At 37.6% G+C, this 72,089-nt stretch overlaps 5 protein-coding genes across 5 annotated transcripts in view; 2 read left to right on the top strand and 3 right to left on the bottom strand.

Annotated features, from left to right (window-relative positions):
- Positions 1 to 17,170: 17,170 nt before the first annotated feature.
- Positions 17,171 to 30,839, top strand: LOC117332398 (lactadherin-like). The gene is made up of 6 exons (XM_033891283.1): positions 17,171 to 18,017; positions 18,295 to 18,374; positions 27,053 to 27,207; positions 28,949 to 29,095; positions 30,133 to 30,283; positions 30,507 to 30,839. The coding sequence occupies exons 2-6, from the start codon at positions 18,347 to 18,349 to the stop codon at positions 30,770 to 30,772; spliced, it is 747 nt and encodes a 248-aa protein (XP_033747174.1). The 5' UTR covers positions 17,171 to 18,017; positions 18,295 to 18,346; the 3' UTR covers positions 30,773 to 30,839.
- Positions 30,840 to 35,272: 4,433 nt separating this feature from the next.
- On the top strand, positions 35,273 to 52,696 carry LOC117333068 (CST complex subunit STN1-like). The gene is made up of 10 exons (XM_033892195.1): positions 35,273 to 35,405; positions 35,940 to 36,167; positions 36,924 to 37,019; positions 38,545 to 38,607; positions 39,947 to 40,111; positions 41,085 to 41,239; positions 41,534 to 41,641; positions 50,233 to 50,343; positions 50,832 to 50,904; positions 51,941 to 52,696. The coding sequence occupies exons 2-10, from the start codon at positions 35,990 to 35,992 to the stop codon at positions 52,102 to 52,104; spliced, it is 1,113 nt and encodes a 370-aa protein (XP_033748086.1). The 5' UTR covers positions 35,273 to 35,405; positions 35,940 to 35,989; the 3' UTR covers positions 52,105 to 52,696.
- LOC117333069 (3 beta-hydroxysteroid dehydrogenase/Delta 5-->4-isomerase type 4-like) lies at positions 41,859 to 46,117 on the bottom strand. The gene is made up of 4 exons (XM_033892196.1): positions 45,717 to 46,117; positions 44,768 to 44,932; positions 43,530 to 43,745; positions 41,859 to 42,493 (listed from the first exon to the last, which is right to left on the bottom strand). Exons 1-4 carry the CDS (start codon positions 46,006 to 46,008, stop codon positions 41,940 to 41,942), a joined length of 1,227 nt encoding a protein of 408 aa, XP_033748087.1. The 5' UTR covers positions 46,009 to 46,117; the 3' UTR covers positions 41,859 to 41,939.
- A 4,286-nt stretch (positions 52,697 to 56,982) lies between the features above and the next one.
- On the bottom strand, positions 56,983 to 63,735 carry LOC117332653 (octopine dehydrogenase). Its single transcript, XM_033891641.1, has 2 exons — positions 63,609 to 63,735; positions 56,983 to 59,768 (listed from the first exon to the last, which is right to left on the bottom strand). The coding sequence occupies exon 2, from the start codon at positions 59,747 to 59,749 to the stop codon at positions 58,550 to 58,552; it is 1,200 nt and encodes a 399-aa protein (XP_033747532.1). The 5' UTR covers positions 59,750 to 59,768; positions 63,609 to 63,735; the 3' UTR covers positions 56,983 to 58,549.
- A 7,938-nt stretch (positions 63,736 to 71,673) lies between these two features.
- LOC117332499 overlaps positions 71,674 to 72,089 on the bottom strand; it is a 25,159-nt gene continuing 24,743 nt past the window's right edge. The window contains exon 2 of the mRNA XM_033891430.1: positions 71,674 to 72,089. This exon is cut by the window's right edge and continues 2,670 nt beyond it. The gene's annotated coding sequence lies outside the window, so the exon portion shown is untranslated.

Here is a 72,089-nt window from a genome sequence, read left to right as displayed (position 1 = left end):
GGAAGGGGAACAGATTTTGCATAAATGGTGACTCTGACCCCCAAGGGGCCCAAGGGGCAGGGCCCAATAGGGGAAATTAAGGCAATTCCTTTAAATCGCTACTAGTCATAAAGTTATGAATGGATTTGAACCCAATTTGGTCAAAAAGATCCTTGGGGGAAGGAGAACAGATTTTGCATGAATTGTGACTCTGACCACCGAGGGGCCAAAAGGGCGGGGCCCAATAGGGGAAATAGAGGTAATTCCTTTAAATCACTACTAGTCATAAAGTTATGAATGGATTTGAACCCAATTTGGTCAGAAACATCCTTGGGGGAAGAAGAACAGATTTTGCATAAATGGTGACTCTGACCCTAAAGGGGCCAAAGGTGCGGGGCCCAATAGGGGAAATAGAGGTAATTCCTTTGAATCGCTACTAGTCATAAAGTTATGCATGGATTTGAACCCAATTTGGTCAAAAAGATCCTTGGGGGAAGGGGAACAGATTTTACATGAATTGTGACTCTGACCCCCGAGGGGCCAAAAGGGCAGCGCCCAATAGGGGAAATAGAGGTAATTCCTTTAAATCGCTACTTGTCATAAAGTTATGAATGGATTTGAACCCAATTTGGTCAAAAAGATCCTTGGGGGAAGGGGAACAGATTTTGCATGAATTGTGACTCTAACCCCCGAGGGGCCAAAAGGGCGGGGCCCAATAGGGGAAATAGAGGTAATTCCTTTAAATCCCTACTTGTCATAAAGTTATGAAGGGATTTGAACCCAATTTGGTCAGAAACATCCTTGGGGAAGGGGAACAGATTTTGCATAAATGGTAGCTCTGACCCCAAAGGGGCCAAAGGGGCGGGGCCCAATAGGGGAAATAGAGGTAATTCCTTTAAATCACTACCAGGCATAAAGTTATGAATGGATTTGAACCCAATTTGGTCAGAAACATCATTGGGGGAAGGGGAACAGATTTTGCATAAATGGTGACTCTGACCCCCGAGGGGCCAAAAGGGCGTGGCCCAGTAGGGGAAATAAAGGTAATTCCTTTAAATCGCTACTACTTATTAAGTTATCAAGGGATTTGAACCCAATTTGGTTAGAAACATCCTTGGGGGAAGGGAACAGATTTTGCATAAATGGTGACTCTGACCCAAAAGGGGCCAAAGGGGCGGGGCCCAATAAGTGAAATAGAGGTAATTTCTTTAAATCGCTACTAGTCATAAAGTTATGAATGGATTTGAACCCAATTTGGTCAGAAACATCCTTGGGGGAACAGATTTTGCATAAATGGTGACTCTGACCCCCGAGGGGCAAAAAGGGTGGGGCCCAATAGGGGAAAAAGAGGTAATTCCTTTGAATCGCTACTAGTCATAAAGATATGAATAGATTTGAACCCAATTTGGTCAGAAACATCCTTGGGGGAAGAACAGATTTTGCATAAATGGTGACTCTGACCCTAAAGGGGCCAAAGGTGCGGGGCCCAATAGGGGAAATAGAGGTAATTCCTTTGAATCGCTACTAGTCATAAAGTTATGAATGGATTTGAACCCAATTTGGTCAAAAAGATCCTTGGGGGAAGGAGAACAGATTTTGCATGAATTGTGACTCTGACCCCCGAGGGGCCAAAAGGGCGGGGCCCAATAGGGGAAATAGAGGTAATTCCTTTAAATCGCTACTTGTCATAAAGTTATGAAGGGATTTGAACCCAATTTGGTCAGAAACATCCTTGGGGAAGGGGAACAAATTTTGCATAAATGGTAACTCTGACCCCAAAGGGGCCAAAGGGACGGGGCCAAAGGGACGGGGCCCAATAGGGGAAATAGAGGTAATTCCTTTGAATCGCTACTAGTCATAAAGTGATGAATGCATGTTCTAAAAGCAATTCTTGAGGTCTTTCAGACCTTAGAGAGTCTGGACTTCATTAATCTTTAAAGCAGTTTTGATTACCACACTATAACCATATATAGCATTGTTAGAGATTTACAAATAAAACGAATTGAATATGAACATTATTTTGACATTGGCCTAATCCAACCAGGTGAGCGATGCAGGCCCCATGGGCCTCTTGTTAAATATTCCTGTACTTTCTGTCTCGAAGACATTAACACCTTACATGCAATTAACTGATATGTTAGTGTCGAGTCACGAGTTTGATAGCTATCGTACGGAGGGCAGTGTTACGAAAATATGTGTATCGTTAGCCTACAGTTAGATCAGTTGATTGTAGCTCGCTATGTAAATTGTTTTATTAATTATTTATAAACTATTTACGCTATTCTTAAGTATCCTGCTGCCCCCATTGCATGATCGTAGGAGGCGAATAAATTTGGGATCTTTTCTCTTCTTTCTGAACAACTTTCTTCTTCCTAATGTCTCCCTTGACAAGCCTCACTTTTGGCCTTTAGTTGAGCGTTCGCCCCTGTGAGGAAGGCTTTGGGTTCTGTCCTCTAGCCGAGACATACCATAGTTTTTAAAAATGGTAGTTGCTGCCCCTGCTTAGCGCTCAGCATATTAGGAGTGGGACGACTGGTTCGCCCGTTGTCCTTCCCTGCAGGTAGGGCGTAAGAATTGTACCTGCTGCCCCCATTGCATGATCGTAAGAGGCGACTAAATTTGGGATCTTATCTTTTCTCTTCTTTCTTAACAACTTTCTTCTTCCTAACGTCTCCCTTGACACTGCCTCACTTTTGGCCTTTAGTTGAGCGTTCGCCCCTGTGAGGAAGGCTTTGGGTTCTGTCCCCTGGCCGAGACATACCAGAGTCTTTAAAAATGGTAGTTGCTACTGCTGCTCTAGCGCTCAGCATATTTTGTGATTTTATTTGCTGAACAAGGGGAGAGACATGCAATAAGAAGAGAACTAGTGTTCCGGAACAGGACACAGGTGTTAGACACGATGCAAGATAATGAACTCATCATGCGATATCGATTCCCGAGGCGTATCATATTTCAACTTATCGACGAAGTAACGGATGAGATACAACCAACCACCTACCGGTGTCATTCCATCCCAACACAGATTCAGGTAAATCCTAAATTATCAAAGCAAACTTCTAAATGTGTAACCGGAAAACGTTTCCTGGCAACTTGTATAGCACTCGGATGTTAGTTATACTAAAAACCGCCTTCTGTATCCTGTCGCTACGGATAACGCGACAAGCCCTGATGTGATAGTCTGTCAGCGCCTGGGGAAATATATTTTAGAATTAATATATTCTAGTACAGTTTTGTTATTTATAGTAGTGGAATAGGAAGCGTTCTCTTATTGAAAAGAAATAAAAAGTGAGATAGAACTAGAAAGAAATCAAGATCAGGCATTAAAAAGTATGAAACGCTAAATTTACATATATAAGACTTAAAAATATCTTCAATTGAAATGAACCTATCTTCAATTATGATCATGAAACTATCTTCAATCAATTATGTGAACTTAGCGTTTTTACCTGTTTCTTCACAATTTCTTTTACCAGAATTCGGGTAAAAGCACAGCAAAAAGACACATACTTACAGACCCCAGGAAATATTGCCAAATAAAATTGTTGTTCAGGAAAATGGAATTTCGTGTCAGTATTGCGGCTGATGCGAGACATCGCAATATACGTATATATCGTATGGTTTACTATAGGCCTAATGCAAGTTCCGAGTAGAGTATCGTATACATGAACTTTTGTACGTAGCGATCGCGAGTAACCCTTGGCTTGCGAAGTTGGGCCTAAGGCAGCGCGATATTACCAAGATATCGTATATTTATCGTGATATTAGTATTGTACGTGGTATACCGTATCGCATTACATTAAACCATGCGATATTACAATGTCCAGAATCAGCCACTACATGTCAAGGTGATTAGGAGTCTAAAGAATTTGGAAGGGGTCGGGCAAACCACATACATGACGCCAAGTCCGAAAAAGGGCCATAACTCTAGCACATAAGCAGCAAAACTCAATACAAAATGACATCATTTGGCAAATCTAATACAGTAAGCTAAATATTGGACTATGACGACACAACCCTTCTTGAAGTCGTCGAGTTGTTTGATGGTCCATAGAGTTGTAAATGCAATCTGCAACCAACTTAAAACATCAATTTTCAAACGAGTACAGGAGAGGTCCGGAAAGTGAAATAAGACTTTCACAAGATTTCAGGTTTCCCAAACGTAGTTGGGGCAATCGATGGAACCCACATTCCCATCCAGGGCATGTCGTCCGATGATGAGCATACATATGTATGCAGGAAAGGCTTCCACTCGATAAATGTACAAGGGGTGGTCAACTCCGACTTAAGGTATGAACATCTAAGACGACCAATTGACCCGGTTTTATTATCGATCTGGTTTTATTAGCTCACCTGGACCGAAGGTCATGGTGCAGCGTCCGTCGTCCGTCGTCCATCGTCCGTCCGTCAACATTTGCTTCAAATCGCTACTAGTCAAAAAGTTCTTATTGGATTTTGACCAAATTTAGCCAGAAACATCCTTGGCAGAAGGGGATCAGATTTTGCATAAATGGTGACTCTGACCCCCAAGGGGCCTGAGGGGCGGGGCCCATTAGGGGAAATTGAGGCAATTCCTTTAAATCGCTACTAGTCATAAAGTTATGAATGGATTTGAACCCAATTTGGTCAGAAACATCCTTTGGGTAAGGGGAACAGATTTTGCATAAATGGTGACTCTGACCCTCAAGGGGCCAAAGGGGCGGGGCCTAATGGGGAAATAGAGGTAATTCCTTCAAATCGCTACAAGTCATAAAGTTATGAATGGATTTGAACCCGATTTGGTCAGAAACGTCCTTTGGGAAAGGGGAACAGATTTTGCATAAATGGTTACTCTGACCCCCAAGGGGCCAAAGGGGCGGGGCCTAATGGGGAAATAGAGGTAATTCCTTCAAATCGCTACTAGTCATAAAGTTATGAATGGATTTGAACCCAATTGGGTCAGAAACATCCTTCGGGGAAGGGGATCAGATTTTGCATAAATGGTGACTGACCCCCAAGGGGCCCAAGGGGCAGGGCCCAATAGGGGAAATTAAGGCAATTCCTTTAAATCGCTACTAGTCATAAAGTTATGAATGGATTTGAACCCAATATGGTCAGAAACATCCTTTGGGGAAGGGGAACAGATTTTGCATAAATGGTGACTCTGACCCCCAAGGGGCCCAAGGGGCCCAAGGGGCCCAAGGGGCGGGGCCTAATGGGGAAATAGAGGTAATTCCTTCAAATCGCTACTAGTCATAAAGTTATGAATGGATTTGAACCCAATTTGGTCAGAAACATTCTTATGTGAAGGGGAACAGATTTTGCATAAATGGTGACTCTGACCTCCGAGGGGCCAAAGAGGCGGGGCCCCATATGGGAAATAGAGGTAATTCCTTTAAATCGCTACTAGTCATAAAGTTATGAATGCATTTGAACCCAATTTAATAAGAAACATCCTTTGGGGAAGGGGAACAGATTTTGCATAAATGGTGAGTCTGACCCCCGAGGGGCCAAAGGGGCGGGGCCCCATATGGGAAATAGAGGTAATTCCTTTAAATCGCTACTAGTCATAAATTTATGAATGGATTTGAACCCAATTTAGTAAGAAACATTCTTTGGGGAAGGGGAACAGATTTTGCATAAATGGTGACTCTGACCCCCAAAGGGCCAAAGGGGCGGGGCCTAATGGGGAAATAGAGGTAATTCCTTAAAATCGCTACTAGTCATAAAGTTATAAATGCATGTTGTAAACTCAGAGAGTCTGGACCTCATTATTTCTTTAAAGCAGTTGGGATCCCCACGCTATAACCATAAATAGCATTGTTTGAGGTTAACAAACAAAAGGAATTGAACATGAACATTATTTTGACATTTGGTCAAATCCAACCAGGTGAGCGATACAGGCCCCATGGGCCTCTTGTTTGTTTTATTATTATATTGCTTCAAAATCAGAACTTTCACACCTGTCAAAGGTAACAACAGACCAATTTTGAAACGACAAATTTTGAAAACCTTGTTCTACTTAGTGAGGTTCTGGTTTAAGTAACCATCTGTCTTAAACAGCCAACTTTCTGTCGGCCTCTTGGGTGATCGCTTAGTACAGTTATACTGTATAGAGAATATTGCCCTGGATAAAATAACCTGTTTTTTTTCAAAAAACAAATAGATAATTGAAAAAGCAGTAGCAACTACCATTTTTAGTGACTGATATGTCTCGGCAAGGGGACAGAACCCAAAGCCTTCCTCAATGGGGCGAACGCTCAACTAAAGGCCAAACCACAGTGAGGCATTAGAAAGTTGTTCAGAAAGAAGAGAAAAGATAAGATCCCAAGTTTAGTCGCCTCCTACGATCACGCAATGGGGGCAGCAGGTACAATTCTTACGCCCTACAGGCCTCTAATTTAATACGCACTAACCACACGCATGCATGTCGCACGCACGAGAGGCCGTCCTTAAATGACCTTAGCCAAATTATAAAGTGACATATATTTCGATTCGATGACTGAAACATGAACACAAGAAACAATTGCTTTGTTTTACAATTTTTTCGTCTCTTCCTTTCAGTTTATTTTTTGAGTTTCTGACATTTATTTTGTCTAATTTTGATTTTGAGTGTTCCAAATTCTCGGAGGTTCTTTCAAGGGTCATTAACAATTCGTCGTATTTAACTTCCCACTGTTTACATTCGGTCGCTAGGTTTTTTCCCATTGTTTTCTAATGCAGCATGGTGTTTTTTTGTCGTCATTGTCAAAAGTTGTAATATATCTATTTTTCTCTCATAACGCTGGATTTGGACGGTAAGAATATAGATGCAAATAGATAATTGAAAAAGTGCATTTGAACGTTTACCCCTATTATGAATGTTGTGTCCAATCTGCAGGACGGGGGATTGCTTCTTGGTGACTCTGGATACCCACTGAAAGAATGGTTGATGACGCCAATTGGACATCCTAGAGCAGGCCAGGAAGAAAGATATAACCTGGCTCGCTTTAGGTATGTTCATTGCTTATTCATTGATACATTTGTATGTAAATATTATAAGTCATTTCATATCCCTTGAAACCATACTTAGGTCATTGAGTATACACGATAATTTACATTTTACAGTATTTAGAAGGCGAGAGGCATGGTTTATGTTAAACTCAATTCCAAAGAATGTATCACATTTTCTCAGCACGGGCTTAGGATCGACCACGGCAGTATTGTCTAGTACCCCCTCTTTTTAATCACTTCCCGAGCTTGCAGGTAAAGGCCCGAGTGGTTTTCCGATTGGTACACCATTCAGTCATATACCCGAGTACCGCCAGTACCTTTGGATATCATTTAATTATTGAAACAGTACATGTAGTTACTAGTAAGATATTTGCGAATAAATGCAAATAATTGTAAAATTGTTATGATTCACCGGTTGATTGATAATCAGTGCAATCAGAAAGGAGTGCAATATTCCGCGATGTACATGTATACACTTGAATACAAGGACCGTAATGGCGACCAATACTCAGGGAATCCAGTTTGCATTTATATATTTTTTATGTGGTAAAGCAAAATAGTGACTTATGAAAAATAAATACAATGTGTATATCAAAATGGTAATCATCCTCTTGGAATTATATGAATTAGAGTAATGACGCGATTGATAATTCAAACGAATTAAAATTCCATCCAATTCCATTAGGTGTCTACACAAGACTGGAGGCAGTCTTCCATACAACCCCAAGAAGTGTGCCAAAATGATCGAATGTGCCATTCGACTACACAATTTGGCAATAGATAACAGGGTGCCACTGACGGAACCTGTGGAAGCAGACGCTGGGAATAACCACATCATTGCTCCAACAGTCAACAACATAACTGCGGCGGCCGTACGAGACAGATTAGTCCAACGATTCTAAATGTAAATACCTCATAGAGTTATAAGAAAAAAAAGAAAAAAAAATATATAATAATACAATGGTCAATGCCAAATCACCCACTTCAACGAAAGTTGGAGATAAAAAACATGATGCAAAAATGAAAGGAAAAACATAATTTTTCAGATAAATTTTATTACCGGTGACACAGACCTGGATGGTTGGTCTTCTTCTAGCACAAGTTTCTCGAGAAGCTGTGTCCTCCTCTTTTGTAGTCTTAGCATCTCCTCCATGATTTCTAGTTTCTTTTCCCGGTTGATTTCTAAACTTAAGTTCTTCTCACGTTCTAGACTTAGGAAATCGTCTTGCACGCTTTCTCTATCTGAAAATCAATGCTTCAAAGTTTCAACATAGTACAATAACACTGTGTGCGAACTCAACTGTACGGCTACCGGATGTTGCGATAGCTGAAGCGAGGCAGTAAGGTAAAAAGCAGAGAGCGAGATCAGTTTTAAAGCTGAAATTAGGTAGTTATATTATGTATTGGACATATCCCAACGTTACGGTGTCTCCTAAATAAACTCTTGATATTATGTAGATTTATAAGTTAAAAATACACATGGGAAATGCTACTTTTATATCAAAACTCTGCGTGAAATCAGCTGACGATGTGACTGTCGCATCAAATTTTCACATTTAACAGATAAACACGGGTAATGTATACCTTTCTGACTGTTTGAGTTGAAATATATACGTCTCCGCAATTGAAAATGACATTCAGCATGATTCTGTCTTGACTACATTTTGTAAAATATCGAAATAAAGTTAGCATCGACTGTACGGGTTGTCACACAAACAAATCTAGGATTGTGTACGGCCTATAGCGATGTGACTGGACGGTGTGTTGTGATTTATGTATGCACCAAGATTTTTGCCTGATAGTGTACGTACAGCGTACAAAATTCAATACAACCAAGAAAATGTTTGGTAGTTTCTTTGGAGGAAAACTTTCCTGGCCGTCCAATCTCTCGAGCAAGGCAAAAATGTCCCGAATCAGTTCATGGTCGAATTTCGCTAGGATTGTCGTTGTGCTTTCCTTGCTGTAGCATAGTAGAAATAGTAAACTCTGTGTTTGCAAAACGAACAGAATTTGAACGACGTAATACCATGGTAATGAGTAAACAACTGGTGTTTTGAATAGTTGAAATGGAAAGGCACATTTTATTTCAATAGCATAGTTTTTTCCTCGTGTAGTCTTTTAATTTCATCTGCCTGTCTGGCACTGTCATCTGGACTCACAACAACAAAGGGAGCATCTTTGTAATGCATGGTCTCACATCCTTCTTCTACATAGGACAACGACGGGAAGAAAACGGGTAAAACCTTTGATACCAGTGTTGCAATGGCATTGATTTCATTTGACGTTCCATACTCCATCCTTTGTATTGCCTCATCCCCAGGAGCCGGTTTTTCTTTCGAGTTGAAAACATTTTCATAATTTTACATTTCTTAGTTTATGTGACAGCTCAATATCCTCTTAACATGAATGATGTGGAACAGCAAAATTTATTTTCGCATCCTGGGAACTGGTTTCTTCCAACCTCCCATAAATTTCCCTTTGAACAGTTTCAATCCTGTTCTCCAAATATGTTTTACCACGGCGGAATACCGCATAGCATGAGTATTTTCATGGGAGTACCAACCACAACATCAGGAAACATCTTTGGACTGGTCACAATCAAGTAAAATAATGTCTTGGAAGAAAGCGCTTAAATCATGTTCATCATCTTCATCCTCATCTTCAGAGGTATTAGCAGCAAACGATAACTGCTTGACATTCTTAAATGGCGCAGAAGATCTGCAATGAACTTTACTGCACGGAGAAGCAAAGCCATCATCACTTTCCTGTAATGTGATAGTACAGGTGTCACTATTTACTTTGATCTTTTCCCCCTGTCTTCCTACTACATCTGGTACAATTTGGAAATTTCTGGTCCTAAGTATAGTTCCTTTTGGTGAGTGTTTTGCAGTTTTGAAATTAAGTATTTCATGCCCATGTAAAGTTTGACTGTGCTAAATTACGTCTTCAAACAGCAAACATTTGAAATCACAATAATAGCAACGGTATTCCATCGTGATCTGAAACGGTAGACAAGAAATCTCATTAGAAACATTTTTTTAATATCGAATATATTACATAAAACTCGTGGACATTGAGAGTGTAGCTCAGACTACTTATGATGCATCGATAACCATCACAATTACCCGTACGGTTCATTTTTCATAAATCGCTACAACCCTTACAGTACTTTCATAACAACCCGTACATATTCCTGCATTCCACTCCGTGTATTTTTTCTCGTAAAATGTAAGTTTGCATAATATTGTATTGTATAGGAATGGTGATATAGAATAATCGGAGTTCAAACTTTCGTTTTAGAACTAATATAGAAGGCATAACACATAACGAGAGGATACAAATGAAAATAATAACATCTTTCAGATGAAATTTTCGATGAGGAGCAAGTGATTTTTAATCCTTACGATAGTTTGGTTATAGTTAAAAGACATGTTGATAGTCTCAAGGCAAGATTGATATCTAAACATGAACCAAAACTTGTTCTTTGTATCAATTCCCTCTTTAGTCGGTACATAATTGTTATTTTCTTCTCACCTCTGCAATAAGCAGCCATTTTCAACCGCTTCAGCAATCGCAACATCCGTTAACCGTACAGTTGAGTTCGCACACAGTGAATAATAATTATCCTGGAAATCGACACAGAATAACAATGAACAAGAGGTCAAAAGGCCTCAAGTGTCACCCGAGTTTTATAATTTGGTAACTAAAACCAATATGTCACGTGTTTCAATAAATTAACCCCTAAGGTCATAAGGATTTACACCTCCGAGTAGTCAAAATTTTCCATTATCAATTTTGTTTTCTAATATAATTTTTTGGAAAGGGGAGAAAATGCCATTGCAGAAAATTTTTACTAAAAAGTATTGTGTTCTGTTATCAATAATCAATATTAAACATACCAGTCTCTGCAGTATCAACTCCTCCTGGTATACCATCTATGGATACTTACGATAACGACTGCAACACCTTCAATGAAAATGTATTTTAACTTAAGCCAACAATTTAATATTTGTTTATGTGCTCAGTACAAAATGTAATTGTATAATATTTGAGGGGAAATAATAATTTACAACGATCGCCAGTTACGGTTTTTATTGATGGGTGAGCCTCTCTTGTTCATTTGGTTTGTTTGATAGAATTTGAAATAATTCTAATTCGACGTTATAGTTTTCTACGCCCGTCTTTGGTGGGACGTAAATTATGGTACGGCGAAGTCAATCACCCGTTCATCCGTCCGTCCTACATTTTTCGACAGATTTCTTTCAAACTTCGTATACTTATATATAATCAATAACCATGTCATGAAGTTGTGTTTTCCTCAATATCATTGGAGTTAAGGGCCCTGCAGGTAGGGCGTAAGAATTGTACCTGCTGCCCCCATTGCATGACCGTAAGAGGCGACTTAACTTGGGATCTTATCTTTTCTCTTCTTTCTTAACAACTTTCTTCTTCCTAATGTCTCCCTTGACAATGCCTCACTTTTGGCCTTTAGTTGAGCGTTCGCCCCTGTGAGGAAGGCTTTGTTCTGTCCCCTGGCCGAGACATACGAGAGACTTTAAAAATGGTAGTTGCTACTCCTGCTTAGCGCTCAGCATATTTGGAGTGGAACGACTGGTTCGCCCGTTGTCAGTATAATGTGACCGGGTGGGGTGTGCTGCTGGGTGTCTTCGGCAGCATGCTTCAGTGAGGTAGCACTATAGATCGGCAAAAGTTCCGGCCTATCACAAGGAGACTTAACACGAACATACCGCAGCCTCCCAAAACACACATACGCACTCACCACACGCATGCATGTCGCACGCACGGGAGGCCGTCCTTAATTGACCTTAGCTGTTAATAGGACGTTAAACAAAATAAACCAAACCAAACCAAATTATCAAATTTGTTTTGAGACACTATTCAATTACAATTACCTGAAAACAGATGAATAAGAATATTACATGAACTTGATTTAAAATATAATGTGAATGAACATCACAGTTAGTTGACCGAGTTTTAATACTCCAGCAGCTTATATTGCTTGATTGTCAAATCAATATTGTATATACCATGGAGCAGATCCATACTAATATGTGGTTTTAATGATAACGGGTTTTCCCCTGTAATCAGATAAAAATGATCTGTATAAACAAGACTACATGTAATGGTATAAATTGTATGAAAATTTCTAAAGTCTAAAGGAATATATATAACTCACCCAGTCCCTCATCATATTTCAAATGAGACATGAGTGCACCTTGTGTCCCCTTAAAACGTTCACCAAGATAGATCATGCTCATGTATCTTGCTGTTCCCATTGCATGATCGTAAGAGGCGACTAAATTTGGAACTTATCTTTTCTCTATCTGAACAACTTTCTTCTTCCTAATGTCTCCCGTGACAATGCCTCACTTCTGGCCTTTAGTTGAGCGTTCGCCCCTGTGAGGAAGGCTTTTGGTTCTGTCCCCTAGCCGAGACATACCAGAGTCTTTAAAAATGGTAGTTGCTGCTCCTGCTTATGTTACACGCGTGTGTTTATTTATAGAACGCTTGGTAGTAGGTGTCGTCACTTCCGGTATAGAACAAGGTGCGTCGACCCAAACCGATATCCTGCTAGGAAAGCGGCTATAATGCCATGCAAACCGACATTTTGGCAGAAAATTGTGATTGGACTGCATAATTTGAAAGTAAGTATACTTTTGGTAATATTTGTTACTTTATTCACATTGATTTCACTGTAAACATTCGAAATGAAGTTGCGTATCATGAACCACATGGTAACGCATGGTCTGGTAGTACTGTAGAAGAGCTATAGGCCTTCAACGATTTTCAGGCATACATTTTGCAGATATTCACTCAAAACAACATTAAACTGAACTAAATCAGATTGAAGAAACATGGTTTATGTATGACCAGTGATTTAGAGACATTTTCAGTCCAAACAAATTTGAAACATTTCGGAAATTAGATGAAAGATGAAATTAGAAAAAGGATGAGGTGACACAGACTTGCAGGACGATGTAGACTGATTAGGTGACACAGACACAGAAAAATGTGTTTCACCTAGACAACATGCTAGAGAAAATTAGGTTAGGTAGGCCAACAAATCTGTTTTTCACTTTGGCTTAGAGATCTATGGAACCTATAATGACATTTAAAAGTAGTTTCTATGAAAGGGGCCAAAACAACTTCATGGTAGTCACCAAAATATAGGGACTGTGGGGTAAGGCGGAACAGGTTATTTGTTAAAACTTATTTAGGTTTTATAAAATGTGCTATAGATTTTATTAAGAACCATAGTGTGAAAATGTATGTTATTAATTCCAGAAGTAAAGCTTGCTCTTAATAATTCACCTGTAATTACTCTAGACTTTGTAATTATCCTGGTAATTTTCTGTTTTCTGACAGTTACAAGAATGGGAAGGAAAATGTCCGCAAGCTCAGACGGTATAAGGCCTTTGGTAACAAGTGGATGGCCTCTGACAAATTGACCACATATTTCACAAAGAGGGTCATTGTGGTTGGTACAATGAGAGCTTGGTTGATTATCTCCCCCTGGACCAGGTTGAGGTGAAAACTCTGGGTCACAAGGAGCAAGTTTTTCCTTGTCTATGACATTTTCATTCACTGGACATATACCGCATTTCCTAAAACCTGCTTTTATATTGTGTGGATTGAAAACTCTGTCGACTGCTGCTCTAAGGATCTGAGCAAACCTATAGGTAAATAACATACAACTTTTATTATGAAAATACCATCATGATTTAGATTATTTTTAAGTGTACGAATGAAACATTTTATATTATAGGCTATATCATAACCTTCATTTTAGACCAAATAAAGGCTTTTGTCATTCCTAGTAAATGTTATAAATGTTTGATTGGTAGATAACTTCAGATTTACCTGTTTTAAGCTCACCTGGTCCGGAGGACCAAGGTGAGCTTCTGTCATACCGTGGCGTCCGTCGGCCGTCCGTCCGTCAACAATTGACTTATTTGACTTCTTCATAACCGCTGATCGGAATTTCACCAAATTTGGTCAGACGCATCCCTATGGGTAGGGGACTCAAAATTGTACAAATGATTGGGCTGACCTGGTGGCCTCTGGGGCTGGGCCAAAAGGGGTTAATTTAGCTATATTGATATAAACGACTTCTTCTCTGAAACCGAGGGATGGATATCGCTCATATCTGCTTGGTAGCATCACTATGGGGTGGGGATTCAAAATTGGACAAATGGTGGGGCTGACCCCCCAGGGGCCTTAGGGGTGGGACCAAATGTGGTCAATTGAGTTGTATTGATATAAACAACTTCTTCTCTGAAACGGAGCAATGGTTGCCGCTCATTTGTCTGGTAGCATCACTATTGATTGGGGATTCAAAATTGTACAAATGATGGGGCTGACCCCCAGGGGCCTGAGGGGCGGGGCCAAATGTGGTCAATTTGGCTTTATTGATATAAACTACTTCTCTGAAACCGAGCAATGGATATCGCTCATATTTGCCTGGTAGCACCTACTTGGGGTAGGAATTCAAAATTGTACAAATTGTATGGGCGGAGGGGCTGAGGGGCGGGGCCAAACAGGATCAATTTGGCTAAATTAATATAAACAACTTCTCCTCTGAAACTAAGCAATGGATATTGCTCATACTCGCCTGGTAGCATCCCCTTGGGGTATAGATTCAAAATTGTATAATTGGTGGGTCTGACCCCCTGGGGGGCAGAGGGGCGGGGCCAAAAGGGATCAATTTGGCTAAATTGACATTTTTAGAATTACAATAAAACCAATGTTCATGTGCCCATATAAAATACTTCTTTTCTGTAACTAAGCAATGGATATCACTCACATTTGTGTGGTAGCATCCCAAAAGTCATTTTTTGGCATAAAAACCTCACGTACCCATATAAAATGTCTGATATATTGACATAGCAATACCAGTGACAAATATATTTAAACGTAGTTCTTGTTTCATATCTCATGAAACCAGGTGAGCGATACAGGCCCTCTGGGACTCTTGTTTCCTATTACAAGGTTTGGATCGGCATAGCCAAGGCTAACTGCTAAATCTGTAACTGGTTTTTTTTTCAGTGGACGAAAAAGGACAACATCTAGTGATTGGAGCAAGTGTGTTGTATGGGGAGGAGACAGTACAACTCCACCTGGTTTGCTCTAACAGTTTATATAAGGTCAATGGACACGCGGTTTTCATCATTATCCATGATGAGGAGAAGTGGACGTTGTTTACAGGCATGGACCAGGAACACCTGTTTGAACCACTTACTAAATAGATCTCCATCTATGTAGCCATTGGGTGATGTACCAAATAGCCAGTCACAAGGAATTCCTGAATGTTGATGAAATTATGCCTTATTTCACAACACATTTTCGTTATTTTTTCTTTCTTGTTTTTATAATATAAGTTTGGAAATTTTGAATATCCGACAGTTAGATTTAGATATTTAAAGCATATGGATAATGTTTAGTTTGATAGAAGTTGTATGTATTGTTTACTTGAACTTATACATGTTACTAGATCTGCTTGATTTATTTTTTATTATTTTGACTCATTTTCAATCATATAATATAGCAATGTTTCAACAGTAATTCATGCCACTTGCTGTTACAGTTACAACTTTTATATTTTCTTTCAGAAAAACGTACCATCTATGTAAGCTCCACTTGGAAAACTTTTTTCATACACTACAAAAGTTGGCAATACTGTCCCATCTCCGGACACACATATGGTTGCTGTTGTGTGCCGTAGTGACCACGTGTTTAGTATAGGCCTGGCCTTTGTTGATACAGACCCTGTCTTCAGCTGCAACTCCCTTCCCAAACCCAGTTTCATCAACGTTATAAACCAGGTGTGGTTCATTTTCAATATCTGAATAGATTAAAATGTAACTTCACATTTCAAAACACTTCAGAATGAAGATAGCCAATTTAATTTATTTGCATTTAAGCAAATTTTCCTTTATAATTTGTATCTTGTTTTAAAGTGAAATAACTTGAATTAACATTACTGGTAATATTCTTATATATTCCATTGGCAGTTCATAAGCTGGTAATATACAACATACCTCGTAGCAATGGCGCCAAACAATGATATATTGATCTAGTATAAATCATACATTTTCAAAACTATTTTTTTCAATGTGAAATGTACATTTTTAACATAAATTGTGCTGTAAACAAAATTTTAATTCAGTATCAAGTGTGATTTAAATGCTTTTAAAATCTACATATTCTCCACCTACCAAGCCTCTACTGTTTCTTTCAGAAGGGAAAAGTGCTGAGTCATGACAGTTGCATTTGACATTCGAACTCTTCCTCCATCAAGGGTCTGTGGCTTTCGCATTTTGAAATTTGGATGCCTACTCAGAAAATTACGAAACCATTTATAGGATCGATGGTCCATTTTCTCCTATTGTTGTTTGTCTTCCTTTTTTCTTTACTATACCCCGTAAAAACAGTTTGATCATCTTATATGTCAGTGATCTTGACAATATTCAAGATATGTACAGAGATGAATCTCTTCCTCTGATGTAAGCACTCTTACAGGGCTGGCCTTTCAACAAATTTCTTGCACGACGTTTTACAGTCATATGGCCCAGTCCGTGACTCTTAGTTGCCCGTTTAATTCGGATGCCCCTGTTAACCTCATTTACTGCAGAATGAAGCCATGTGTAATATATGATTATTTCAATGTGGTTAATGCTCTGTGTACAATCAAGATGTATTAAATCTGAAACTGTTATAATTTATTTTGTATGTGATGTCTATCATGTATTTGTTATGTAACTGCCCTGCAGGTAGGGCGTAAGAATTGCACCTGCTGCCCCCATTGCATGATCGTAAGAGGCGACTAAATTTGGGATCTTATCTTTTCTCTTCTTTCTTAACAACTTTCTTCTTCCTAATGTCTACCTTGACACTGCCTGACTTTTGACCTTTAGTTGAGCGTTCGCCTCTGTGAGGAAGGCTTTGGGTTCTGTCCCCTGGCCGAGACATACCAGAGTCTTTAAAAATGGAAGTTGCTGCTCCTGCTTAGCGCTCAGCATTCAAGACGTGGGACGACTGGTTCGCCCGTTGTCAGTATAATGTGACCGGATGGGGTGTGCTGCTGGGTGTCTTCGGCAGTATGTTTCAGTGAGGTAGCACTATAAATCGGAAAAAAGTTCCGGTCTATCACAAAGAGACTTGACACGAACATACCACAGCATCCCAAAAACACATACGCACTCACCACACGCATGTATGTCGCACGCACGCATGCCGTCCTTAAATGACCTTAGCTGTTAATAGACCGTTAAACAAAATAAACCAAACCATTTTTTCGGAGAAATATTAACTTCGCCCTTGAAAACTTCAGTCACTCGTGTTGAAATTATTTTAGGTGGGTCATTTGATTTCAGTCATTGAACGTCAAACTGATCATACATTGATGTAGTGAAATTAGATTTTCCCATCATATTCATGACTTGTAAACGGACGAAGAAATCAACAACCAGATGATTATCGAACATTACATGATTTATTTCGTTTCTGTGTAGACACCTATATGCTGGAATACAGCACAAGGTAACGCACATTCAATCCATACCTATCACATTAAATACTAATATCCAAACCTATCGCATTAAATACTAATAAGAGTTATGCGAAAATATTAACATCAGATAAGATCCCAAATTATGTTGCCTGTTACGATCAATACAAGGTACAGCAGGTACGGGTCTTACGCCCTACCTACAGAGCAACGGGATCTATAAAGCCGAGCAAAATAATACTGAAAGTGTATAATTTAGTTTCATGGTTCGATTTTATGTCGTTGTCTAAGTATAATGTCTTGGACTGTTCGAGGCTGGTGTAGAAAAAAACCATACATAATGTAAACATCGTTATACTTACTTAACATACCATGCCCAATGAATAACGTTTGTTTTAATATAGTCCCGGACATAGGATGAAAGTATTGATTTCATTTAATTACCCATCGTTCAGTCACACGACAACAAGCAGATAGGTTATTGATTGCGAACACTTTGGATGTGATTGAAATAAGATCCAGGCGATCACATCTTCTAACTGTGAGTATGAAAATTATCTTGTTATAAACTAGAATTGCATATTTTAATCAAATGTTTTCATATTCAGACACAATTTTGGAATCCTATTCTTCCAAATATCGGCTTTCATTAACGGATTTTAAATTCTGCGTATTTAATTTATTCTTGATATTTCTAAAAGCGTCAAGATATATTCTCTTGCTGTTTTTTTTCAACTTTTTGTTTATCAGTGTGGTCCAGACATTTACCTAAATATCTTAAGTTTTATTTTTATGCATATTAATGATATAAATTTCAGATGAAGAAAAGATGCCTAAATTCACCTACTTGAAGCATGGCTTCTGTTGACGATGGTGGAGATGGTATGCTGCGTCGTAGGTATGTACGGTTGTTTTATACCTACAAATATGTTGACGAGATTATGACCGCCTGTGATCATTTAAAGACACCATTCGCTGTGTAAAAGCGTTTTGTGGTCAATGTGTTCTGGGAGACTGATATAAAAGGCTAATAAGTTTCTTCAAATGAATGACCTTAACCTACCTTCAAGGCCACTGAGGTGAGATATGTGAAAAATGTTTAAAGGACTTCAATGATCCCAAAAGAGAAGTGAGCTTATGCCATGGTGCGATGTCTGTCCCTCCAACCATGAGACACAAAGACCTGATATTGGTCATATGACATGCTGGGGTGAAGGGCTACATAGTTTATAGGTCATCTAACCTGAAGGGCCAGGATGACCTCTAGTCATCATGTTTTTTCTGTTGTCGTGCGCCGTCCGCCGTGCGTAAACTTTTCACGTTTCAAACTTCTCAAGTTCCACCAGTGGGATTGAGCTGAAACTTGCCTGAAATGATGCTGGGATGGTCCTGACCAAGTGTTGTTATTTTTCGGGTCACTCTGAAATCCAAGATGGCCGCCACATTGTTTTTTTTCGGCTTCATAAAAACTTTGACATGGCAGCGATTTTGTAACATGATTGTGCAATCATGGTTTTTCTGAACAACACCTATTTCAAACTTCTCAAATTCCACCAGTGGGATTCAGGTCTTGCTTACCAAAAATGTTATTTTTCAGGTTGGCCAAAAATCCAAGATGGCCACCATGGCAACCATATTGAAAAACACATGTTAAACTTCTCCAGTTCCACTGGTCCCATTGAGCTGGAAATGGTGAGGATGTTAAGGAAGGAGAGGCACGACGGCCTTTTTGTAACATGATTGCACAATCAGGGTTCTTCTGAACAACACCTATTTCAAATTCCACCAGTGGTCCAGACCAAGTGTTATTTTTCACGTCGATCATATATCCAAGATGGCCGCTATGGCGTCCTGCAGGTAGAGCGTAAGAATTGTATCTGCTGTCCCCATTGCGTGATCGTAAGAGGCGACTAGATTTGGGATCTTATCTTTTCTCTTCTTTCTTAACAACTTTCTTCTTCCTAATGTCTCCCTTGATACTGCCTAACTTTTGGCCTTTAGTTGAGCGTTCGCCCCTGTGAGGAAGGCTTTGGGTTCTGTCCCCTGGCCGAGACATACCAGAGTCTTTAAAAGAGGTAGTTGCTGCTCCTGCTTAGCGCTAAGCATACAAGGAGTGGGACGACTGGTTCGCCCGTTGTCAGTATAATTTGACTGGGTGGGTGTGCTGCTGGGTGTCGTCGGCAATGTGCTTCAGTGAGGTAGCACTATAAATCGGCAAAAGTTCCAGCCTATCACAAGACCTAACAAGAACATACCGCAGCCTCCCAAAACACACATACGCACTCACCACACGCATGCATGTCGCAAGCACGGGAGGCCGTCCTTAAATGACCTTAGCTGTTAATAGGACGTTAAACAAAACAAACCAAACCAAACCAGTCCACAGGTGCCATTGAGCTTGAAATTGGTAAGGAAATAGAGTAAACAAAGTGTTGATTTTTTGCATCATAAAAACATTGACATGGCAGCCACGGTGGCCATTTTGTAACATAATTTTCTTGAACAACACCTATTTCGAACTTTTCCAAATTTCACCAGTGGGATCCAGCTCTAACTTAACAAAAATAATCCTGAGAGAGTCTTGATCAGTTTTGTTATTTTTCGGGTTGATCCAAATTCCAAGATGACCACCATGGCCAACAGTGCCAGAAATGATGAACAAATACAACCAAACCAATTTTTAGCATACTGGCTTTAAGAGGCACAATGTTTTTTCAAAAGAATTACATTGAACTACATCCAAAGTCACAAGGGTCAAATAGACTAAATTCTACATGATCGTAAGAGGCAACTTTATTTGGGATCATAAACTTTATCTTCTTTTGTAAAAACTTTCTCTTCTTTTGTAAAAACTTAATTCTTCCTAATGCCTTCCTTGACAATGCCTCACTTTTTTGCATTTAGTTTGCCCCTGTTGGGTTTTAGATAATGTCCACTGACAGAGGCATACTGGACATGGTAGTTGCTAATGAGCATTTTGAGTGGGGTGAATGGGAGAGGTGTCCTGCTGGGTGTCTTTGGCAGTATGTTTCAGTAGGGTAGCACTATGATCGGCAAAAGGTCCGGACTATCATAAGGAGACTTAACACGAACATTCCGCAGCCTCCCAGAACACACCACACTCGCCACACGCAAGCAGGTTAATGCACGGAAGGTCGTCCTTAAATGGCCTTTGCTGTTGATGGACAAATAATAACTAAACTAAGAAATAGTTTAAACAATGATTTATCGATAACCAAGGGACATTCAAGGTCACTGGGGTCAGATGTAATAATAGCAGAAATAAATGATTTATCGATAGCCGAGAAACTTCGAGACCTTATAATAGGCTAATAGTATTCTTTAATGAAGGGTAAGAAAATTGATTGACATGAATAAATCTATCCTATTTGTTATTTGAATAAAGTGGTAATTAGCTAAGTATCTACAGAAATTACAGACCCGTGTACGTTCGCTGTTCCGTCTTAAACGCAAGCTACGGAAGTGCTACGGTAATGCTACGGAAGTGCTACGGAAATGTTACGGTAATGCTACGGAAATGGTACGGTAATGCTACGGAAGTGCTACAGTAATGCTACGGAAATGCTACGGTTGACGCTCACAAATAATCGACCGTTTCTGAATAAATTATCTGGTTCTTATAAAAAGCGGATCCTAGACGAAGCGAACACGTAGAAACGACAGTGCAATGGTGTTTGATGCTGTGAATGTTGTATCGGGAAGTGGAAGGACGTTTTATCAAACTGTACTACTATAGAAAACCTCAGTATGCAAAAAAAATGTACAACTTTTAGAAACCGGAAATATTAAGGTCATATCAGGATATTTCAAATTTAGGAAAATTTATTATTCTCGGCAACAAAAGACGATAGCATTTAATTTTAAAATAAAATCACTCTCTACACTAGCGCTGCGGTCGCGTATGTGTTATCTCTGTGTGTCCGAACTTTATTGTTTTGTTTTTATGTATTTATCTATATGTTCACTGCATTTATTCACTGCATTTGTACTGATAAACCGTAAGGTTTAAGTAATAAACTAATTGAATTGAAAAACTTGTATCAAAGTGTTAAGTTAGGTACAGGTAAACATATCAAGAATTCTAAACACAGATTGGCCAGGCTATGAATAGACCCCCTATATGGCTAATTGTAAAAAGGAGAAACTGACTAGGTGTGGTGATGACTTACACACCTGAGCCCCATGACTCCTAACCTGGTGGGGAGGGGGGATTAGTACCCATGGCAACAAGTTAGGGGGACAATTAAGTCAAGTACATGTACATGTCTGGCAAGTCTATATATAACAATCACTGGTACATATGTTTAGAAGTCTGATGTCGGATCAGAGGAAACTCTGGCTGGGGAGGGATAAAAACTAAAAACAAGACATCAATAATTATATACTTAAGAATATACAATGTACATGTGAAATCAGATACGTGTATAGCACACGTCTACAATGGAGCGGACTCTAGGAGAAGTGAGGAGTGCACGAGATTTAAGGTACTGAAGTAAACGTATAATTAATGCACAACTGTTTTTTTAACTTATTATCACAAAGGACATAACCCTGTAATACATTGTTTCAATATATAAAGACTTCAACAGTGTATAGTGAAGAATCTACTTTTGAAATTAATTTTGATGCTGTTTGCGATCATTTTAATCATTTACATGCTTCTATTACAACACATCAGTTTGTGTCAGAGGCCTAATAATGGCTGACTCAGGTGTACATGTACTTCATGTAAATATTTTTTCAGACAAAATATTAATATTATAAATTTTTATTGAATGTTAATTTACTAAAGTTTTAGCTTTTACATTGTTATTCTAAACTTGAAAGTTTCTTTTACAGTACATGTCATCTGTATGATATTATACATTGTATGTTCTGTCGACAGATCTTGAGACATGTACAAATAAATGTACATGTCCAGACTACATGTACATTGCATAGAAGCCAAACATCTAGGAAAGGCCTGTTGCCATTGGCCAACTGGGCGCAATATTCAAACCTACAGCCTTGAGGACATGCATCCTATCACACTGATCATGCTGATCAGTCTAGCTCTTTTGTGTCTGGCACATGGTATACCTGGCCAGGTGACCTGTCCCCAATTAACCCCCCCCCCCCCCCCCCCCCCCCCCCCCCCCGGGTCCAATTATGGCTCATTCTCACTTAGCCAACATACAGAAATGTACCCGTATTACCAGGCCAACGTGTCAAATTTTACACCTGAGTGAGTTTAAACTATAACAGTGGCCTGTTCTTACTTTCATGAAAGAAAATATGAAAATGTCAAGTTGAATATGACTTATAAAATAATGATTCAAATGAATTTATGTAGGCTACTTATCATAACAAATCTTAGATATTCACGGTAAAAACCGAAATTTATTGAGTCAACTTTCAACTTTCTTTATTCAATTAAGTCTACATATATCATGAAACCATCATATCAAGAGTTTAAATTACAAGTGTATGCTTTTAATAATAGAAGAATTAACAAGTGTCTTTAATGACTGTTATTTAAATCTGTGTATATGTGTGAGGGTGTGTGTGTTATTTTTGTTTTTGTTTTTTTGAACAAAATAACAATTTTAGAAAAGACACCAAAGGAAATATTTTTTGTGCATACCAATAATTATAAAATTATATCAAACTAGCAGCGGGTGTATTTCTTAATGAAGTAAAGCAACGTTGCCACGAAGAAAGGTTTTTGCTATTCCAACTTTGACGAGGTATTCGGCGAACTCCGCGATAGAGACTTTGATGATGATGTTAGTGTGATGATACAAAGAAATATCTGTATAATATCAGTCCTGAAACTACGCGATTCAAATGATTCAAAACTTTCCTTTTTGCCGATGATAGTAAATTTTGTAAAGCAGCACGTTATATTCAAGACTTTGGTGAACTCCTATCCGATATTGACAGAGTCTACGACTGGTGTAAAACTTTAAAATGTACGTTTTATATAAAGAATATAAGACTCTTTCATATGTGTATATGTAGGATAGGGACATTCCACCCGAGGGGTCACAAAATGTGGTGAAACCCGAGGCTTGCCGAGGGTTTTACCACATTTTGTGATCCCGAGGGTGGAATATCCCTATCCTACATACACACATAATGAAAGAGTCTTTTTCTCTCATATCATTACCGAATTTCTGGCGAAAGTGTCCCTCAGCCATCCATTTTCTTCAATTTTTTAATTTCTTTATTTGACGTTTTTACTAAATATACTTGTGATATTCTGAAAGATCATACCCTATTTTTAGCAAACAATGTTTGCACACAAATTTCATTCATTTTGTGGTTAAGTGATGAACGAATGAACAATTCGCCGATAAAAATTACCGTAACTTGACCGACTTTTATGTGGCCGTGATCAAATTGTTAACATCCGAGAAAAAGAAGTTCTATCAACAATACTGAAAGCCAACGCTGAAATGAGTTTCCCAACTTCACATATAATTTGATTTGCACCTCGACATATTTAATCATTTCACAGAACACACTGTACTTTTAAATGTCAAGTCAAATTTTTTTTTATAAAATACTACGTCACTGCATGACGTCACGACTGTCATTGGAATTCCATTCATAGTTCAATGAGAGTGATGTCGATCTCGATCGCCATGACGCGGCGATGTTTCGTGGCTGGTAATTTTAAATTCACTGATTTTGGCAACTTCGTGTGTGAACCAGCGAACAGTGACTCTATACGAGTATTCGATCTTTTCTGTGACATAGGATTATATGTGTTTAACCGGTTGTCTTGATGGAATGACGAAGGTAGGTCAGTCGATAGGCTAACGATGATCATATTGAAAGGCTAGGATGGCAGTTAGTTTTCATGGTTACTCTACACAAATATAGACTCTGAGTTACAATTGAAATAAATATTTTTTATATGAACATCGAGGGGTGTCATTTTTACCGAATGTTCGTTCATTTAAGAGCCAATTCCCAACTTCCAAATACACAGGTTACTGAGTAGGCCTAACAGTTACTGACAGTACCGTAAAGTAAACAAATTCCAGGGCCCCCTGCTGACGCAAACGGAACCATTTCATAGGTTGTGACGTTTGACATTTTCTTTTTTATATTTTTTTTATGTATGGCTTTTATTTTACTTCCTGTCATTGCCAGGTGATTGTGTGTGTTTACATGTTTTTAATGACAAATGACAAATCTGTCGGGTAGGCAAGTCTGTATTGTACTGTAACTGTTACAACAGGCCTGTAACGTTAGGCGTAGTCTAACTGTTTGTTACAGTAACGGAGTTATATGTTCGCTCAGATGAAATGTCTAATCGTTTAACCGTGTAGCCCTATTGATTTACTGCTGATATGATATATATTTATCTAAGAATGTATGTATTTTTATAGTTAAGTCCAACGTTTCAAAACCGACACCGACGATAAGGACTGTCGGATGTGAACACAAGCAGACGACGTTGTGAGAGTTGTCCCCCTTGAACGCAGATTAATCCGCGCGCGTGAAATGCTATGTAAGATAGATTTATCTTACATAGCTATCTTACATGGGCAAACTCTATCCAACATGGCGAGATATGAGAGAAATATTGTTATATAACGTTTAGCAACAAAAGATATACAACTGAGTATCCCGACAGCTTCGGTGAGGAATCTCTTAAGAAAGAAACATATGCTAAAGACTTGGGTGTATGGCTTACTCCGAATCTTAACTTTTTATTACATGTTAGATAAGTGGTTGGTAAGGTCATGCCAATCTACATATTTGGATTTCCAAAACGTTATTCGCTCTCTGTACATTAGTGCAGTCAGTTAGATTACTGCTCTGAAATATGGTCACCATAGCAAGCAACACTCGTACACAAGATTGAAGTTGTACAGGTTTTTTTTATTTCTATGTTTTAAATCAAAATTAAACGATAATAGTCTATATTACATGTAAATTTGTACACAATTCAACATACCTATTCTGGTATGTAGGCATTAATACATATATTTTTATTCAAATCTGTACATAGCCTGCATGATCGAACTTTTACAGGATAATTTAACTTTTTAGTTCCACATCTTTTTTTTGACTAGGTCGAGTAGCTCAACCTTGCTTTTCCCCTGTAAATGCTGGATTATTGTAAGAAATTGTAATGTTCTTAAAAGAGTCCTAATTAATTTTAACTACCTTCGTCATGTTCCTGACAGTTTTTTAACGTTTCACTTGAGAGATTTATGTCGGACGAAGATTTGTTTTCAGAATTAGGTCTCTTTTTTACTGTTCATAACAAGACTTACTTGATTGTCTGGATGATTTCTATTTAGGACATCAGTTTTATTTCACATGTGTATGCACTTTATATACCGTATTTGCTCTAACTATGTAATTAATTTACTCTGATATACTTTATCAGAGACATATATATATATCACATATGTGATATATACGTCTCTGATTTTATCAATTTGTTGGACGTTTTATGAAGCAGTCTATACAGTGTGTGTAGCCTTACCTGTAGGCTATAATTATCTCTTATTGTTCTACCTTTCACACCTACTATCACTTGGTCCACAAATACCTTACCTTTAGTTTACCTGTATACTACATGCTGTGTGGTTTGTAGCATTGCTGACAATTAAGTCTAACTACCCTAGTTTACCTGTGTGATACTGTCTGGACCATTTGTACCCTATACATGTAGCCTGACCAGTGCATATTACATGTAACTGTTTTAAAGGTTAGACTATAGCACAGTAAAGGTAATATTGTTAATTGACACGATCTTCATCTTGGTTTCCATCGTAAAGCGTCGACTACTACTAGGATCCGCCATTTTTTATTACACTAAGATCGATGGACCATGTGACTTGACTTGTTTTTTGTGAGTGTTATTTTTCGATACAAAGATACAGACAGATTTATAGCCGTATCTATATCATTCTCACCTCCTTATAAAATTATTTGCTGTCGCTACATTTCTTTTTTGACGTTCGGTAAGTATATTTAACTAACTTTCGTTTCGATAAAAAAAATACACTCCGCAAAAGTTTCTACCGTACGGTTATGAGACGGTCTGCGAGTGAAAATAGGTAAACGCAAATGCTACGGTTATGCTACTGTGGGTAGACGCAAACGGTACGAAAATGCTACGGAAGTGATACGGAAATGGTACGGTTATGCTACGGTAATGCTACGGAAATGGTACGGTAATGCTACGGAAACGCTACGCTGAAATCGGAACTGCGAACGTACACGGGTCTGTACCAAGATCAACTTAAAAGTTGCTTTAGAATCAGATTAGCGATTCAGGTTTATTCAATCTAATTAAAATCTAGATGATCATTCTCACTACGTTACATGAACACATTCTCACAACGTTACATGTCCATGTAACATAGTGAGAATGACCATCTATATTTCAATTAGATTGAGGTTTATTGGGCCACTGGGTCAATGTATTTTATTTTATTATTATTTTTTATTTTTTTTTTTTGCAAGAAAAGAAAAAGTAAAATATGCTGCTACTGGTGGTGGAAATAAGATGCACATGAAGAATATAAAATTATACTCGTATTCTAGTTCCTTGTGACTCGAACCTCGTGTCCGGTCCATTCGGAGTTGAAGATTTTGCCCTCACGGGAAAGTTGCCTTATCACATTGATGGACGATGCCACCCAAAGTATGCCAGATTGAATTCACCGTATACATACGCTTTTATCGGAAGTTATCTTCAGGTAAATCTACTAACTTAGGTATTAATAATTAAGCTTACCTTTCCGAAGGGCGAGTGCACTAATGTCGTGAAGATTTAAGATCACAGTGGTCAAATAGGTTGAAACCTAGGGAACAACCAACCAATTGAATAGACATTTGAGACATCCCCAGTAGCTTAATAGGTAACTATCCAAAAGCAATGTTGATATCAATTTCCTAAGTCCGATTGAATATTTTTTCCAAAATTCCAGGTAATAAGAATTAACAGGTAAATATTTAAGATTTTTGACAATTTTTACTGCGAAATTCACCTATTTTCAAAATGGCTACCCTGGAGCTGAAGGACCCAATTTTATTTTTGATTACGTGTTATAAGAGACCCCAAACTTTTGTTATAAACCATAATTGCCATATTGAATTCAAGAATTTAAGTGATATACTCCAAAACGTTAAAACTAAAGTCTATATAAAAATAATTGGTTGGGATCCCTTAAACGACTTTTCAATGACCGAGTGACCTGATTATAGGTTTGTAGCATGCTGCTTAAGGCTGCCAATTTTTGTTCAAATGAATAACATTGGTCTACATTCAAGGTCATATGGGTGAAATAGAGTAAAATCTTCAAAATAATTCTCAACAACCTAGAGGCCCAGGGATATTGATATTTAGTATGTAGTATGCTGGGCGAAGGGCTACCAAGTTTGTTCAAATGAATAACCTTGACCTACATTCTAAGTCACATGACAAAAAGGTGTCGGTCTTAAAATGATTTCTCGATTGCCAAGAAACCTTATATAAGGCCAACAGAATGCTGCAATAAAGAGTTGGAAAATTTGTTGGCGTGAATAAAACCTAATCTAATCTGATATTTTTATAAAGTTGTAATTAGCATAGTATCTGCAGAAATGACCAAGATGAACTTCAAAGTTACTGTAGAGCAAGGTGAGGGATACATGCTGATTGGGCCCGTTGTTAATTAAACATTTCAGTGAACATCACAAAGTATATACAAGATTTATACCCGTTAAAAGTATAAGGAAAAACATCGCCTTTCTAAATGTGATCGTAAAGCTATAAACTTCTCGGAGACTGTTTCATTAACGTCGATTTATATATATTTTCTATTCCATCAATTTTAGCCACACTTTTTGTCATACGTGAAGTATTCAGGACTATTTTGATAAAGATAACTAGATCATTTGAGTCTTGTAGTGTATTTTTCCAATTTTTGTCAGTTTTCTCGTTATTAGTTCTCTCCCGATAAAACCGGGGACTATAGGTTTCCTCCTCGTCTGTCTGTTAGTCCGTGCACTCAGTTTTCCACACTTTTTATCAGCCATGCTTAAAGTTATGCTGGTGACATTTTGTATATAACTTCAATATGAGTAGCTACAAATCAAGTTGTAGATTCAGGGGTTTAAGACTAAGGTCAAGGTCACTTACTATTTTAATTTGGATCGGTAGGGGACATGTATTGCTTAAGCATTACCCATCATACTTGTTGATAATTGAGTAAGTCTAAAATATGTCATAACGAACTATAGTTTCGATTGAATTTGGTAACTTCGCATCGCATAGATGTCTTGGCATTCTAAAACATTTTCACTAACGAATACTTTCAAACAAAGGTCAAATTCATAAGTTGACTCCGGATTACCACACGAATAAGAACAACTCAGCTATGCTATGAAGCCTGAATGCGAGTACATAAATACTGGTAATGACATATCAACACCATTTGAGTTTTAAAATATTTCAAGGTCATGCTGAGGAAACCATCAAAGATAACTGGATTTGTGACTCGAGGAAGACATGGAATGCGTCAATTTGTCAGAACCTACAAGGTCCAATACAGTGACGATGGTACCAAGTGGAAGGAGGTCAAGGACAGCCATGGAGCTGTCAAGGTGAGGCACAGTTCAACAGGATAATGTTAGCGAAGATTAAGAGCTAGTATCTACGTATCATATTCTTACATGTACATTAGTCATCCCTGTTTACTGAAGCTGAAAAATCAGCCTCAATAAATAGCATGCGTTAGTTAGTTATTAGTTCTTAACGGCCCATCAACACTATAAAGATCCATTGGAAATAATACAAACTCGTTTACGATTATCATTTTCGGAAGTTTGTTGTAAACTGCATGTACATATGTATATTGACACTGACTGATCCCTAGGGGCGTATGGGCTGGGCCAAAGTTGTCAAATTAACTGAAACTACAAGAAACTTCTTCTTAAGACTTAAATAAGGTAGAGTCTAATAATATTCATAGATGGAAGGGTCTAAAGGTGCTTTACCAAAATTTTCAATTTCGTGACCCTAGGTCCACACGTTTGCCCTTGGGGAGGGGGTAATTTTTAATATTTTATATTGGGAAATCACAATTTTGCACCGCGTGCAACGGATAATTAGTTGATGAATACCTTTTAATGCATGGCATTGATGTTCATCTTACAAGAGAGAATTTCAACAAGAGCATAGCAAGTTTAAAGGTTCTTTTCGGGTCTGCTAATAAATAAAATATTGTGAACTATCTGAAAGCTTTTGACCTGTACCACAAGATTTGAGTGACCATAGTTTATTTTAAACTAATCATTAGTGTACCAATATGTATTTATTTGTTTCGTTTGTTTGACGTCATTTCGTCTTTTGCCCAATTTTTGCCCACCATTTTGTTGCCCTAATGGCCTTGATAGATATAGTGTTGATGGTCCATTAAAAAATAACTGTGCTTATGGACTGATAAGAGAAATATAATGGTAATAATGATAAAAAATCGCATATTTGATTTCGGACATGCTTTGTTATCTATGAATTTTCAAATAATGTGGATGCTTCTTTAGGTTTTTCCTACTGTCATACATGTGATTTATTTTATTGTTTAGTTTGTTTGCCTCTTTCCATCGACAAAAATTCATTTCTTTTGAATATTTGTCTACAGATATTTACTGGCAACAATAACGCTTGGGGGTATTCTTCCTCAACACTTGACGCCCCAATCGTTGCTTTGTTCATCCGGGTGATACCAGTGACTTGGTATGTGTCACGTGCGTTCCGTTTTGAAATTCGTGGGTGCCCAATTCCCAATGCAGGTAAGTATGAATTGCCAAAAAAGACATCAAAAGACGAAAAAACATCTACAAATTATATCAATAATTATTGTCGATGATTTGGTGTTGATATCTCCTGTGTGCGAGTCCATGCATGTTTGGGGGAGGTATGGTATGATCGTGTGTGTATATATTGGTTTGTGCTATTAACAAAATCTCTTGGAAATCCTACTTGCTTTCTTTACAGCCTATCCAAATTTTGCAGGAAACCAGACATGCTGGAAGGCAAACAGAGCGACGGGTATACCCACTTTTGACATGTTCAGTACAACAAGGACCAACCTGGGCGAGTGTGGAAAGGAATGTCACAACGAGAAAGAGTGTCACGCCTTCACCTTCAATCATGGATCCGGTCTTTGTCAAGGTCATAGTCACAGTAACTACCTGAATGTCATCATGCACCCGGTAGATAGCGCTGCTACTACAGGTAGTTCTTCACTATTGTTTGTGAAGCGGGAGACGTGCCCGTAAGTTTGGAAATTCTCCATGTTAACGGGGCGTTGAGCAATGTAGCAAAACAGCAACAGCAACAAAAGAAGAAAAGACATAATATTTAAGTTATTTTTAAAGCAATCATTAAAATTCCCTAAAGTTTCTCCCCATTTGCCAGTTGATGTTTGACAAGCTAGTATTTCCAAATGTAGCGGAATGTCACTCGTTAGTGACGAATATCCGTGGGGCCATATTCAGGATCAGTGTGATGTTCCCAATATCTTCTGTTTTGGGACATTGGAACAATCTAAAACGAGGTCTTTAGGACTGACGCTGATTGTTTCAAAATGCTAAAAGTTGTCTTTTTTCCCCTTTTTGTCTTGACTAATTTTTGATCTGCTGTTCTTTTTGCAATACATGGTACCTTTATATCGGGTCTTCTTTGATGTGTGGATTCATTTCAGGGAACAACCAACCAATTGAAAATATATATTTTTGAAACAGCCCCTGTGTATAGAACGTTGAGCCAAGAATAAAATGTCTGACAGCCACTGATTGGCCAGTATGTTATGAAGTGAGAAAATAGATATGTAGCCTGATAGGTAACTATCAATAAGAAATGTTGATATAAATTTCGTAAGTCTGATAGGTTTTTTTTCCCAAAAGTTCACGTTATAATAGTAAACAGGTAAACATTTAACATTTTTGAGAATTTTTACTGCGAAATTCACCTCTTTTCAAAATGGCTACCCTGGAGAAAATTTGAGCTGAAGGACCCAATTTTTTTTTATAAGGTGTTATATCAGACCCTAAACTTTTGTTATAAACCATAATCGTCATATTCAATTCAAGAATTTGAATGAAATAATCCAAAACGTTAACACTAAAGTCTATGGGAAAACAATTGGTTGGTTGGTCTCTTCAATGTTTTGTTATCGTGTTGTAGTAATATTTTCAAGACGTGTCGCTTACTGTGTACAATGATATTTATTTCATTAAAATAAAATGCGCCATCTAATTTGTCAGTTTTACTACATATTTACTTATTATCGTATTCCAAACCACCCCTGGAATGACGTTTGATACCACCCCTGGAATGACGTTTGATACCACCCCTGGAATGACGTTTGATACCACCCCTGGAATGACGTTTGATACCACCCCTGGAATGACGTTTGATACCACCCCTGGGATGACGTTTGATACCACCCCTGGGATGACGTTTGATACCACCCCTGGAATGACGTTTGATACCACCCCTGGAATGACGTTTGATACCACCCCTGGAATGACGTTTGATACCACCCCTGGAATGACGTTTGATACCACCCCTGGGATGACGTTTGATACCACCCCTGGAATGACGTTTGAAACCACCCTTGGAATGACGTTTGATACCACTCCTGGAATGACGTTTAATATCACCCCTGGAATGACGTTTGATATCACCCCTGGGATGACGTTTGATACCACCCCTGGGATGACGTTTGATACCACTCCTGGAATGACGTTTGATACCACTCCTGGAATGACGTTTGATACCACTCCTGGAATGACGTTTGATACCACTCCTGGAATGACGTTTGATATCACAGTTTGGAATGACGTTTGATATCACAGTTTGGAATGACGTTTGATACCACCCCTGGGATGACGTTTGATATCACCCCTGGAATGACGTTTGATACCACCCCTGGGATGACGTTTGATATCACAGTTTGGAATGACGTTTGATACCACCCCTGGAATGACGTTTGATATCACCCCTGGAATGACGTTTGATATCACAGTTTGGAATGACGTTTGATATCACAGTTTGGAATGACGTTTGATATCACAGTTTGGAATGACGTTTGATATCACAGTTTGGAATGACGTTTGATACCACCCCTGGAATGACGTTTGATATCACAGTTTGGAATGACGTTTGATATCACAGTTTGGAATGACGTTTGATATCACAGTTTGGAATGACGTTTGATATCACAGTTTGGAATGACGTTTGATATCACAGTTTGGAATGACGTTTGATATCACAGTTTGGAATGACGTTTGATACCACCCCTGGAATGACGTTTGATATCACAGTTTGGAATGACGTTTGATATCACAGTTTGGAATGACGTTTGATATCACAGTTTGGAATGACGTTTGATATCACGGTTTGGAATGACGTTTGATATCACGGTTTGGAATGACGTTTGATATCACGGTTTGGAATGACGTTTGATATCACGGTTTGGAATGACGTTTGATATCACGGTTTGGAATGACGTTTGATATCACGGTTTGGAATGACGTTTGATATCACGGTTTGGAATGACGTTTGATATCACAGTTTGGAATGACGTTTGATATCACAGTTTGGAATGACGTTTGATATCACAGTTTGGAATGACGTTTGATATCACAGTTTGGAATGACTTTTGATATCACAGTTTGGAATGACGTTTGATATCACAGTTTGGAATGACGTTTGATATCACAGTTTGGAATGACGTTTGATATCACAGTTTGGAATGACGTTTGTTATCAGATTTTAGAATGACGTTTGATATCAAGAGTTTGGAATTATGTTTGATTCAAGAGTTTTGAATTATGTTTGGCATCAAAATTTGGAATTATGTTGGATACACGTGTTTGGAATAATGTTTTATATCGAAGTTTAGAATAATGTTTGATATAAAAGCTTAGAATAATGTTTAATATCAAAATTGCGAAAAATTGTTGAACTTCTATCAAAAATAAATTTGTTTAGTGATTTTTTAAATATATATCTCGAGTACTACTCTTTCATGAGTGTTCGAGTCCCCAGTCAATATATATGTTTACAATGACATAATGACATTGCTTGTATCTGTACGCTGAGTTTGTCTAAAAATAATGACCAATTAATCTCTTTTATATTTACTGTATAGAGACCTGTTAATATATGAATATCGATCTAGCAATTAGCTCAGCAATGAGTTTAGGTTTGGGCCATACAGTTCATCCTTCTATATTTACATTCTATGTGACAGTCTCCCATTACTCCTTTGTTAAACCAGATGGTTTGATCACCGTAAAAATGCAGCCCGGATCATATGACGTCACTTCCGTCAGCGTCAAAAAAAAAAGTTTGGCAATGCGTTGCAGGTGAATCAAACCTAGCAAAGATTTCGACTTGGAACAATCGCGTAATTATGACGTCATTTTGGTGCTTTGTTGATCATAGTCACGCCGAGGCTTTCTATTACACATCAATTTGAATGCAAACCAAGCACTACAATGAAATAGATTTCACATGTGCCGTTCTTTCAATTGAACAAACAGGGGAATAGCTTAACTTAAAACCCAGATTTAGGGTGCTGCGCACTCGTGAAAAATATCAAAATATTAGCCCCACTCGTGAAATATATTTGGTATTACTGAAGACACTTAGATATCCTCTATTGGTTTCCCTGTTGATTCTTCATATAGAGATTTTTTGAAGCCATCTGTAAAGCAGATATAGCAAAGTCGATGCTTATAAATTACATACAGTCATGACCGCATGTGCAACACAAAAAGTTTGTAGTGAATGTGCAGTTTACGTTTTCGTAAAAATCGGCATTTGACTTGTTTTTAAATTACTGTTTCATCATTCTCAAACACTTTTCAAGCATATTGCCTGTTTAGAAACAATGTATCTATCTAGGAAATGCCGTTTTCACCACGTTCGTTTGGTAATTTCGCCAATTTCACAAATGTTGTGGAAGTCCTGAGAAACGGCACAACATCCATTCGATCCGATACGTCTATAAAGTAAATGATCACATGTGATTTGTAAACTACAAATGTACATCTAAAAAAATACAGACAATGGATAGGAGAGAATGTTGTACAAAAATTATAAGTCAGGTTTATGATAGTGGATGAATGTTTAAGATGCCGCTCTTATCATTTAGTGACTGAGGACACCCCCCCTAGTCGATCGATAAATAATCATATTAGACTATATAATCTGATTATTTGTTTAAAATCAGAAAAGTAACGATTTCGGATGAGTATCTACATGCATACTGGGTAGAAGTATATGCGACAAATATTGTTATTTCATTATTTGTTTATTTTGGGTAGAAGTATATGCGACAAATATTGCTATTTCATTATTTCTTTATTTTGGGTAGAAGTATATGCGACAAATATTGCTATTTCATTATTTGTTTATTTTGGGTAGAAGTATATGCGACAAAAATTGCTATTTCTTTATTTGTTTATTTTGGGTAGAGGATGATTTAGGAAAGTAATGTACAGGTAATCAATTTTCCATTAAATCTTCAATCGGCATTATTGCAGAGTGACTTCAACAATATTAATTAAAACGAGAAATTCATTCTTAATATATCTGGACAAGAACATGCAACTTATATATTTTTATTGCTTTTTAAATATGTCCTATGTATTAAACTTAAATATGACATAAAATGCACAATAAGATACATGCATTTAAAAAAAACTATCTTCCGATCACAACCATGATTAGCGTATTGCCCTCCAGATCTAGAGTTATTGGCCTTTTGTGAAGAGCTCTTCTGTAATGGCGGCAAAGACAAAATAACGTATGCTGTTTGACGTCCAGTGGAAAACTGGACTTTTTACCTATATCAGAGGATGGCAGCTTGTTATTGTGATGTAGCATCAATGATACAAAGTAAGTATACAGTGACAGAGTATTCATTTGCATAGAAAATGTTTTAACTTATGTGTATTCATATAGATCTATATCTAATATTTTAGTACGTTGTAGTACCCGTTTCCGGTTTTAATACAACGGTAAACATGATTAGCGTACTGTGTACAATGTACCTGATTTTGTTAGAAATGAATCTAGAGAATTGCACGACGATAAGCTTAATTTTAACTGACACCTTGAACCTTCTAATACCATCAGCACATTTAAGACAAAATTAGCAAGAGGCATTTAGAAAGCTGCCCCAATCAGCTGCATCCCAGGCGTTTATTCAATTATTGTCGTCAGAGCTGGTATTAATTAGTCCAACGTCACAAATTCATGTTTTTCTGCTACAACAGTAGGGAATTAGATTATGTTTATTTATATTTACATACATATCTGTGGTTGCAAGGGAAACAATGAGTTAGAAATAAGAATTGTTTGTAATTTTGCTCTGAAAAGCTATCTTAGATGCATACAATGCAGCAATATTTGTATTCACTACACGTACAGCTGGTGTCTTATGAAGACCTGTACATGTAACGGGCAGTGTATCCAACAAAATGACTAGTGGCTCTGAAGATGAACTTATGTCCAGCAAAACACAAAATGATGCAACCCATAGTACAGAGGAGGATTTCTACCCAACAAAGATCTGGGGCTTGGATTACTACTTCATGATATTTAACAAGATGTACATAGCCGATGTTCTACAGTTGAGAGAGAATACCATGTTTCCAGGTAAGGCCAAACAAAAAATTGTTGTGTTTTCACTATTTATTCTTTAAAAAAGGTGTCACTTTTACTACATATATAATTTAATTTTGCTTGTAACAAGCATTTTCATTGGCTCAAAAAATTATGTTATCATCTCATAACTTAAAAAAAAAATAATAAAAGGAACTACTTTCAGTTATACCGGAAGTTGACTGTGACGTCAGCGGAGTAATCGTTGTTCACAGGATTTTGTATTTATCAATGTGTTTTTTAATATCTGGAGCAAAATAAACATGTTAAACTTAATGAAAATGTTTCTTATCGTTGTTAATTAAATTATAAGGGTAGCTATTGTCTCCTGTCTAGCTATCCCCCCCCCCCCCCCCCCCCCCCCCCCCCCCCAACCCAACCCAATCCCATACCACCCCTCAACTACATATACAACTCCGTTACTGGGTATACGTGTAAACTATTTGTTGTATCACAAAGATTTCAGGTGGGTGGAGTTGTTGTGTGGTAAAATGATATAACATATAACTTTTTGAAAGATTTCTTTAAAAAAATGATCTATAACTTTGAAATTTTAAATTTTGTTCCAAGATTTAGATGACTCTTTCAATTTCACATAGATTTTCAAAGGGGAGGATGGTAGTTGACTTCCCTTCACCGGAATCAACTTTGACCGGTATGGATGAATTCTTCAATATTGTAGATATTTATGTGCTTAAGATATTCATAGCAGCCCACATCTATTAATGATAGTGTGACATTTTTTGACAGGGACATACATGTACAGAAGCCATCCATTATTCAAGGTCGACATCATTGGAATAGTTGTCAAAGTGGAACAGAATCACACATGTTTTACATACACAGGTAAGGTTACTGAACGGTTGTGTTATACCTACACAGGTAAGGTTACTGGACAGGTGTGTATTATACCTACACAGGTAAGGTTACTGGACAGGTGTGTGCTATACCTACACAGGTAAGGTTACTGGACAGGTGTGTTATACCTACACAGGTAAGGTTACGGGACAGGTGTGTGTTATACCTACACAGGTAAGGTTACTGGACAGGTGTGTTATACCTGTTTTACATACACAGGTAAGGCTACTGGACAGGTGTGTTATACCTACACAGGTAAGGTTACTGTACAGGTGTGTTATACCTACACAGGTAAGGTAACTGGACAGGTGTGTTATACCTACACAGGTAAAGTTACAGGACAGGTGTGTGTAATACCTACACAGGTAAGGTTACTGGACAGGTGTGTTATACCTGTTTTACATACACAGGTAAGGTTACAGGACAGGTGTGTTATACCTACACAGGTAAGGTTACCAGACAGGTGTGTTATACCTACACAGGTAAGGTTACAGGACAGGTGTGTTATACCTACACAGGTAAGGTTACTGGACAGGTGTGTTATACCTACACAGGTAAGGTTACTGGACAGGTGTGTTATACCTACATTCCAACTTTCACCAACATACCTTGAAGCATGGCTGGGAAAAGAGCTGTAAACTGAGTGGGCAGAAGGAAGTTTAGGAAACCTATAGTCCCTCCGGTTCACCAGTATGTGATTGATTAAAAACTGAATGTTAGTTAGAAGGTTGGACAGATATTTTACCATCTGTTGACTAGTCTCAAGACTTGTAGATGGTAGTTAGATTCACAGTGTGTCAATTTTTCTGCTTTTGTTAAAGGTAGATACGTGTATACATTTTTGTATTTCACCCAATAATAAATATTTGCGATTACAGTAAAACTTGAATACAACGAACTCGGTTAGGACGAATTTTCACGTATAACGAAATAGAAATTAATCCCCGACTGTAGCACTATATAATATTAGTAATGTAACCACTTGTACAGCGAAATTTATATAACAGATTTTTGTTCATAACGAACTAATTCTTGGGTCCCTTCATCTCTGTCTTATTAAATAAGCACTCACATAACGAATCGCCAATCACCCGTTGACTTACCTGTACAGGGTTTGTTTACGCACCCGTCGAATGTCACGGCCAGCTTGCCGGGGCTCTCCAAGGGGATTTATTTGTGAGCTTACATGTAAGCTCACATACAAAGGTACACGTTTTACATGTATAATGAAATAAATTGAAGGGGTACTAAACAGTGTCGGGTTGTATATATGTCTCATGGAAACAATTGAAAACATATTTTTTCTGTAATTAAAGGAACGTTACTTTACTTGTTTGTTTTAACAGTACTAGTCTTACAAATTCGCTAGTAACAGTATGCTTAATACATATAACAAATTTTTTATCAACTTTTATTCCTGTTCGTTTTATTTATACAGCGAACTATTTGTATAACAAATTCAATTTCAAGGTCCCTTGGAGTTCGTTATAAACAAGTTTTACTGTATTTTCAGTTGATGATGGGACAGGTGTCATTCCCTGTTGCTGTTGGAGAAAGGACCTGTTTAATATGCCAGGTATGTACATCTCGGGAAGGAAAACAGCGGAAGTGTTCCAAGTACATGTGATTGGGCACTTTGGTTTGATTGGTTTGTTTTTGTTTAACGTCCTATTAACAGCCAGGGTCACTTAAGGACGTGCCAGGTTTTGGAGGTGGAGGAAAGTCAGAGAACGGTTTGCCACGGTTGTCTATTTAAGCTAGTACACCAGTGTAGTTAGTCAGTCAGATATGTAAAGCTCTTCAGTGTGTGTGTGTCGGAGTGTGAGTTGATAGTTCTTTACTTTAATATCTGGAATATATTCCATATTCGATAAAACAACCTGAACTTTATATCTCTGGAGTTTGTTTATTTGCCAGACTTCACTTACAAGTTATGACTCAAAATGTTAGACCCTGACAGACCCAAGATCTAGGCATAGTGTTTCAAGGTGTCTGTTTGAGGTGAAAAAACGATCCTTATACACATGTCAGGATTGAAAAGACACAACCTCTAAATTAAGACACATGTGTCTGAAGTTATGATTTGAGTTAAGACAAAGAAACAAATTCATTCTAATTCAAATCACATTTTCATATACACTAATAGATTATTTTGACTTAAGTTTCCATACATGTAAATGAAATATACATGTATGTTATTCCTATAGTGAGGATTAATATTTTAAATTTGACCTTCCAATATGTATGACCTCTGCCATGATCTTAACTGTATGACTTATTCATAGACATCTTAAATTTTGATTTGACAATGAAATCATCAAGTTAACTATGAATTTGACCTCATAAATATGAGTTATACAGTTGTATGGTGACCTCAGGTCATTGAAGCAGCAAAATTTAATTTGGCACACAATTTTTGCATAGCGTGTGTCAATTTAATGCTAACACTAGTGCTGTATATAGAGGTTACACAACGAGTGGTTGTTGGATATGGAATTTATTTCACACGAGTAAGTTATTTTTTAAAAGTTACAAAAGACACGAGTTTCTGTTTCTACCACAATAATATCGACTTGAATCAAAGGGAAACGTGGCCAAGTATAATTTCGCGTATACAAATAAAGTGTACCGGTGACGTCCGGGACCCGGTGATGTGACGTCATTAGATTATTGATGACGTCAATAACAATTGCAGCTTGGGTCAAAGTTCACCGTGTCAGCCAATCAAAATGCGTACAGAGTTTATACCACGTGTGGTATAAACAGATTGTTAATCAACAGCTGTAATGATTAACTGATGGTCTGAGAGTTGAATGACACAGGGTATTGTGGTAGAAATAGTATATAATATGACCTTGACCTGTATTTACTGACTTTGACTTTAAGTTTGGTCAAGGAATCGTTATATTTTTCAGATCCTGGGACAAATTGGTTGGGACTTCCTTCTGACCTGCAAGGTTTGGCAGCCCGAATTGCTGACCACAAGACACATGAGGGCTACATGCTCGGAGATTTGCTACGGATACGAGGAAAAGTGAAGATGTTCCGAGATCAACGGGAAGTGGTTGCCCTGTACCATAGTATCCTCATCAAGGTCATGTCATGATGAAGGTCAATAATTGATGATCACTTGATCTGATGGCCCATAAAAGTTGGGAATCCCAGATTATCTATGGAAAGATAACTCATTTTCATTTTCTAGGGAAATATAGAAAACCTGTGATTTTACCTCTCACACAGAGATGCACTATCACATCACGACATGTTTGACACTTGACTTTTTTTGTCCAAAGTGTCGGAGAAACAAATCAATCAAGCTTGTTATTGGACTGGTTAATTATAAATGAAAGAGCATGGAAATGCAGAATTCGGCTGCAAATATTTTTGATTTTCCTCAAAATTTATTCCTGGATTACTTATTGCTATCAACTCTTTCACAACTGAAAGGAGTTAAAGATTTTGCTAGGGTGTAACTCGCCCATTTTGTTTTAGTATACAAAAATGCTGTCTGTTCATTGTCATATATTTCTATTGGCAGCCATATATCCTAGGGTGAAGGTCCGAGTTGTGTGGTTTGACACTCCCTACCTGTGTCAGTTTGTAACAGACCTGTCTGTGTTGTTGTGGTTGTGTCCTTGAGCAAGACACTTAACCCCAATTGCTCTTAATGGCATGTGATTGGCCTCCTGTATTTTGTTCCCTGAGGTGGTCACCAGCTACTACAAGGAGACTCTGACTCTGGCTGTTCATGTAACAGAGCGTATGGTTAATTAAATTTAAATCACTTCCTCCGCTAGGGATCGAACCCGGTACCTCTGGCTCAACCGATCGAGCTTGATCTCTCTAGCAGAGTGATATAATGCAGCTAGAATTTAACAGGGTTACATTCATAGTGCGATAAAACCAGCAAACAAACAAACAAACAAACAAACAGCATATAATAGCTTTATTATTTAAGCATTTCCTGAACAATGCAGATTCATAGTTTTGTATAAATGAATTTCATGTTGAACAATTAGTCCTAGGTCTTTAAAACCTTGACTGGTCCCCTAGCACGACTTGATGACCCTATGGAAGAGGTGCTGCGATTAGCTGAACTGCCTAAACTGTACAAACAAAACTATGACCAACCTTTCCAACTCCCACGCAAGGTTCAGCTGGAGATAGACAGCAATCAAAGGGAAACTGCTACTGGAGTCTTGTCAAAGGTTAATGATGATTATAAATATTAAAACAGTACAAGTCTTAACATCAACTTTTCTTTGAATGCCTCTTACCCTCTTTTTGATAGTAAATCTTGTATCTAAAGAAACCCAATAAACTGCATTTTTGACACCATGGATAATTTGTTTACATGACAAAGTACTGCTTGCACCTTAATTAATGTAGATCAATACTTAAAGTTTAAAAAAAAAAGAACTAATGAAAAAAAAACAAGGCTACAAGAAAAAATAAATGTGATTGGCAACTTCAGGTAAAATCATCATAATTTTTCATTAAAGGAAAGCCTGGTGCTGCAAATGAAGAAAGCATTGATGAACTATTTCCAGAAGAATCAGACAAGGGAGATTACTCTCCTAGATAACTTACTGGGACAAATAGACTTCAAGGTAAGTTGAATTTGTTCACCGTAAGAGTTAACCCAAACTGGAAAAATCCCCAACAAAATTTCATGCCCTTTGGTCCTGAAACAAATCTGTAGATTGCATGAGAGGGGTTCCTTGATGTTGTGTTTGAGGTAGCCACAAGCTACTACAAGGAGACCCTAATTCAAAATTATCCTGGCTGTTTACCAAGTGATCAACTAAAAGATAACAAACATTTTCAAAGAGTAGTTAATATCCAGGTACACTACTAATTTTCAAAAAGCCTTTTTTTTTCTCAGCACAAAATACTTATGTTTCAATATTAGAGTTTCACATGTTTATAGTACTCTAGAGATTTTTTGTTGGCCTCCTGTGGGCTAAAAAGAGGCTGGTAGCCGAGGAGTCGTCTCCCTTTGCTACCGTTAAAGTACAAATCCATATTGATGTATCGCACGCTGCAGGAGGCTGTCGGAAGATTGATCTTAATGAGAGGTGCTAGAAGATGTAAAACTAGCTCCATCAGGTACAACCCATAATAAACTGGGCCACACGGCAAGCGATACGAGGACAGAGTGTAGTTCCGACTCTCCAAATACGGCTGCATGAACAGAAAAGAATTCTGTACCGGGGTGTCATCTGGTACATAGAAAACCTCTCCACCTAAATTGTGATTAAGTCTTAAGGCTCGGTCTGCACATACAAATGCCCATGCTGTGTTTCCTACGTAAACCTGTTGAAATTTGGACTGGCCGTCTCCAACCTGAATGAGCCGGCCTCTGTTTGATGCCGCCGAACGAAGGCCGCTTGTGACATAGAACGGATCCTCCTCCCCGTACATAACATTGGCACGAAGAGACATTGTCCATAAAGATTTTCCTACAATACAGAATATTAATACACTCAGAAATGAATGTTCAAAAGACACACAAGTTACTAGGTGCGGTACAGCCAAAAAATTATCAAACTGCATTATTGAGATATTTTGTTCCGGTAGGTTTGTTTTTGTTTAACGTCCTATTAACAGCAAGGGTCATTTAAGGACGTGTTAGGTTTTGGAGGTGGAGGAAAGCCGGAGTACCCGGAGAAAAACCACCGGCCTACGGTCAGTACCAGGCAACTGCCCCACGTAGGTTTCGAACTCGCAACCCAGAGGTGGAGGGCTAGTGATAAAGTGTCGGGACACCTTAACCACTCGGCCACCGCGGCCGACTCCGACTCCGGTAGGACTTGTCATTGATGTTAAAGGTTTTCTAATGTATGCATACCTAGGAAGCAACCAAAATCTAACGTAAATTTAGGCAGAAAAAAAGTTTTTCATGATTTTTTATGCACCTTTTAAAACATTTCACAATTATTCCTGATATCTATCTCTCGAAGATCAATGAAAGTTCAAAGTTGTAGGTTCAGGGTCAGAATCAAAGCTTGAAATTTGTTTAAATGCGCTTTTGAGGTAAATTGAGCAGATCAATGCATTGCATATCATACCTATCATGTAAAAATTAGCTCAGGAGACATCTTATAAACAATGAATACATGGGCATATTGTAGGACGATAAATTAATTAGTATTTGTAGTAATTTTTACTACATGTACACTTCTTTAGATGTTGGTGAGCTCACACTGTTTTCGAATGACAGTCCTCCCATCTCATATTAACATAATGCAAAGTGAATATATTTGTATTTGATTGCAATAATTGTAAAAAAAATATCCATATTTTTCTCTTTCTTCATTCTTATTTCCCTTTTTTATACCAGTGGACCATTTCCAATGCCAGCTCTCCCCTACGATAATTTTGCCTGGTTTACATTCATACAAAATTGATATAAATATAATTTATATTATAGCAACTTTACACCTTGTTTATTGAACTTCTTGGGTTACATGTTTTGAAGTCTACCAGGAATTTTACCGTTTGCACATTTCCTGCCATTGGCTTTGAGAACTATACACTCTGCTTCGTACTTTGTTGCTGGGTAACCTGGGAAAAGAAACTGTTTTGGCACAAACGTGGTTGTCTCCCTTCCATCATGAATGTTGTCAAACCCTACCACAACATCAACAGTGCTACAGAAAATCAGCCTCTCGACTCCATTTGTCAGGCAACTCTCCAAAATGTTTTTGGTGCCTGGAAAACAATATACAGTGAAACAAACAAACACCTTTCTATATACATCTCACCTGTCTATAAAATCATCTGTCTATAAAGACTGCCTTCTTATGAGCATGCATCCCCTGTCTATGAATACACAATCTGAAAGACCCACCTGTCTATAAACATCACCTGTGTATTAGGGTTACCTGTCTATGAATATATACTGTCTATAAAGACCCACTTGTCTATAAACATCACCTGTGTATTAGGGTTACCTGTCTATGAATATATACTGTCTATAAAGACCCACCTGTCTATAAACATCACCTGTGTATTAGGGTTACCTGTCTATGAATATATACTGTCTATAAAGACCCACTTGTCTATAAACATCACCTGTGTATTACGGTTACCTGTCTATGAAAATGAACTGTCTATAAAGACCCACCTGTCTATAAACATCACCTGTGTATTACGGTTACCTGTCTGAAAATGAACTGTCTATAAAGACCCACCTGTCTATAAACATCACCTGTGCATTACGGTTACCTGTCTATGAATACATATACTGTCTATAAAGATCCACCTGTCTATGTTTTAACTACATTGTACTTCCAAATGCTGGAGTGATCAATGTTTTTTTCTGATTTCACTCTGTGCATACAGAATGAATATCCAAAAGCTGTCAAAACTTTCGCTTTTATTCAATGAAAAATTTGCAAATACAGACAAATTCAGATGTCATACTTATAAATCAATATTTTATATCTAGACATGCAGAAGCTCTGACAGCTTTAATTGAAATACATACGTACTGAGCAGTATATGCTTCAGTTGACTTCATGGATGATGATTTGAGTTTGGCTTGAACAAAAATTATTAATATAATATAAATGTGAACATTTTTCATTTGTGAAATTGATCAAAATTAACTAAATCCAATGCTCAAATGTATCTACAAAAGGGAAATTCAAAACAAAACTAGATTCAGTAATTATTGATGGCGTGATGAAATGATATAAAGTCAGGTTGTATACAAGGGGTTAAGATTTTACCTTGAACATTGACTCTCTGCATGCCCTCAATGTCTGGAAATGTCCCATAGCTGACCATTCCGGCTACATGAAGCACAGTTGTCACTCCCTTGCAAGCCTGCTGGACAGTTTGTAAGTCACAAATGTTTCCTAAAGCACTAGTTACGGGTTTGGGTTCCTTGTGACCTATCGGAACATAAACCTTGAAATTGGAAGTCATGGCAACAGGTAGAGATAGGTTCAAGTTGTTTACATGGTTTAAGTGGACGGATGGCAAATTGGTAACTAAGTGATGGGAATCGGTTCCACTTTCAGAATCATGATCGGAAACTCAAAATCTATCGATTATAATCATTTTTCTTAATTTTGCAGAGTTGCTCGTTTGTAGAATTTTTTTATATATCTTGAGCACATTTATTACACATCTTGGCCTTTGTTATCAATATTTTCAATATGAAGAAAACATTTAACAGTTGTAAATATATTTAAATCTCCTTGATGGCTTGTAAACAACCAAAATATAACATCAACTACTTTGTGCAGTAACAATCCCAAAACATGAAAGCCCAAGATTTGCGAACATTTTCGAAAATTTACGTTTAATTGCTTTTTATGGAGGCGTTTACGCCTGCCATATTACAATCACCTACGAGTTGTGACGTCACAATCTCTCACTTTCGTTTTCGTTATATTTTCAAAATTGGAACGATGATGGGCGGGTTTTATTTTTGTGTTTTTGTTTTTTTTTGACAAATTTTCAATGATTTTCGATCTTCGGCCCAGCACTAGTGCTTTTCACCTCGGCAGTTTGGGCTTGGTCCTCCGATCGGACGTGAAAAGGTATGGCTCACTTGTTCAATAATAAGGGTTTTCTCTGGGTGTTTTACAATTGTTGTTAATTAAATACCGGTTATTTTCACAGTTGTTTAAAAGATAATAGTTAAAAACAGGTTTGAGTATCAAAAATTACCTAGCTTGTTAGAGTATGGGCGTACGTCTAGTACTCGTATTTCTGAGACATGGTCTGCCCTCTCCTGTAAGTGCCCTACAATGTGTTGTCCCAAGAAGCCTGCTCCACCCGTAACCATGACAACCTCTCTAGTTGATGATTGGCTGACATCCTTAGGTGTTGTCATGGTGATGGTTTTGTCTGGTCCCTTCTGTCTGTTAGATAAACTTCTGAAATGTTGGTGCCAAAAAAAGGTTTGATTTTTCGGTGCACCAGGGAAGTTAATTACTATACCTAGACAGCTACTGTACATAGGTTAGAGTTTTTATAAGATAGTGTTGTGTCGTTTCTAGTGAGGATACAGCTTAAGTATTTGATGTGTGTTTCCCTTGTGAAAAGACCTATCCATTCGTATTACATTTGTGGATCTGGTGACCATGACAACAACCTTTGACCTACCGTAAAAACCTGTGTAATTTGCTCAGGTACTTTTTGGGGCTGAAAATGCTGGAAAAAACTTTCTATCCGTATATTTTTTGCATGAAAAAATTTGACCAAAAACAATGTCCAGGAGGTCCTGAAATTGATATATGAAAATTACACTTGCTGACATTACTGTACACAGATTAGCACTGTGACAGAACTTATTCTATTATGATTAAAATGATTTGATCATTTTGTGTTTGTAATGAGAAAATACTTGTAAAAATGTTTAACCTTGGTCTTTGTGTATTAACTTTATGAGATATGTTTAACCTTGGTCTTTGTGTATTAACTTTATGAGATAGGGTTTACATATTGGACATCTTCTGACAGCTGTTATTTGACTGGTAATAATGATATTTTAAGGTTTATTTCAAAGTCCTCTCTATATCATTCAATTAAATTACACGTGGATTCTATAATTTCTTCACTGTCTGTGGATAACTGTACATGTAAATAGATTATGGTCATTATATTTTGAAATAAATTACATGTTTGGTTTTGTGTAGTATTGCTTAACGTCTCACTCGCAACAACTAAGTTCATTTAAGGACAGCCTCCCCTGTGTGCAAGATGCCTGTGTGAGGTGTATTCGTGTGTATTTTGGGAAGCTGTAGTATGTTTGTGTTTGTCTCCTTGTAATAGTTGGAACCTGATGCTGACTATATAGTGCAACCTCACTGAAGCATACACAATGTACTGCCGAAGACACCCAGCAGGACACCCCACCCAATCACATGATAAATTACATAGTCATGATTATATTTTACCAATACATTGTCTCTACAGAAAAATATTAGAATGAAAAATTATTTAAAATTTAAAGATATATATATATATTTTCAAATTTTCAATAGTTTTTAAAGCCCGGATGTAAATTATAGGACAAGGTATAGAAACTTGAAAAGAACTGAAGTTCCATATGATAGTTAGATAACTTGTCTCAAAGTTATCGTTTTATTCGATATAGTCAATGAACTACCTGGTATATAATGTAAGTGTTTTGGTTTAATCCATATTCTTTTGGTATTTACTTTTGATTTTTAGCAAAGATTTACATACATGTATTAAATTTTCAGTCAGTTTGCGAAAACATAATTTTTGATTTGTAATATGAATTACAGCTTGGTATTATTGAATTTGAAATGTATGTAAAATTTTGTTTTATTGTATAATGGAATGTGTAATAATTTTATGATGTCATGAATGCCATCTTTATGCCATTTTAATGTCATAGATGATATTTAGCAAGGTGATTTTACATAATAATCAAACTTTGATTTTTTCTGCTATATAACACTCTAAAATAATCATTTCTTAATTCATATTTAATTTTGATACAATTTGTTATCCGTATTCATTATTACAGTTATCTAAAAGAATGAAAATCCAGATGAAATTTATGAAATCATGAAGAAACTTACCTGAGAAGTATGTGGTTTCGATTTCCTCTCCTTGTAAATTGTATCCACCCTTTTGTCATGATGTCAATTCTGTATATCTGTCACTAGGGGGCGCCACATGCAATATACAGACATTTGATGCCAGGCAAGGCCAAGTGTAGCTAATTATCAGTGACACGCTCTTGGACTTGTGCACTTAACAGAAAAAAGATGATACAAACAATATCTAATTTATATCTTTTTGTAGTTAATGTAAGGCCAAATGCACTTATATGTAGTTGTTCAAGCTAATGTGAAAAAAATCTAAATTTAGCTTTTAACCCTTTCACCCCTACTGACCATATTGGACTTCAAATTATGAAAAATTGGCACATTCCACTAAAGTTTCTTAGGGTTGAAAGGGCTTTAATAAGACCATCCCAGTTTCATTTTTGTTCCAATGGAAACTGACCTGCTACATGTATTTGGTTCCAATATCCATCACTGCAAAATGAATTATTGTAGTATATTTTTTTTAAATTGCAAGTTGATAATTTTTGTGTTGTGTGATGAAAAATGAATTTGAAATTGTCATTGTTTGATATGTATTTAGAAACAATTGAATCTTTGATTATTAATCGACTGATTGTTCCTGAGCATTATAATTTTGAAGCTTTCTGTGACACAGATGTTGTGATTAAGAGGAAGCAATAGAGTTCTATAATCCATTTCACACTGTGCCTGCTAAGCAACACCTGAGCCCCTTTAGCCGTTACCATGGAAACAGCTCGGTGACAATTATCTAGTACAGTAGATCTACATACATGTATTATTCAATATTCATCACTCAGAATTATAACCTCTCACATGTGGTAAAGCATTTATTAATTGTAAAATTAATTACAAATTATTTGTAATATTTACCTTGCATGTTTTACCAAACAGTATACTTGCAAAAGCTCATTAGATTTTGAAATTTAACTGCATTAATTTGTGTATTGTGAAAAGAGCTAGTTCATTTGGCTTGTACATAGTGTTTAATGCAATCTCTATCACTCAGCTGATAGAGTATGCTTCTTTGGCTCAGTGGATAGAGCCAGGGGTTATTACACCGGAGACCTGGATTCAATTCCTGTTGGGGCGCTCAGTGGAATTGTGTTTTTCCCTGTTCTCAAACATATTGTTAATTTGTGGTAAAAACTTCATTATCTTCATTTAGAATAGTGTGGAATTAGATTTGGTTGCTAAGATAATGCTTACAAACATTGCTACACAAATGAATGTAGCTGTTCCTATATGTGCACCCTCACCTTTTCCTGGGGAAGATTTGGTTTGTTTTTGTTTAACGTCCTATTAACAGCCAGGGTCATTTAAGGACGTGCCAGGTTTTAAAGGTGGAGGAAAGCCGGAGTACCCGGAGAAAAACCACCGGCCTACGGTCAGTACCTGGCAACTGCCTCACGTAGGTTTCGAACTCGCAACCCAGAGGTGGAGGGCTAGTGTTAAAGTGTCGGGACACCTTAACCACTCGGCCACCGCGGCCCCTTCCTGGGGAAGAAGATGCGTGGCATTAATATTAAGATCTATAAAAAAGTTTATATGGCTTTGGTGAATCTTACTAACTGTAAGGAACTTATAGTGATATCAGCATGCTGTGTTTCTACAACAGCAGTTTAGTTTTTTTATGGACGTTGTAGTGTCAATTTGGAAATTTTAAATGACAAATTTCTTGAATTTAGAGATGTTTTTGACTTGAGGTTTCAAGAAATTTAAGGAATACTGATGCAATAATGACACCATAATTCAAATTCAAAATTAATAAAACAAGGGCGAAATATTAAAAAAAAGATAGATTTGCATTGGACAGCGACTCCAGAAAAATTATTAGGGGAATAAGGCCAGGTGTTCCTGAAGAGTAAACGTCTCCTGTTTCATCGATGACGCCCATCATAAAATTCAGGCTAGGTCACAATCTCAAATGAGAGTTTGAAGTGTTGACAATAGAATATATTGAATTAAGATCATGATATTGACCATAAACGTTCCCATGGGATTCATCATTTACAATGGCTCCATTTCCCAAAAAAACCGAGGTTTAAGCTCGGTTTCCCACAAGGCTGGGATATTTAGCTCAATATCCCACAAAGTTGGGGTATTTATCTCTATTTCCCACAATGCTGGGGTATATAGTTCCATTTCCCACAATGCTGGGGTATATAGTTACATTTCCCACAATGCTGGAGTATTCAGCTCCATTTCTCACAATGCTGGGGTATTTAGTTCCATTTCCCACAATGTTGGGGTATATACTTCCATTTCCCACAATGCTGGAGTATTTAGCTCCATTTCCCACAATGTTGGGGTATATAGTTCCATTTCCCACAATGTTGGGGTATATACTTCCATTTCCCACAATGCTGGGGTATTTAGCTCCATTTCCCACAATGCTGGGGTATATAGTTCCATTTCCCACAATGTTGGGGTATATAGTTCCATTTCCCACAATGCTGGGGTATATACTTCCATTTCCCACAATGCTGGGGTATATAGTTCCATTTCCCACAATGCTGGAGTATTCAGCTCCATTCCCACAAGGGTGGGATATGCATATTTTATAAGGTAACTATCTCTGGTTTCGATGTTATTCAGTCATATTTTTCCCTTTAAAATAGTTTATGTGCAATGAATACGAGAAGAAATGGTGTGCAGAGGAAGCGCTGGCACGCCTTGAAGAGGAGGGAAAGATCTGCACTCGACAAGAACAAGAACATAACGTGCTGGAGGTCAGTACCTGTTCATAGAGGGGCATAGCAGGAATGAATGAAATAAATGAATGAATGAAATAAATAAATGAATGAATTAATTAAATGAATGAATTAATTAAATTAATGAATGAATTAATTAAATAAATAAATGAATTAATGGATGAATAAATGAATGAAGGAATGAAATAAATGAATTGAATGAATGAATGCTGAGTTGTTGAGGTTCTGTAGCTATTTAACAATGTTCTTTAAATTTTCTCCTATTTTCACCAATTTTGAGTTGAAGTATAGTTTTAATACCTCCCATCCCATCCACAACATAGGTAGGAGTGGAGGGAGCAAAACTGGCATCAGATAGAATATCGCAAACAAAGTTAGGCATAGGTTTACAGTCCTCTTTTTTTCTTTTTTTTTTCTTTTCTTTACAAGTTTAATTCCAATGGCAAAGTTGACAGAATTGTTACTTGTTGTGTAAGAGAATCTTGAAAATTTTGTTTCTGTCTCAGGTACTTACAAACTCTTCTGCTCTAGAAAAGACTCTTCTTGACATCCTCGGCAAGAAATGTTCCAACTCAAAGTGTAGGTACATTACTGGTTCTCATTTGATTCTGTTTAATATCACATAACTATTTGATATTAGATTACTGTTAAATATCACGTAACTGTTTAATACCACATAACTGTTTAATATCACATTATCTTTTAATATCAAGTAATTGTTTAATATCACATTATCTTTTAATATCACGTAACTGTTTAATATCACATTATCTTTTAATATCACGTAACTGTTTAATATCACATAGATGTTTAATATCACATTATCTTTTAATACTACATAACTGTTTAATACCACATAACTGTTTAATATCACATTATCTTTTAATATCATGTAACTGTTTAATATCACATCACTGTCTAATATTATATTACTGTTTATATCACATTTCCTTTTATTATCACATAACTGTTAAAAATCACATTACTGTTTAATATAGCATTATCTTTTAATGTCACATAACTGTTGATATTGATATTGTCTTTTAATATTGCATAACTGTTTTATGTTACATTACTTGATATCATACCTAGGTTGATATAATGTTTTATAAACAAAAACTTTTTCTGTAGGTGTAATTTTAGTATTTTTATACACAATACGTGTTGTATGTAAAAATACTGATTTCTATCAGGCTGTCTGAAAACTACTTTTCATATATCAATGTCTCTGTATCAGTTTCCTAGCATACTGAATGAAAAACTCATTATAACAAATTTAGATTTATGTAAAACAATGGGATTTTTCCTAGGTATGTCTAAAAATCCATGCTTATGGATAGAACAAGAAAACAAATTCAATGTATAAGCCAAAAAAAATGGAAAGCATTCTAAATTTTGGAATGAACAACCAAAATGCACCTTTCTTTATGGTCTTTACATAAAGGTGGCAACTGGTGAATCACAGTATCATTTATTTATTTGAAAAAAGATGTTTAAATTTGTTAGGTTATCGTTGATAAAAGTTTTTATAAAAGTGGGCTTTTTTTAATATTTAAAAAAAATAAAAAATCTTTTTTATGTTTTTTTTTAATTATCTTTGTTTGTCGGATTTTAGATGCAGACACAGGGTGCCACTTTCTTAACCTGCACCAAGAAGTTTGTCGGACATACCAGTATGCTAAGGTCAAGGTCAGTGCAGTTTGCACCTGTCTCACACAACTGGAAGAAAACAGTGACATCATTAGGATAGCTAAAGACAAGTATAGGACAGTGTCGTAAGTTCTCTTCCGTAAAACATCAAGGTCATGAAGTGAAGGTCACTGCCAAACAACAACCTACCTGGTCATCCAACAGTGAATGTCAGTGCTATTTGGTGATTTTATATATCTGATCTTGGGTAATAAACATTCAAGGTCATAAAGCAAAGATCAAGGTCAAACTACTATGGCCATCCAATCGTGATTTTAATTTTATTTTGGGGGCCTCCTTATAAGTACATAGCTGTACCTCATAGAGCACTTTGGTGACAACATGTTATGTCAGCGTGTGACTTTGCTTTGATTTCCAAAGTCTTTCTGACATCAAAATAAGGACAGGATTCTGTTGACTTTCCACCGACTTCCAAGGTCATCCAGAAATACAACGAACTGATCTCTGGATTCAACTTGTTCTTTCAAAGTCATCATATTTGCTGTTTTGCTAATCCTTGTCAAGATAATTCAGTTATTTGATTGAATGTGATCTTTTGATCCTGCAACCTCTGACCCGGAAGATTTTGTACATGTAACTTCTAAGCTGCATGTTGTAAATGACACTGCACTAATGTAGTGTGCCATTTGTATTTTACAAATTATATTTATTTTTGCTATTATTGAACCTATTTTGTTATGATTTAAGGTTATTGGCCTACTTTTGAAGAAAGAAATCTGAATAAAATTATTTACTTCTAAAATAATAATGAATTGATTTTGATGATAGCTATGTTCTGTCTTGCTTAGGTGAGTTGAGTTTGTTCGCTTGATTTATTGCCCTGTGGACTGCCGGAGTCATTTTATGGCAGAGACACCTTATAGTAGTTGATGGCTACATAACTGAACAACATATCGTAGGCCTGTCACATGCCATCAAGAGCAATTAGGGTAAAATGTCTTGCTCATGGACACAACCATAAGAACACGACCGGTCTCTGTCCCAACTTTCCGAGAAACAAACTAACCGGGGTTGGGAGTGTCGAACCATAAAGCTCAGGTCTTCCTCTGAAGCTATATGACTGACACTCTAAAGAATGAACTATTGCGGCTCCAGAAAGAAAAAATCTGTCCTGATGGGTAGCTTTATCAATATCACTATTACAACCAATGATTTTAGCATTGAACCACTTCCATTTGGCATTCATATTGACTTTGAATACAATTTGTATACAGGTTCTATATTTATCATTATTCATAGCTTACCTGACCAAAAGTACAAACCAGCTTACAAGAAGGTGTACATATATCTTCCATTGTTTTTCTTTAAGAGCAGTTGGAAATCCAATTAGAGAAAAAGTTAAAATCTGTAAAAGCCTTCTTGATGATGTAGAGGCATTTTGAACTAATTGTTGGGATTGTTGTTCAGTGAAGTAGATTAATTGCTCTATAAACGGAGAATGGAGCTCTGCTGGAGAGAGGTAAATATTGAGAAACATCCTTTTGTTCTGTTAAAAGATTTTTTTTTTCATTTAGTGAAGCGGATATACAAAATGTACCTGATAATGTTGAATTTTGGGGCAGAGGGAAAGAGCCTGATATGGCAAATAGAAACAATTCCGAAAAATCTTTTTTACCAAATTTAGTCAGAAGCATAGCATTACTGTGGACCCTGTCTAAACCGAACTCCATTAAGACTATGTAATGGGACGGTTTATGAAGAGTTTCAGTTTGCTTTGACATCTTTGATGAATACAATAAAAAGCAAAGACATACAGTATTTGTATACGATACGCCTTTTTCTTGTACATTTCGGCGTTAATTCATTACATGTAGTCACAGACACTCATATAATTATAGTTCGGACATAGATTTCATCAATAGAAATTGTGCATGTTTCTGATGTCCGAGTGAAGGAATGCCCCTTTAACTGCTAACAGTGTGTACTTGAGTAATTCGACGTTCTGCAGTGAATGCTGCCCACAGAACATTCTCCATACCCACAATAACAGCATATCACCTTTGACCTGTGCATAAGATCCTGAGGAATTCACCACGTCCACTGATGAGAAGGACTTGTTTGTTTCCATAGTCCCCGATAACTAGGTTTCCAGTTTGGTCATAAGCCACACCTTGGGGATCAAAAGCTTTTCTTTCTGTCGCTAGTGTTTGTTGATTTGCGTTTGGAAATTCGCCATCACATATAAATAGCTCCTGGAAATTATGGGTCCATGACAAGAACCCTTTGTTTCCCTTCGTACAAATGCGTTGTATTCCTCAAATCAGCCACAGCAACATTGACGGGACACTCGGAGATCTTCCGTGGTGAATATACAAAGACTTGTCAGTTTCCGTGGTCAGAACTATTTTACCTTCTGTGGTGAATTTTGAGATCTGTTTGGCCATCCCAACAATGACATGGTTACTGGCTGTAATACAGATGCTTAGAGTTATCTCATTTGTATTGAATTTAAGGTGTCCCGACACTTTATCACTAGCCCTCCACCTTTGGGTTGCGAGTTCGAAACCTACTTGGGGCAGTTGCCAGGTACTGACCGTAGACCGGTGGTTTTTCTCCAGGTACTCCGGCTTTCCTCCACCTCCAAAACCTGGCACGTCCTTAAATGACCCTGGCTGTTAATAGGACGTTAAAAAAACAACCCCAAAACAAACCAAAATAGTGAATCTGTGTAGTAGCTGACCTGAAACACGTTCCATAATTTTGCCTGAATTGTCGCAGATCCAGAGTGTGTTGGTGTTGAGCGACAGACTTATGTTTGCTATCAAAGCGTTGTGTTTGACCTCCTGTGTTACCCTACCCATTCTGACGAGGACACACACGATGTTGCTGAGATAGTAACAGGTTCCAACCTGATTGTTATTGAAGGGGCTCATAGAACGGATTGGATATGTCACATTCCACTTTCTTAGCACTTTGGTCCTGGGCAATAGTGTATTTGGTGGACTAGATGCTTCCTGCCTTCCGTTTGATGTCTGTTTTCCAGTTGACGTTTCTTTCCCATAAGTTGCTTCAACTGACGTATCAGAAGTTACTGAAGTTTGATTCTGCTCTGTGGTCGAGAATTTGACTTCTCCCAGAGCTTGTTTCAGATAAATCTGTAGCTTTACGTTTGGAGAAAAACTAGCCGTACCCAGAGTAGATTTTACAGGAAGTGTGATATCAGGAGGAAGATTATATACTGCATCCTGTTGGAGCCACGCTGGAGTATTTCCTTGCATTCCTGTACTTTTTGTTTTAGATGACTGCTATACATTTCCAATTCTTAGGTCTGAAGTAATTTTGCGTTATTCTAATCTCTTCCATCTGTTGATAGAGATTAAAGTTTGAGCTGTAAGCAGATCAAGCTCTTCTTTAAGTTTGTTTGTTTGCGTCTTGAGTTGATAAGCAAGCTTTTCAAATTTACTTGCATTTTCCTCTTAACTTGTCTCTGTAGAAATAACGTACTGATCTATTTGCAAAATGTCAACTTTTTCAGTTTTATCTATGAATTTTTCAATGTCTGTTTTCTTTTGAAGAGTGATTGCACGAAGTCCACAGAGAGGATGTCTCTCGTGCACAATAAAGAGACACTGAATACAGTCCAGTTCTTGTCATTATTTACAGTAAATGTCCAATTGGTGTCTCTTGTGTAAATGTGACCGTTTGGATAGTCCTACTGGGTGTCTTCGGCAGTATGCTTCAGTGAGATCGCAGTATAAAGTCGGCATCAATATGCACTATCTCAAGGAGACAAACTAGTATTATGCTTCAGTGGGGTAGCACTATAAAGTCGGCATAAGTTCCTGCACTATCACAAGGAGACGAAAATGAATATACCACAACCTCCCAAAATACGCACTCATACACTTCACCAATGCATCTTGCACGCAAGGGTGGCTGTCCTTAAATTACCTTATTTGTTTACAGGACAAGAAACAATATTTAAGTAAACCAAACCAGTTGTCCTCGGCCCTCACGGACATTATAAATGTATATATAATTATACTGAAGTTATCAGCGGTGTCTAATAGTATTCAGTTGATCAGGTGATGCACAGGCGTCTACTTCTGGTCTGTATAGAAAAAGGCATTATCCCCTAATGCTTCTGAGCTACTAAACAGAAGCAGAAGCATGTGGTTGATGGTATGAAGAGCTGATATTCATAGCCATGTTCACGTACATTGTCAAGTCTTGAGGCGACATTTAAAGAAAAATTTCTAGTTTAATAATATTTATTGTGCAGCTGACTGGAATAAATGTTTATCTAATTGTTTTATTCTGTTAGCTCTGCTATCTCATCTGCATGAAAACTTCATATATATTGCTAGTCTTTTGTAAATGTTTTAGCTCACCGGCACGAAGTTCAGGGCAGCTTTGCTATAACCCCGGCGTTGACGTCGTGGACCATAGACAGCTAGGTTGAAGTTTTGATAAAGCAAAGTGGTGTCAATACTAATGAGGATACAGCTAATAAATTTGTGGACCTAGTGACCTTGACCGTGATATTTGACCTACTTGAGAAAAAAAACAGCTTTATATACAGTTGAGTGTATACTAAAGGTTACACCCAAGTGCAATCCGAGTGCACTCCATTTGGACTTGGAGTGGACTCCATTTGGACTCCAGGTAAACTTTGAGTGGACTCCGAGTCTACCTGGAGTCCTATAAGACACCATGTCTGCCACGGGTCTATAATTAGACTATTTATCATATATACATGTATTAATACTTTGATGGAAAAACAGCTTTATATATATGTACATTATCTTAACCATATGAGATATGGCTTTTATATTTGACGTGTGCGCTCCTTGTGGCAAGGCCTTTCCACTGGTACTACATTTGTGGAGCTGGTAACCTTCGCCGTAACCATTGGTAACTTTATTTTATAATTATATTAACTGATATCAATCACTCTTGCTGACCCATCTGATATGAGGATCCATGGCTGTATGAATAATATACGAATTTTCACTATAAACAATTTTAATTCAGTATATCCTGTGAATTTTATTACAATACAAATATCAAAGTATTGGAATTCATTTAAAATACTGACATCTATCACAGATTAAAGCCATCATCAGTTAAAAGCAACTAACAAATAGGTAACATACAAGTGGAAACTTATTTGTCCGGATTCTGATACTAGGATAAAAATCACTTTCCGGATACATTCAATTGCAATACTTCAAGAAGAAACATCAAAATCCCAACAAAGAATATATAAATGTATATATTTATCTTTATTTTTTTTAAATTGCGCCTTAATGTTCTAGAATTAAACAGTAATAGACTAACGATATTCTATATTTAACAATACCATGTTTTACATGTACAATAACAAAATCCTGGTGGGCAATATATATATATAACGTTGTATATTTCAGTATATTATAAATAACTTTGGAAAAATGAGTAATTTCCGTAACAGATCTCTTCTCAATGTATAAAACATCAGATCAACCAGAGTTCTATATATAGCACACGAGATTCACTCGTTTGGGAAATATCCAAAAATATCTCAAGCACGTCGTCAGAAACAATTTTCTTACACTTTATAGGGTACAGTATAATATATATTTAGATGCTAACCATCATCTCCATGTCTTAGTCATTTTGTATTGATGTAAATTTTATTTTACAACAATTGCGAAACAAGTTATATTAACTTATAATAATCACGCTTGTTGGCCCGGATCGAAGCGCGCTGGGAGTCTTTCTGTGGGTGGAAATCGGGAGTACCCGGGGAAAACCAACGTGGTCAGGCAGGTGACACCATAACTTTTCACGTCCGATCGGGGAATCGAACCCTGGCCGCCTATGTGAAAGGCAAATGTGTTACCAGTGTGCTACCCGATCACCCGTGTTGATCATAACCTGACCCCGTAGAAGTATGTTGGTTTGTTTGAAATATTTATATCTATAACCTGAGGTAAAGATTTACGTTTTCTTAAGCAACACATAATACCACATATTCAGTACTTTTTGAATGGTACATACCGCTGATTAAAAGATATAGCCAAAAGCTCTGGTATTTGTAAACAATTCATGTTGATGTAAATACAATATAATTATATAATACAATCTAAAATTGGAAATATTTTACACACGTTATCTTGTGACTAGAATAGTGAACATTAACGTATACAGATTAATATATATTCCGGAAATGAGAGTTCATAACTTCGTTTTCGCAGTAAACCTAGATCCTAAACCTTGAGACAATTTTTAGCACTAGAAAGATGTCCAAAGTAAGTATCACAGCTGAATGGTTGTTTCCCGATAACGCAAACTAGATTGAGGTTCCAAAATAGTTTCCGTAATTATCTGCTATAGGTTCATATTTTGTGTTTTTGAAGAATGTAACTTCTTTGGCACAGAAACAACTTCTGTTCTCTTTATAAAAGTTAACTGGACTGCAAGGTATATTTGTTCCATGATAGCAAATCATGATGGGGAATTGGTGTCTTGGGTTGAATTACAAGCGGTGTATACGGACACTGGTCAGCACTGACCTAGCACTGGTCAGTCCTTACTTTTTGCCCGTAAGTATAGCGTCTAGTGTGTTGAAGCCATAGCGTTGCGGACAGCGCGTTGTAGCCACATCCTTACCGGTCAGAGCACCGTCCACTAGATACTCCTTTCCGATCTTCTCCTGGGCCCACATGATAAGTTTATCGTTGTTGGGGATGGCCACACCAGCTGCTATAGCAACGCCTTTAAAAACTATCATCCCCATGGGGATGTCTTCTGTCAGGTAACGATTTCCGAAGTCAGGGGCCACACCACCGTCAACAGCCTTGACGGGATGAACAAGACCCTTATATGACTTGTTTGTGGTGATTGCGTGGTAGAGGTCGTGGTCATCTTGGATGTCCTCGTGGTAATACTCTAAGTACCACTGATATATGTCCTTGACATCCGAAAGGTCGTTTCCTGGGCACGCCGCCATGATAGCGTTTGCTACGTCCTTGCATTCGTTGCTACAAGCTGTAAGCATGTCTGCGGTTGCCTGGTCGATGCCTTGGTAAAACAATGGTGCTTCTGGAACAGGTTTGCCGTCCCAGGAACCCCATCGACCAAACAAAATGGCGGGGTGGACAAACGAATAACTCATTATAAGCATCTCCAAGAAGTGTTTTGCAAGACGGAAGACTGGTTCGGCACCGTGGAGCATCTGGAGTGTCGATAGCGGGTCGACCGTCTTGGCTGTTCCCTTGATGAGCGAAGCTGCGAGGACGGATTTCGTACCTAGTACTTCAACTTTCCTGCCGAACTCTTTTATGCGACACGCCCAAGGAAGAGTTTCAAAGGACATCATTGAAACAGCGGCGGCCTTGTCTCCTAAAATGTCTCGACATTGGAATTCAAATCCTGCCTGACTTGGCAGGCCGACGATAAGAGCGGAATCCTGCACATACGGGGCCATGGCTTGGAAATAACCCTCGTGTGCAAAAGCTGGAACAGTCAGGATCACAACATCCGCACCACTGATGGCGATTTCGGGATCTTTTGTAATGACCTTTGGGCGTGACTTCACTTCAGTCTGTGTTCCGTCTTTTTCATTTACAATCACCGTTAATTCATCTGCTCCAAGCGCTTTTGTCCAGCGCTCGGCTTCGTCAGCGAAGAGTGTGAGGACACGCACCTCAACGCCGTCACGGGACGCGGCGAGACCTGAGAGCGTGTGGGCGCCATTGCCTCCTCCGCAAACACAAACCTTGACCGTCATGGCTCTCTGAAGACTGTATCTGTAACAAGGATTGATAGTAACTATTAAGTGAAATGGACAACGGTAAAACTTCACAAGGACAAATACTGAAACAGTGTATTTTCCATGAGTCAATTACACTTTTCCTCGAAAAATTTGATATAGAAGAGAGGGTTTCGTTTCGAGAAAGTCATGAAAAATATATTTCTATATTCTCTATTGACAAATGTTCGATCCATCTATTTTTAGCAGACATATAGATATGCTTCACAAAATCATCATCTACAGTATCTGAAAGATGAAATAGACAATGACATCTCGCATCTCATTCTCGCGCTGGAAGAATTTCGCTAAATTTTGATTGCGCTAATGGTAACTTATATACAATGTTTTATGTGGCAAGCATCGCCGGTGTTCTAATTAATTATTGCGCTAATCCGTTTTAATAAGCTTTTGCGCTAAAATTTGGGCGCGCTTAAATAAGTACATTAACAGTATCTAATGTGGACATGGACGCAAATTCCTCTGGATAATCAGAAGATATAGTCTAAGATTTAGTCTTAATGATGGGAAATGTTGTTATATACAGCTGTAAGATTTTAACGGATCCTCCTGAATGAATTACTCCGAACTCTTTTCATGTCATCTGAGTCAAATATAACAATTGTGATTGCTTTATGCCGAGGTCTGCTTTAGCTGATCATAACTGACATATGGTAAGGCGTCCGTCGTCCGTCCTCATTTTTACGATAAAATCACGATATTATGACGGCAGCGTGCTGAGACATAGCCTTACAATATTGTTCGAATGGGAGACCTTGGTCTACCTCTGAGGTCGCTGTGTTAAATGACTTAAACGCCGTTGAGAACTGTGCTTTGGAACATAAAAGAAAAACAGGCCGAAGGTCATAATTTGCAATGTATTGCATAGCATGCCTATGATAAGGACGGCCACTGTCCCAGGCCACAAGTAGTAGGAGGAACAAAAATTTTAAACTCTTTAAACGAACAGCTTCCTCTAAATGATCGTGACGCCCAGAGGCATGATACTGAGCCAATTACATACTTGTATATGAACAGCTACTGTATAGTTGTTTAATTTCGCGGGGTGAAAATTTCGCGTTTTTCTGTTCAGGACTATTTCACGGGGAGAAAATTTCGCGCATTTTAATATTTTATGTGACTTTTAATACCATATAGGGAAATAGTAGAAATTATTCTTACGATGTACACATTTTATGCGACTCTAATATGATATCGTGAAACAGTAGAAACTACATGTATACTTACGATGTACATGTTCTGCTTAACAATATGCTTTAAATAAAGATTGTTTATTATTCATTGTCATAGTTGTCACTTATCACAAGGTGAAAAATATTCACGGGTATTTAATTTCGCGGACATTACCTTGACCGCAAATATAGCGAAATTAAATCCCCCGTGAATAAAAGCAACTATACAGTATCAGTTTTGTTTATGCGGAAGGTATTGGCTCATTTCTAAGCCTTACAGGGACAAATTTCGTTAAACACTTAGGCGGTCTCTTGATGGTCATATTTGGCCTGTAGCATACTAGGCTGACTTCCGGAGGCTATTCGTTTTGCTTAAATGAATGACCTTGGGCTTCTTTAAAGCCAAGAAGTTAATTGTTTACGGCAGTTTCTAAAAAACTAAAAAAAAATAGGTTCGTGTGTATATTGGTCAATGATATGCCAGGATTAGGGGTTATCAGGTTGGCTGAAATCGATGAATTTGACAAACTTTGAAAACCACGGTGTTTGTACAAACGTACTGATGACCTTTATACACCTTTGACGTCACAATTCTATACAATCATACTGATGGCCTTTATACACCTTTGACGTCACAATGCTATAGTAAAACTTGATTATCTCGGGCAAAATATGAACAAAAATGTTTAAATGAAGACAAAGGAAACGCAAAATAAGACAATTAATAAATCAATCACCATGCCTTCCTTAAAAGTTATTTTTAGCATCTTTCGCCACACAATCTGTCATTGTCGCTGTGTTTATCCAGTAGAAACTGTCAATGTCACAAGGGCCAAATGTTTTTTGTATGCATAAATATTTAGATAACTAATTCTTCGTAATCATTTTACTACACGCACAGTATACTGGGACAAAGGACTAAAGGCTGTCAGGATGGTAAACCTTGACTCACATTCTAAGTGAAAGGGCACCTCACAGCTTCTGAATAAAACTAATTGTCAGTTAGCTTGTTTGTCAGCTTTGAAAGCAATCACCCTTCTACTTATAGATTTCAAAGGTCAAATTAAATTAACATATGTTTTAGAATTATTTTTTTCAAATTAGATATCGATATCTAGGTACAGTTCCATAACGACAATTGTTTAAATATAAACGTATTCAACAACTGTCAAGATAACCAATACATGTAGTTTTGTTCTTGCAATATATAATATACAAGGGCATCTATGACTATCAAGCCGTGAATTGCATCGAAGCTATACGGGCCCATTTGACCTCTTTTTAACACCGTTTGTATAATACAGCTAGCTGAACAACGTCACGTAAAGATTATTTAAGAATTATCAGAACCGTAAGTAACCGTGTATCATTCAACAAGACATTTTAAACTTCTGGTCTGACATACGTGTATGTGTACAGACTATTTTTGTGTACAGACTTATTCTACACAGATAGCGCCACGTGTTTTAACCATCTGCACGCGTATAGATAATCCCGCTTTTGTCAATTTGCCAATATATAAGTACACATGTACAAAATGTACGTACACGTATGTCAATCCAGGACATTCACACCAACAACTGTGATTACAGGTTATCCACTATTGTTTACCTGTTCACACTTTATAATTTAATATATAATTATTTTTTTTTTTAGAAAGTTGATGTTGAAGAAATACTATCATTAAGCATCACGATGTTACGATGAGAACTGAGGCTTAGAACACAAAGCTTCCTGCTATAATGTTGCAAAATTATGCGATTACTCAAAATTCAAATGTTTTTTCTATAATTTTCGTTTTCGATTTGGTTATAACAACAAAACCAAAATTCCATGTTCTTTACATTCAGGGGAAAGGTTTCGAGAGTCACCATTCCATCCCAAAAGCAATTTCCGTGAGCAGTTATAATCTGCATTCCTCACCAGTGTTAACCAGTTTCAGTAAATTTGAATGTTTATCTTATTAAAACATTGATTAATCATTCAGCATTTTATATCCGATTATTTGACTGTCGCGTGATCGATATCTGGCTAAAGACAATCCTCAATTGACATTGCGTCTTGTTCCCACATGTGGCACACGTGCAATATCGATTGGCAAGACCGGAAGTTGTCTAATTACCAAAACAGAATGACGTTAAGTTGATATGTTTGGCATAATGTATACTTCCGGTTTATTTCAGGTTTTACCGGCTCATTAAAAAAGCCCTTACAAAAGTGGGGCATTCATGATACAATCTATCTCATATATACTGATATATATATAAACGAAACAACAGAATGCGCATGTATTGTGCCGAATTCAAATGTGCAAAAATAATTTCAAGTCATCCTTTTCAAACTCTGAAACCATTAACTTTGCTTATAAATGCTGACAACAATCATTCACATGTACATTTGTACACTGATTATATCTGAAACATGGATTATCATTTATTTATCTATGCATTCAATGTTTATCTCGAAATGACAGAGGGTACATGAGCACACGCCACATATGTCTTTGCAATTCCATGTGTTCCGCGAAACCCTTGACATTTGAAACGGAAAATCCAATTTTGCAATACACATACAGTTGAACTTTATCTTTGTATATTTAGAAATAATACATCATTCAGATTTACAACAGCATGCATGTAACTTACCCGATGATGAGGATTCTAGCTCTCCTAGTCTCAACGACCTACAGCCATCCTTGAGCTCCCCTTGAACTGTCAGGGGTGATGATGTTGATGTGCTCAGAACCCCAGGCTTAACCACGTACACAGATCCTCCCAGCGCACACTTGTACACCGACAAACGAGATCGATAGAGCGTAGTGTTAACTGCTGGGTCGACTGTGGTCTGGTATCTCCTTACGGACATGCGAGATTTTATTTAACATAGATAAGAGAAGAAATGATATTTTCAAGATAGCAATATATAATTATTGTGGCTGTATATGCACAGGTAGCAGACAGTCACACAGTTGCTTAGAGTTGGTTTTCAAAAAAAGTTTGTGTGAATTCAAAATGCTTATAGAAAAAAGAAAGGAAAATAAATCAATACATACATGAAACATGATAATTTTTTTTTTTTTTACTTAAAACTAATTTTATCTATTCTATTTCTATTTTGTGACACAATTCTTTCAGCCATTAATTGCTTTTATATCCTGGACGGAAGCGCTCTGATTGTCAACGAGACCGGAGTACCGGGAGACACGCCATGAGGTCAGGCAGGTGTCAAGTTTCAAGTTTTATTCAAACTTTGTTCCATTGGCCCATCATTATAAAATATACAATGATATCCAATGCCCCTATACCTTTTCATTTATGGCCGCAAACGCAAAACTCAGTCTACTTGGTGAAATACAAGGCACCACAAGGCTATCCTAAAAAAATAAACGATGATTGGACAATTTACTGTTCATTGTATCTGTGTGTGAACTGACTTTTGGTAATTGATTACAGTTTCAAGTTTTTCAAAATTGAAAAAATTGTGTATAAAATCTGATAATAATGTAATCGTTTGAGTTTTGTAAATAAAGTAATCTATTATGCATGTATACCTATACATATAAATATAAATAGATATACATGCACTGCACTTGTATTTGTGTAACTGTACATGTTCTATGTCTTTATATGATCGCTTTTAATTTACTTAATTGTCTTGATAAAGGGGCAGATTGCCTCTAAAATTCGACAATTTACTTGTCTGTACTACCATTATTACTACTTGACAAATTATATATATACATGTATATGTATATGTGCTTCAGAGGTTTCGATCGTGTACACACATACATGCATATATATACATGTACAATATATGTGAACTGATATAACATACTTGTATGGTTTCAAAACGTGAAATTCCATTGCTGTTATTCAAAAGGGTTTACGATAGTACGCCAGTTTTAATCCTTTACAGCAATTGGTTTTGAATATATTTTATTTGCGTCAATATTTACAAAGGAGATAAGACGCGCATAGTTAGTGTGCACAAGCGACTGAAAAGACGAACCCTTCGCGGTCATTGTGGTGTGAATGGAAATCGCATAATAACGAGCTCAAACACAAATACGACACTCTGAATAGTATAAATCAGACAACATTGTAACGTGTGGTGTTGTATTCTAAAGAATAATTCACAGTTGTATTTACGCTCAGATTCAATCAGTACGCTTAGGCGATTCCTTCGCGGTAACGTTTTAATTATCGTTAATTGATATATAATTAAAGGCATGGCGTGTTTGGGTTTGCTGGCAGACATTCTGAATTGTTTTCTTCTAGTTTTTCTACACTCATTAAATCTGGTATGTAGAGTATTGCTATTTAGTGGCGTCTCTGCAGTATAAACGGAGTTATGGCCCTTTGTTCAATTTTGGAACCATAATTTGTCCGAAAAAAATATTCTTACTGAAAGCGTTATTATGACAAGCCAAGCAAAGGGACACAACTTTTACAATGGTCTATCGCTCCAGCATACGATAATATACGTTAAGATAAGTGAAGTGTGATGAACGGCTTCCCTAAGCATTGGTGATATACATGGAAAACAAAACAAATTTAAAAATTTTATCTAATCAGTGTAACGTTAGACAGCCGCCCTCATATGTCCACAACCTTTAGTGTCCCGTTAGATACCCGCCCTCATATGTCCACAACCGTCAATGTACATGTCCCATTATAAACTTGCCCTCATATGTCCACAACCGTCAGTGTCCCGTTAGACACCTGCCATCATATGCCTACAACCGTCAGTGTCCCATTAGACACCCGCCCCCATATGTCTACAACCGTCAGTGTCCCGTTAGACACCCGCCCCCATATGTCTACAACCGTCAGTGTCCCATTAGACACCCGCCCTCATATGTCCACAACCGTCAGTGTCCCGTTAGACACCCGCCCTCATATGTCTACAACCGTCAGTGTCCCATTAGACACCCGCCCTCATATGTCCACAACCGTCAGTGTCCCATTAGACACCCGCCCTCATATGTCCACAACCGTCAGTGTCCCATTAGACACCCGCCCCCATATGTCTACAACCGTCAGTGTCCCATTAGACACCCGCACTCATATGTCCACAACCGTCAGTGTCCCATTAGACACCCGCCCCCATATGTCTACAACCGTCAGTGTCCCGTTAGACATCCGCCCTCATACATGTCTTCAGCCGTCAGTGTCCCGTTAGACATCTGCCATCATATGTCGACAACCGTCAGTGTCCCGTTAGACGCCCGTCCTCATATGTCCACAACCGTCAGTGTCCCGTTAGACATCCGCCCTCATATGTCCACAACCGTCAGGCGTCAGACACCCTCCCTCATATGTCACCAACCGTCAGTGTCCCGTTAGACACCCGCCCTCATATGTCCACAACCGTCAGTGTACTGTCAGACACCCGCCCTCATATGTTCACAAGCGTCAGTGTCCCGTAAGACATCCGTCCTGATATGCCCACAACCGTCAGTGCCCCGTTAGACACCCGACCTCATATGCCCACAACCGTCAGTGTCCAGTTAGACATCCGCCCTCATATGTCCACAACCGTCAATGTCCCGTAAGACACCCGCCCTCATATGTCTACAACCGTCAGTGTCCCTTTAGACATCCGTCCTCATGTGTCCCTGACTGTTGTGTCCCCCTAGACACCGGTCCACATATGACCCTGACTGTTGGTGTCCCATTAGACACCCGTCCTCATATGACCCTGACTGTTGGTGTCCCCTACAGACCCGTCCTCATATGACCTTGGCTGCTGGTGTCCCATTAGACACCCGCCCTCATATGACCGAGACTCTCGGTGTCCCATTAGACACCCGTCCTCATATGACCCTGACTGTTGGTGTCCCCCTACACACCCGTCCTCATATGACTCTCTCTGTTGCTGTACCCATAGACACCCGTCCTCATATGACCCTAAGTGTTGGTGTCTCCCTGGAACACCCGTCTTCATATGACCCTGAATGTTGGTGTCCCCTAGACACCCGTCATAATATGACGCCCTCAGTACGTAGCTGGAGTTATGCCCCTTTGGCCCATTGCTGATACCTTGGACAAAAAGTTAACGTTAAAGAGAATGAGAAAATATGTAGGGAACGAATAAATAGTCTGGAAATGGTTTTCCGTCCTAAAGTCATATTTGCCTCTCACAACCAAATTTTTTTTCTTTTTTTCTCTTTTTTTTTCTTTTTAAAAGATATTTTTGAAAAACTGAGTATCAAAATTTGCTCAGACAATCTTATGCCATTTTTTCACTGCATGTCAAATATTTCTATATCTGAAAGTTTTAATAGATTTCCAGATTTTCACGTTTGCAAGATAACCTTTTGTCGTGATAGCATTAAAATATTGCATTGAAAAACGATGAAAATACCTATGTTTTCAAGTTTTGTTCTATGGTGTCATAGATGTGATATTCATGTCACGAATGTGGTTCCACAGACTTCCTGCTACATATATTACATAGCTTCCTTAGTGCCAAGTGCGAGTTATTTAGTTGATAGTGGACCAGCACCTGAATTTGTATCACTTTGGTAAAACTCGGGCAAGAACCACAGGACTTAGTCTTGCCCAAGTCCGAGTTATTGAGATGAAAGAGAAACCCTCCTGTACGCAAAGCTCTCGTCAACTGAAGGGCCGTAAGGTCGTAATAGTGGATGTAAAATTTGTTAAATAAATTAAAATAAATTAAATAAATGGCACAAACTAGGAAAACGTCGATTTTCATACATGGCATTTGTATCTCGCCACATTCAGTATTGACGCTTTAGATAACTTCAAAACAAGAAAGCGATCCATATTTAATAATGATAATATAAAAAAAATAATAACCAAAGTAATAAATGTTTTATATAGCGCTATGTGTATTCCTTCTAGTTGATGAAGAATTCATTAGATGTTGTAATTTGTAGATTGGTAGATATCTGACTATAAGTCCGTCCGACCTGTTTCCCACAGAATCCGTACGTGGCAGCTTATCAGTAAATCTGCATCAATTTGGAGTTCTCTCCCCTTACTTGTGATAGTTGATACCAGGCATGTTTAAACATATTGAAAGTAAAAGACAAATGTTTTGAAATTGAAATTGAAGGTCCGTCCGTAATGTGAGCGTATTCATGTCTTTCCGTCCGTATCAAAGCCATATTTACGTGCTAGTTCGTCCGTTACTAATGCATGTATGTGTGTTAGTTCGTTATTAGAACATTACCAATTGTTAGTAGGTATGCGTCCGTCCGTTCGTCCATCCGTCAATCGAACTTGTCTGCAACAAATATACGTGTTGCGTCTGTTCATCCGTATATCGGGTTTATAACCGCTGTTAAATAGATTACTTAATTCACATTTAAATACATTTCTAGGTGTCTCCTCTCCTTGTCTGACTAATAAAAATCGTGTGTATAATTTGATAAGTAGTTGTCGTTTGTTTAGAAAACGAACATCAATGCGGTATGATTATGAGTAATATGTTACGGAAACTTTCGTGATCGTACGAATTATTTTGGTCTGTTTTTAACATTGTATTCTACGTTAACAACAGGAAACAAATCCGTACATGTAATAAATATGCGATGTCATAGGCATATTCCAATATGAGTCACAAAATATCAAACGAAATTAAGTCCCCAGGGTCCTTGTACATGTGTATCATATAAGGACTTTGTATTTTTTGTTTTATTTTAAGTTTTGTGACTCATATCAACGAGTGCCTGTAATATCTTACAGGATCACTTTACGTATGGTGTGAACGTGAGTAATTGAATAAAATATAAACATTTTTTTCACATAACGAAAAGACGAACGACACGTGCAGAAAAAAAAACTGTATTTGTCACCGAGCCCTGGGCCGATGGGCTGGTTTCTCCATCTAAACTAAAGTCTACAGTATTTCTCCGCGGGAGTTATCTTCGTGGATATATCTTAAACGTTACTCAACAGTTTAGACCCTTAGAATCATAGACGAGTCACAGAGAAACGAAATGAGTGCCTGGCGCGGTTTAATTCATTAACTGAGATTGCGAGATTGTGAGACGGTCCAGAAACACTGTAGAGAATTAAAAAATATACAGGACATGTACATGTTGGCATACATTGATATGCAGCCGTAAAGGGTACCAATTAAGATTGATGGATTTGACCTGTGAGATTAAATCGTCATTAACTTAAACTGGGCGTTGATTAAAATAGTATCTATGTAAGAATTTCTTCCTGTTTAAATATATGTCTTTGGTAATTGCAGTGGAAAAAAATGCATCTGGTCTCCAATTTTGTTTCAATTACAAAGGTCATAAGTTCTGTTTTCCTTAGGGATATATTGTTTCACCATTTACAGTAAGAGAAAACGGGTTGCCTCCCTTAGATTGTTAAATTTTGAAAGAAATATTTGTCTGCTCCATGGAGTCCCACTTAACCTCCAAATAAATCCTTCTTTATCTTCTTCATGTTTCCTTCGTTCTTCTTCTCTTTGTTCCTTTCCCCTGTCAGGTTTTTTCCAAATGGTTTCTGATATGTAGTGTACCTTTAGAGTAACGGCATCTTTCTAAGTCTTCTGATGTTCCGGAATGTTTTTTTTTAAATTTTAGGAACCCAAAGTAACGAGACTCGGCCTGTTTGTGGGTCTACATTTTGTCTAGTTTTATGGTTATATTTATTTGATACTCTTCCATTACTTAGACACCACATTCTTAAAAATAAAAGAAAACAACAACAACTTAAGCTACCCTTTGACCAGCATTCATGATCACTTGGTTTATTTGATTTGAACGTATTCTATTGTTTGGACACAAGTTTTTAACAACTTATAAAAGTCCTCTCCACAAATATATATTACAAAGATTGTGATAGCGACACAGTATACTAATAATGATTATAAAGATAGTTATTATTATAGAGATATAAGAGTAGGATGAATGTTGCTACATTTGGATATACTACAAATTAGGGTTCATCGGGTCACCCCTGAACTTATGGTTTTTTATTCATATGCCATAATGTTATACGTAATATATGAACCAATCACAATCTTTATATTAACAAATTGTAGACTGACATAGGTAGGATAGAAAAAAAAACCATCTAGAATGTTCAAAATCGTCTTTTCTTCTATATCACTTCACAAAACCTGGAATCCATGTTAACAGTGGATGGTGCGTCCATTGCTTTAGATTTTAACGATTCCTCTTTAATTACGATCCGTCTTAATATTAATTCGCACTTTATGGTAATTAAAATCTCCAGTTCATCGATGCATGCCTCCTTTCATTCCGTTATCTCTAAACACCTCTCCTCTATCTTTCTGTCCATCAGAATACTCTAATGTGATCAGGCCTGCTTAGAATATTGAAATCTCGGTTTTTACTTCCCCACAGGTAGGGCGTAAGAATTGTACTTTCTGTCCCCGTTTCATAATCGTAAGAGGCGACTAAATTTGGGATCCTATCTTTTCTCTCTTATTCTATTTCTCATAATGTCTCTCTTGAAACCACCTCACTTTTGGCGTCGCCCTTTCGAAGTTTCGAAGGGTTTGGGTTATCTCCCCTGGCCGAGACCACCGCAGTAAAGTCGACATCAGTTTCTCGCTATCACAAGGAGACAAACACTAACATACCCCGGCTTACCAAGAACACACACACTCCTAAAATGACAATAGCTGGTGATGTTTAACAATACAAAAACAAGTCAATTCCGGTCTTTAGTATTAGTACCCCAACAGATGACGCAGAAATGACCTTGACAAAGACTGAATACTAGTTTCTTTTTGGAATTTTCTTTCGAACATTTCACAGTTCGACTTTTGCACACATTTCAAACCTTTAACTTTTGTACATACATTTAACACTTCGAATTTTGCACATATTTCACACGTCGAATTTTGCACACATTTCAAACTTTCAACTTTTGCACACATTTCACTTTTCGACTTTTGCACACATTTCACACCTCGACTTTTGCACACATTTCAAATTTTCAACTTTTGTACACATTTCACACTTCGAATTTTGCACACATTTCACACTTCGAATTTTGCACACATTTCACACGTCGAATTTTGCACATATTTCAGACTTTCAGCTTTTGCACACATTTGAAACTTTTAAGTTTTATACACAATTAACACTTCGACTTTGCACATATTTCAAACTTTCAACTTTTGCACACATTTTACATTTCGACTTTTGCACACATTTCAAACTTTCAACTTTTGCGCACGTCTCACACTTCGACTTTATGTCATCCGATTTTGAATCCATGCATTCTTTTGAATTAGAACCCGATCGAAATGTTGATTTTCAACACTAACGGTCCCACTAGTGCTAGCAGCGACAACACAGTTCTGGACGACGGGCGGACGATTGGATATTCGTTATACAATGGTACTACTTCGTTATTTTCCCTTATCATAATCAACAAGATTCTAATCTACGATTTTTCGAACAAATATTTCTGATCTAAGGCAATTTTATAGCTTTTACCCCACTTGATCGGCCAATGCGCCAAACAATATCCCCATCTGTAGGCTGCTCCAGAACTGTCTGTATCCATGACGTGACGTCACAAGGGTATGTTGTAGGTCCCTATGGTGTATCTTAGAAACTTGCTATTTGTCGTCAAACCAATTACTGGTATGTTTACGATGACATTGTTTTGAAATGGATTGTATTATTATATCCGGTGGCTTTTCCATTGCGACTAAATAAAAATAAAAGAAGTCAAACAAAAATACATTTATGTACGATTTTTATTGTCAGAATACATAGATAATGAATAGTTCTAGCATACAGATGTGTTACATCAAATGTACATAGCACATGCCAACAGAATAAGGGACCACAATAAATAATAAAAACATACTTAGTCTCGTTCAGTCAGACGCTTGATCAATACGTAATAGGATGCGCAGACAACAAATCCGGTTGAACGCGACTTAATAAACATGCTGTAAATCAATTAATTTTCGCGAGAATATTATTTTTGGTGAAAATTCATAAGAAAGTGTGACAAGTGCGAGTTCACAAATATTGCAATTATTCAATGAATTACATTAAAGGAAACCTGTGTTTCTAGGACTACAGAAGTCCCATGAAAAAGAAATTACTCGCGGAAATTAATTGCTTTGCGTGACGCATACTACATTAA

The sequence above is a fragment of the Pecten maximus genome, chromosome 8 (genome assembly GCF_902652985.1).
Source record: "Pecten maximus chromosome 8, xPecMax1.1, whole genome shotgun sequence".
NCBI classification, from domain to species: domain Eukaryota; kingdom Metazoa; phylum Mollusca; class Bivalvia; order Pectinida; family Pectinidae; genus Pecten; species Pecten maximus.
This window is presented reverse-complemented; position numbering and strand designations above follow the sequence as displayed.

What these genes read in the sequence shown, in the direction of transcription:
- LOC117332398 (XM_033891283.1), top strand. Translation starts at nt 18,347, where the DNA reads ATGGTGGAGATGGTATGCTGCGTCGTAG. An exon ending in GATGGTATGCTGCGTCGTAG is followed by an intron (nt 18,375 to 27,052) that starts GTATGTACGGTT and finishes CTCGTATTCTAG; the next exon opens with TTCCTTGTGACTCGAACCTC. An exon ending in ACAGCCATGGAGCTGTCAAG is followed by an intron (nt 29,096 to 30,132) that starts GTGAGGCACAGT and finishes ATTTGTCTACAG; the next exon opens with ATATTTACTGGCAACAATAA.
- LOC117333068 (XM_033892195.1), top strand. Translation starts at nt 35,990, where the DNA reads ATGACTAGTGGCTCTGAAGATGAACTTATGTCCAGCAAAACACAAAAT. An exon ending in CTACTGGAGTCTTGTCAAAG is followed by an intron (nt 41,240 to 41,533) that starts GTTAATGATGAT and finishes TTTTCATTAAAG; the next exon opens with GAAAGCCTGGTGCTGCAAAT. An exon ending in TGGGACAAATAGACTTCAAG is followed by an intron (nt 41,642 to 50,232) that starts GTAAGTTGAATT and finishes CCTTTAAAATAG; the next exon opens with TTTATGTGCAATGAATACGA.
- LOC117333069 (XM_033892196.1), bottom strand. Translation starts at nt 46,008, where the DNA reads ATGTACAGTAGCTGTCTAGGTATAGTAATTAACTTCCCTGGTGCACCG. An exon ending in GCAGAGAGTCAATGTTCAAG is followed by an intron (nt 43,746 to 44,767) that starts GTAAAATCTTAA and finishes ATTGTTTTCCAG; the next exon opens with GCACCAAAAACATTTTGGAG. An exon ending in TGGCAGGAAATGTGCAAACG is followed by an intron (nt 42,494 to 43,529) that starts GTAAAATTCCTG and finishes TCTGTATTGTAG; the next exon opens with GAAAATCTTTATGGACAATG.
- LOC117332653 (XM_033891641.1), bottom strand. Translation starts at nt 59,749, where the DNA reads ATGACGGTCAAGGTTTGTGTTTGCGGAGGAGGCAATGGCGCCCACACG.